This window comes from Triticum dicoccoides, chromosome 5A (genome assembly GCF_002162155.2).
Source record: "Triticum dicoccoides isolate Atlit2015 ecotype Zavitan chromosome 5A, WEW_v2.0, whole genome shotgun sequence".
NCBI lineage: Eukaryota > Viridiplantae > Streptophyta > Magnoliopsida > Poales > Poaceae > Triticum > Triticum dicoccoides.
Genome location: NC_041388.1, coordinates 97,246,507 through 97,318,595, shown reverse-complemented (window position 1 = coordinate 97,318,595; position 72,089 = coordinate 97,246,507). Strand labels below are relative to the sequence as shown.

General features: G+C 45.8%; 2 protein-coding genes and 1 long non-coding RNA gene across 3 annotated transcripts; all 3 read right to left on the bottom strand.

Annotated features, from left to right (window-relative positions):
- Positions 1 to 14,863: 14,863 nt before the first annotated feature.
- LOC119299725 (transcription initiation factor TFIID subunit 8-like) lies at positions 14,864 to 18,711 on the bottom strand. Its single transcript, XM_037576884.1, has 2 exons — positions 17,099 to 18,711; positions 14,864 to 15,385 (listed from the first exon to the last, which is right to left on the bottom strand). The coding sequence occupies exon 1, from the start codon at positions 18,302 to 18,304 to the stop codon at positions 17,222 to 17,224; it is 1,083 nt and encodes a 360-aa protein (XP_037432781.1). The 5' UTR covers positions 18,305 to 18,711; the 3' UTR covers positions 14,864 to 15,385; positions 17,099 to 17,221.
- A 244-nt stretch (positions 18,712 to 18,955) lies between these two features.
- Positions 18,956 to 25,035, bottom strand: LOC119299724 (asparagine synthetase domain-containing protein 1-like). Its single transcript, XM_037576883.1, has 15 exons — positions 24,881 to 25,035; positions 24,655 to 24,769; positions 24,419 to 24,568; positions 23,814 to 24,013; positions 23,597 to 23,732; positions 23,026 to 23,400; positions 22,861 to 22,928; positions 22,565 to 22,679; positions 22,325 to 22,430; positions 21,673 to 21,766; positions 20,184 to 20,359; positions 19,970 to 20,069; positions 19,773 to 19,889; positions 19,612 to 19,668; positions 18,956 to 19,373 (listed from the first exon to the last, which is right to left on the bottom strand). Exons 1-15 carry the CDS (start codon positions 24,983 to 24,985, stop codon positions 19,266 to 19,268), a joined length of 2,022 nt encoding a protein of 673 aa, XP_037432780.1. The 5' UTR covers positions 24,986 to 25,035; the 3' UTR covers positions 18,956 to 19,265.
- A 7,859-nt stretch (positions 25,036 to 32,894) lies between these two features.
- LOC119299723 lies at positions 32,895 to 39,165 on the bottom strand. Its single transcript, XR_005146246.1, has 5 exons — positions 38,198 to 39,165; positions 37,827 to 37,923; positions 36,388 to 37,687; positions 34,071 to 34,161; positions 32,895 to 33,405 (listed from the first exon to the last, which is right to left on the bottom strand). It is a non-coding gene; the product is annotated as an uncharacterized LOC119299723 (long non-coding RNA).
- Between the last annotated feature and the right edge of the window lie 32,924 nt (positions 39,166 to 72,089).

Sequence of the window (72,089 nt, the reverse complement as noted above, 5' to 3'; positions counted from 1 at the left end):
GAAGTCTCCAATAAGTTCTACAGCTGCAAGATGGAGGAAAATAGTTCTGTAAGTGAGCATATACTCAAAATGTCTGGGTATAACAATCACTTGATTCAACTGGGGGTTAATCTTCCTGCTGATAGTGTCATTGACAGAATTCTTCAATCACTGCCACCAAGCTACAAGAGCTTCGTGATGAACTATAATATGCAAGGGGTGGATAAGACAATTCCCGAGCTCTTCGCAATGCCAAAGGCTGCGGAGGTAGAAATCAAGAAGGAGCATCAAGTGTTGATGGTCAACAAGACCACCAGTTTCAAGAAAAAGGGTAAAGGGGAGAAGGGGAACTTCAAGAAGAACGGCAAGCAAGTTGCTGCTCAAGTGAAGAAGCCCAAGTCTGGACCTAAGCCTGAGACTAAGTGCTTCTACTACAAAGGGACTGGTCACTGGAAGCGGAACTGCCCCAAGTATTTGGTGGATAAGAAGGATGGCAAGGTGAACAAAGGTATATGTGATATACATGTTATTGATGTGTACCTTACTAATGCTCGCAGTAGCACCTGGGTATTCGATACTGGTTCTGTTGCTAATATTTGCAACTCGAAACAGGGACTACGGATTAAGCGAAGATTGGCTAAGGACGAGGTGATGATGCGCGTGGGAAATGGTTCCAAAGTCGATGTAATCGCGGTCGGCATGCTACCTCTACATCTACCTTCGGGATTAGTTTGATACCTGAATAATTGTTATTTGGTGCCAGCGTTGACCATGAACATTATATCTGGATCTTGTTTGATGCGAGACGGATATTCATTTAAATCTGAGAATAATGGTTGTTCTGTTTATATGAGTAATATCTTTTATGGACATGCACCCTTGTAGAGTGGTCTACTTTTGATGAATCTCGATAGTCGTGATACACATATTCATAATATTGAAGCTAAAATATGCAGAGTTGATAATGATAGTGCAACTTATTTGTGGCACTGCCGTTTAGGTCATATTGGTGTAAAGCGCATGAAGAAACTCCATTCTGATGGACTTTTGGAATCACTTGATTATGAATCACTTGGTACTTGCGAACCATGCCTCATGGGCAAGATGACTAAAACGCCGTTCTCCGGAACTATGGAGCAAGCAACAGATTTGTTGGAAATCATACATACTGATGTATATGGTCCGATGAATGTTGAGGCTCGCGGCGGGTATCGTAATTTTCTCACCTTCACAGATGATTTGAGAAGATATGGGTATATCTACTTGATGAAACATAAGTCTCAAACATTTGAAAAGTTCAAAGAATTTCAGAGTGAAGTGGAAAATCATCGTAACAAGAAAATAAAGTTTCTACGATCTGATCATGGAGGAGAATATTTGAGTTACGAGTTTGGTCTTCATTTGAAACAATGTGGAATAGTTTCGCAACTCATGCCACCCGGAACACCACAGCTTAATGGTGTGTCTGAACATCGTAATCGTACTTTACTAGATATGGTGCGATCTATGATGTCTCTTACTAATTTGCCGCTATCATTTTGGGGTTATGCTTTAGAGACGGCTGCATTCACGTTAAATAGGGCACCATCTAAATCTGTTGAGACGACGCCTTATGAACTGTGGTTTGGCAAGAAACCAAAGTTGTCGTTTCTTAAAGTTTGGGGCTGCGATGCTTATGTGAAAAAGCTTCAACCTGATAAGCTCGAACCCAAATCAGAGAAAAGTGTCTTCATAGGATACCCAAAGGAGACTGTTGGGTACACCTTCTATCACAGATCCGAAGGCAAGACATTCGTTGCTAAGAATGGATCCTTTCTAGAGAAGGAGTTTCTCTCGAAAGAAGTGAGTGGGAGGAAAGTAGAACTTGATGAGGTAACTGTACCTGCTCCCTTATTGGAAAGTAGTTCATCACAGAAATCTGTTCCTATGACTCCTACACCAATTAGTGAGGAAGCTAATGGTGATGATCATATGACTTCAGATCAAGCTACTACTGAACCTCGTAGGTCAACCAGAGTAAGATCTGCACCAGAGTGGTACGGTAATCATGTTCTGGAGGTCATCTTACTAGACCATGACGAACCTATGAACTATGAGGAAGCGACGATGAGCCCAGATTCCGCAAAATGGCTTGAGGCCATGAAATCTGAGATGGGATCCATGTATGAGAACAAAGTGTGGACTTTGGTTGACTTGCCCGATGATCGGCAAGCCGTCGAGAATAAATGGATCTTCAATAAGAAGACTGACGTTGATGGTAATGTTACTGTCTACAAAGCTCGACTTGTTGCGAAAGGTTTTTGACAAGTTCAAGGAGTTGACTACGATGAGACTTTCTCACCCGTAGCGATGCTTAAGTCCATCCAAATCATGTTAGCAATTGCCACATTTTATGATTATGAAATTTGGCAAATGGATGTAAAGACTGCGTTCCTGAATGGATTTATGGAAAAAGAGTTGTATATGATGCAACCTGAAGGTTTTATCGATCCAAAGGATGCTAACAAAGTGTGCAAGCTCCAGCGATCCATCTATGGACTGGTGCAAGCATCTCGGACTTGGAATAAACGTTTTGATAGTGTGATCAAAGCATATGGTTTTATACATACTTTTGGAGAAGCCTGTATTTACAAGAAAGTGAGTGGGAGCTCTGTAGCATTTCTAATATTATATGTGGATGACATATTGTTGATTGGAAATGATATAGAATTTCTGGATAGCATAAAAGGATACTTGAATAAGAGTTTTTCAATGAAAGACCTCGGTGAAGCTGCTTATATGTTGGGCATCAAGATCTATAGAGATAGATCAAGACGCCTAATTGGACTTTCACAAAGCACATACCTTGATAAAGTTTTAAAGAAGTTCAAAATGGATCAAGCAAAGAAAGGGTTCTTGCCTATGTTATAAGGTGTGAAGTTGAGTCAGACTCAATGCCCGACCACTGCAGAAGATAGAGAGAAAATGAAAAATGTTCCCTATGCTTCAGCCATAGGCTCTATCATGTATGCAATGTTGTGTACCAGACCTGATGTGTGCCTTGCTATTAGTTTAGGGGGGAGGTACCAAAATAATCCAGGAGTGGATCACTGGACAGCGGTCAAGAACATCCTGAAATACCTGAAAAGGACTAAGGATATGTTTGTAACACCCACAATGCGGCTATATCTCCCACGTGTCGGGGCATGACTTAGAGGCATAGCCGCATGGTAGGCTTGTCGCAAGAGGGGTAATCTGTAGAGAAAATTCCTTATTTGACACTATCTTAAAATCTGTTTCCTTATTTGACACTAAAAAGTTTTTCTTCCCTATTTGACACAAGTTCTAAATTTTATTCCCTATATGACATTTTCGTCCATTTTAAGCCTAAATGACACATGAAAAGATTCTTTTGCCCCTCATGTGGTATGTGTGTGAGGGGCAATAGCGCACGCACGCAGCATCAGTGCGAGGGAAAGAGAACACACGCAACAACACATACACATGTACCAACACACACGCACGCGCACACACACGCAACAACACGCACGTGCACGTGCACACACACACACACACGCAACAACATGCACGCGCACGTGCACACACACACACACGCACACACGCAGCAACACACATGCACGCGCACACACACGCAGCAACACACACGCACACAGCACACACACATACACACACACACGCAGCAGCAGCACACACACAGGCAACACATAGGCACGCAACAACACACACACACGCGCGCGCGCACATACACACGCAGTAGCAAACACACACTACTGCACACATGCACACACACACATGTGCGCGTGCACCCACACACGCAACAGCACACACGCGCGCGCACACACATACCGCATGAGGGGCAAAATCGTCTTTTCAGGTGTCATTTAGGCTCAAAATGGACAGAAGTGTCGTATAGGGAATAAAATTTAGGACTAGTGTCAAATAGGGAAGAATAACTTTTCCAGTGTCAAATAAGGAACCAGATTTTAAGACAGTGTCAAATAAGGAATTTTCTCTAATTCTGTACACATCCCATGTACTGAATAAGAAAGGGATAAAGAGTTGGTTTACAATCGCCACTTCACACAATACATAAATAATTCATACATCATCCAAAGTACAATCAAAGGTCCGACTATGGAACCAAAATAAAAGAAGACAACCCCAAATGCTAGATCCCCGATCGTCCCAACTGGGCTCCACTACTGATCATCAGGAAAAGAAACATAATAACGACCCAAGTCTTCGCCAAATTCCCACTTGAGTTCGGTAGCATCACTTGCACTGGTATCCTCGGCACCTGCAACTATTTGGAAGTATCCATGAGTTACGGTGACTCGGCAATCTCACACCCGTGAGATCAAGACTATTTAAGCTTATGGGTAGGAAAGGGTAATGAGGTGGAGCTGCAGCAAGCACTAAGCAAATATGGTGGCTAACATACGCAAATAAGAGCAAGAAGAGAAGCAACGCAACGGTCGAGAAGCTAGAAGTGATCAAGAAGTGATCCTGAAACTGCTTACGTTCAAACATAACTCCAAAACCGTGTTCACTTCCCGGACATCCGCCGAAAAGAGACCATCACGGCTACACACGCGGTTGATGTATTTTAATTAAGTTAAGTGTCAAGTTCTCTACAACCGGACATTAACAAATTCCCATCTGCCACATAATCGCGGGCACGGCTCTCGAAAGTTTATACCCTGCAGGGGTGTCCCAACTTAGCCCATCACAAGCTCTCACGGTCAATGAAGGATATTCCTTCTCCCAGGAAGACCCAATCAGTCTCGGAATCCCAGTTACAAGACATTTTGACAATGGTAAAACAAGACCAGCAAAGCCGCCCGATGTGCCAAGAATCCCGATAGGAGCTGCACATATCTCGTTCTCAGGGCAACACCGGATAAGAAATCCGTACAACTAAAACCAACCCTCAAGTTTCCCCGAGGTGGCGCTGCAAGGGGCTCTAGTTCAGACCAACACTTAGAGAAGCACTGGCCCGGGGGGGTTAAAATAAAGATGACCCTCGGGTCTGCAGAACCCAAGGGAAGGTATAGGTTGTTAGGGAAATGTAAAACCAAGGTTGGGCCTTGCTGGGGGAGTTTTATTCAAAGCGAACTGTCAAGAGGTTCCCATAACACCCAACCGCATTAGGAACGCAAAATCAAGGAACATAAAACCGGAACGACGGAAACTAGGGCGGCAAGAGTGGAACAAAACACCAGGCATAAGGTCGAGCCTTCCACCCTCTACCAAGTGTATAGATGCATTAATTAAATAAGAGATAAGTGATATCCCAACATATCCATGTACCAACATGGAACAAACTTCAACTTCACCTGCAACTAGCAACGCTAAAAGAGGGGCTGAGAAAAAGCGGTAACTTAGCCAAATAACAGTTTGCTGAGAAGGTGGGTTAGAGGATTGACATGGCAATATGGGAGGCATGATATAACAAGTGGTAGGCAGCGCAACATAACAATAGAGCGAACAACTAGCAAGCAAAGATAGAAGTGATTTCGAGGGTATGATCATCTTGCCTGAGATCCCGCAAGGGAGAAGAACGAGTCCATGAAGAAGACAAACGGATGTAGTCGAACGAATCCTCACACCTCCGAAACGAAACCGAAGCTTCGGAGCGTGCGTTTTCGAAGCGCATCGAGTTCGTCAAGGGAAGTAGTCGTTCACGGCCATCGTGAAAGTCACGGTACAAGTTCGGGAAGCGGTAGAGATACTGGTCTTCGACAACGGTCGTCGTACACGTTCCGAGGTCGTGGGTAGAGTTTCTCGCGATCTCGGCGACGGTAGTGGAAGTAGATGTTCATGGCGACGACAGTAGAAGTAGTGGTATTATCGGTCCTCGACAGTAGTGGTACACGTTTCGAAGAGGAACTTGACGAATCCGGGTAACTTGGGGGTCGATGGTAGTCGTTCACGTTCATAGTTGCACGAGTTTCTGTAGATGTTCAGAGTCATGGCAAGGAACTTGACGCATCGTTGAACTTGGCGTCCGAGGAATCCCGCGTAGTACACGAGTCGTAGTCGAACTTGATGGTTCCGTTACACGGTTCTTTGTAGAAGGTAGTCGTACACGGGTCTTCCGCCACGGTAGTTGTACACACGTTCAGAGAGAAACTCGGCGTAACCAAGTACTTGGCGTTCTGGTGTGGTAGTCGTACTTGCGGTCTTGACGGTACAACACGAAACAACACAAGGGTCAGCAGCAAGGAGGCGATGGTGGTGGTCGAACGAGGCAGGGGGCAGGGGCGGAGCCAGTATTTAGACATAGGGGGGGCAGACCGACGATAAAGCCAGTTTTTTTTTGCCTCACAAACTACCTAATAGTTTTACATCCGAGTATCATTCATCTTTCTCGGATGTCCCCGAAGGGACTAGTATCATTCATTTTAACTTTGCATAGACACACACAACCTTTTGTGGCTGAAGCAGACTAGACAAAGTTGATAATCAAACTACTCCGAAATATGGCATGAAATGCTACATGTCATATGTACAAATAAGAAAAATCACTGTATAACCGAATAATAGGTTTGAGTGGAAAATCATCACTGGTTCTATTATGTAACTTTGTTGTTGTATTGAAAAAAAGGTCAATATTACATGAATACATACATAGAGAATCAAACCCAACCTGTACTCGTCCCCTCTACTGCTAGGTCGAGGTAGACCGGCTGGTCGTGGTTGGAAGGTGCATGATTTCGAACGATTGCCTGTGCCCGAGCGAGACGCATCACAAATCACACATCTGATGTATAACAAATTAATGATACAAGATGAGAATTCAGAGAAGTAGACAGTGCTGGATTAACCTTGACTAGATCATTGGCTGCAGGACAAATAATTGACGAGTGAATTAGCTTGACTTTACGAATCAGATCATGAGAAGGGAGAGCCAAGGCGGGCCGCGGCGAGGGTGCAGGACGGCAACAGCGCTGCGCTAATCAACACACGCGCTAATCATCATCAGGAATAATGCCCAGCGTCCAGGAGACTTTTAACGAAGGCCGATCAACAAATATGGCCTTGTCATGGGCTTGTAAACGATTGCTAGTAGGCTTTTACATTGGCCCTTTTTCCTTTCTTCATAAATCACGTTGAGTCAGGAGGGCCAATTACTTCTGTACTTAAATCATATATCGCTAATTATCTACGGCCTACTCGATGTTTGCTCGATCGATAGGGGGGCCAGGCCCCTGCTCGCCCCCCTTTGTCTCCGCCACTGGCAGGGGCAGCGAAGCAACAGCAACGTGCGGGCACCGATGGGCACCATGGCCGTGAGGAGGAGGGGCTCTGCACGAGACCAGCAGCGAGGCATGCAGGCGTGCCGGTGGATGCAGAGGGTCGCCGGTCAGCGGAGGTACGATGGTGCGCCGGTAGCAGGAGGCGAAGGCGAAGTGGCTGGCGTCGGCCTTGGCGCGAAGCAAGGAGGCAGAGCTCCTGCTCGAGCAGAGGGCTCGGGCGTGGGTCTTGAGGTGCCGGAGACGGGAACGGGACCCTGCTGGCGGGATCCGGCCGGGAACGGGCGAGGACGGCGGAGGCCGGTCGGATCAGGTGGTGGAGACGAGGAACTCCGGCAGGGACGGCGGCAAGGTCACGGGGTCGGGCGCCGCGCCATGGAGAGGCGACCAAAGGGCAGGAGGCACGGACGCCAAGGCAAGGCGAGCGCAGCGCTGCGTGTGGGGCTGGGAGGCCGCGCATAGGAGGGGATGAGGGAGAGGGGCGATGGGAGATGGGGAACGAGCGCTGGGGAGCTCCTCTCCCTGGCGATGCGAGGCGGCGGCATGAGGATGGAGGGGATCGAGGGAGAGAACGAGAGGAGGAGGTCGGGGCTCGAGGCGTAGGATTAGGAAGGCAGGGGCCGGCTGGGCCTAAAGGGGCAAATGGGCCGGTGCTGGTGGTTGGGAGGTTGGGAGGCCCAGGTGGCCCGATAGGCTGGTTGGGCTCCTCTCTCTCTCTCTGTTGTTCTTCTTATCCATTTATAAGATATAAATGGAACTTGCATAAATGCACAGAGAGGTAGCAGTGGAATTAGGGAGAGACAAAAATAGTTCTGGAGTCCTTGGAATATGGCCAATTAAAGAAAAGTGGTGTGAGGATTTTACAGACTATAAATTTAAACATGTTTGAATTTAATCCAAACTTGCATGAATTTATAACTAACCAAGCCGAACCCAAATGGGCTTAATTTTTATAGGATGGCCCTACATAATAGATATGATTTATGGGCACAAGATGAACATTTATGGAGGAAGTAAGAAAACCAAACATAATGAATTGAGTTCAATATGTTGAATTCGAAAACCCTATCAATGAGTTCTGGTTGGGACAAAATTTTACAGGGTGGTTGGACATATAAAACTTGCATTAAGAAGAGGGTTTGGGTAAGAATTGGAGAAGTGGAAATGCAACTCAAATAGAGGAAGAGCAGGGAACGAAGGAAGTAGCACTTTGGGATTTGGAAACTTGGGCTAAACCAAGTTAAAGTTGAGCAATGAGTAAAATACAAAGGATCAAAGAGAAGGAGTTGCAATACACATGATGCTCATGGCAACATGAATGACCAAATGCAATATGACAAGAGATATGCATGGCAATGCAATATAACCGATGATGAACATGATGCAAGAAGCATAATATGACAATGGGACTCATCATGATTATGGCATAAACATATAGAAATGAAATATGCAAAAACATTATGATAATGCAACAAACATAGCAAACACACGACAACAACTAAGATAAAAGGAAAGCATCTAGAGCATCGGTCTTGGGGCGTCACAATGTTTCTCGTTTATGGAGGTGACAAAGAGATCGTCGTAAATGATTACGTCAATGCAAGCTTTGACACTGATCCGGATGACTCTAAGTCACAAACCGGATACGTATTTATATTGAACGGTGGAGCTGTCAGTTGGTGTAGTTCTAACCAAAGCATCATGGCGGGATATACGTGTGAAGCGGAGTACATAGCTGCTTCGGAAGCAGCAAATGAAGGAGTCTGGATGAAGGAGTTCATATCCGATTTAGGTGTCATACCTAGTGCATCGGGTCCAATGAAAATCTTTTGTGACAATACTGGTGGAATTGCTTTGGCAAAGGAATTCAGATTTCACAAAAGAACCAAGCACATCAAGAGACGCTTCAATTCCATCCGTGACCAAGTCAAGGAGGGAGACATAGAGATTTGCAAGATACATACGGATCTGAATGTTGCAGACCCATTGACTAAGCCTCTCTCACAAGCAAAACATGATCAGCACCAAGACTCCATGGGTGTTAGAATCATTACTGTCTAAACTAGATTATTGACTCTAGTGCAAGTGGGAGACTGGAGGAAATATGCCCTATAGGCAATAATAAAGTTGTTATTTATATTTCTTTATATTATGATAAATGTTTATTATTCATGCTAGAATTGTATTAACCGGAAACTTAGTACATGTGTGAATATATAGACAAACTAAGTGTCACTAGTATGCCTCTACTTGACTAGCTCGTTGAATCAAAGATGGTTAAGTTTCCTAGCCATAGACATGAGTTGTCATTTGATTAACGGGATCACATCATTAGAGAATGATGTGATTGACTTGCCCATTCCGTTAGCTTAGCACTCGATCGTTTAGTATATTGCTATTGCTTTCTACATGACTTATACATGTTCCTATGACTTTGAGATTATGCAATTCCCGAATATCGGAGGAACACCTTGTGTGCTACCAAATGTCACAACATAACTGGGTGATTATAAAGTGCTCTACAGGTGTCTTCGAAGGTACTTGTTGGGTTGGCATAGATTGAGATTAGAATTTGTCATTCCGATTGTCAAAGAGGTATCTCTAGACCCTCTCGGTAATGCACATCACTATAAGCCTTGCAAGCAATGCAACTAATGAGTTAGTTGCAGGATGATGTATTACCGAACGAGTAAAGAGACTTGCCGGTAACAAGATTGAACTAGGTATTAAGATATCGACGATCGAAACTCGGGCAAGTAACATACCGATGACAAAGGGAACAACGTATATCGTTATGTGGTTTGACCGATAAAGATCTTCGTAGAATATGTGGGAGCCAATATGAACATTCAGGTTCCGTTATTGGTTATTGACCGGAAACGTGTCTCGGTCATGCCTACATAGTTCTTGGCCCCATAGGGTCCGCACGTTTAACGTTCGGTGACGATCGGTAATATGAGTTTATGTGTTTTGATGTACCGAAGGTAGTTCGGAGTCCCGGATATGATCACGGACATGACTAGGAGTCTCAAAATGGTCAAAACATAAAGATTGATATATTGGAAGCCTATATTTGGACATCGGAATAGTTCCGGGTGAAATCGGGATTTTACCGGAGTGTCGGGGGGTTACCGAAACCCCCCGGGGGTTAATGGGCCTTGTTGGGCCCTAGTGGAGAGAGAGAGGGGCCGGCCAGGGCAGGCCGCGCGCCCCCTCCCCTTGAGTCCGAATAGGACAAGGAAAGGGGGGCGTCACCCCCCTTGCCTTTCCCCTCTCCCACTCCTTCCTTCCCCCTTCTAGTGAGACTAGGAAAGGGGAGTCCTACTCCCACTAGGAGGAGGACTCCTCCTCTTGGCGCGCCCTGCTAGGGCCGGCCGGCCTCCCCCCTTGCTCCTTTATATACGGGGGCAGGGGGCATCCCATGACACACAAGTTGATCAGTTGATCTTTTAGCCGTGTGCGGTACCCCCCTCCATCATAATCCACCTCGGTCATATCGTAGCGGTGCTTAGGCGAAGCCCTGCGTCGGCAGCATCATCATCTCCGTCATCACGCCATCGTGCTGACAGAACTCTCCTTCGAAGCTCTGCTGGATCGGAGTTCGTGAGTCGTCACCGAGCTGAACGTGTGCTCAACTCGGAGGTGTCGTGCGTTCGGTACTTGGATCGGTCAGATCGTGAGGACGTACGACTACATCAACCCCGTCTCATAACGCTTCCACTTACGGTCTACGAGAGTACATGGACGACACTCTCTCCTCTCGTTGCTATGCATCACCATGATCTTGCATGTGCGTAGGAAATTTTTTAAATTACTACGTTCTCCAACACATGCATACCAAATAGGGGGCCAAAGTCGACAACAGTAATTTGGGGCATGAAGTCCTCGTGGTTACTCCTGGCATGGGAGAACCTTTCTTGAGACGCTGGTGCCGCTTGCTTCCTAACACGTGGAAATAGCAAGCATGATAACTGCATGTTGTCAAGCTCATAGCTTCACATAAGCAAATAGGTAGCAAGTTGGAAGCATGTGTTGGAGGTGACATGGCCACAACATCAAGGTTTAGATAAGCAAAGAGGAAGCATGTTGCATAATATTTATGATTAAGGATTTTACCACATACAATTTTTATGATTACATGGAAGCAAATTATTTTCTTATAGTGGGAGCAAATGTTTTTTCTTTAGATGCATATTACCAACTGGGTTGAAGCATATGCATAATCATATGATGAAACTAATTCCCTTTTTTCACTCAAAAATGGTAATAATTATGTTTTGATGGAAATAAAGTTGTATCACGTTGGAAGCAACAGTCTCGTTGATGGAAACAATATCATGACCTGGTTTTGTAGAACTTGTTTCCCACTAAATTTGTGATAAAAATATATTAAATTTAAGCACAATTTATTAAGTGTGGAAACAAATTCTCTTATCGATGGAAACATAATGTGCTTCGTGGTTTTCTTATGCTTCACCCACGGGTTCATGTCGCTCCTGGCGACGCCTTCATGTTTTTGTTTGTGTACACTGGGCGCAAATACAATCGAACTAGATCGAAGCGATCGTCGGTTGTTGTGGAAGCAAATATTTTGGCTGGCCGAAGCAAACAAATTCTATCCAGATGGAAGAAATCTACATTGGCAAACAAATTCTAACCAGACGGAAGCAATCTCTATTTTCCATGGAAGCAAGCAATTTCCGAGGCCGGCAGAAAAAACAAGATCATGTGTACGAGACAAGTATAGAAGCAAATCACATGCATGGAAAGTTGGAAACAGATAGCAAGACGCCTAATCAATTTGATATGCCATGATTTATAGGAGTAGTTGTTAGGAAATAAACAGATCGTAATTACTTCCTCCTTTCCGGTTTATAGGGCTCAATTCAAAAATCTCACCAACCAAAGTAGATTGTGAGTGGTGGAATACTTTTTGTAATTTACAAAAGCACCCAATTAATGCTCTTGCTTTCCTAAAAATTTATGTTTACCAATGTATTGCAATGCATGCATGCATAAAGTACATGCATTGGTCGATTTTCTTTTAATACTTGCATGCAATTATTTAACGCATCTTGGAATCTGAACTTGTGATGAGGAACAATCAAATTGAGTCTTATAAAATGAAAAAACTAAGATTTTAAGATAAGCCTTATAAACCGAAAAGGAGGGAGTAGTACAAAATCATGCATGCGATATAATTAAGGGGTGCACATTTTAAGGAAGCAATAGACACACCACTGCATCACGTGAGGGGGCTCCCAGATCCGGTGGCTATCATGCATCCCATCATACGGTCTATCACTAGTCTGATAAAATGCAACGATCAGTAATCTGATACCTAGCGGCTCCCTTTAAAAATTGCACTAGCTTGTATTGGTTCTTCCATGTCTTCAAGCAATGCAAATTTTATGAATATTGTGTGTAACTTGTATATAATGAATTATATGGTTCATTTTGTTTTTACTATGACTTGTTTATTTTTATTTTTCTACAAAGGTAGGTCAAGTCCAGGAATTTTATCTATTATAGATAAAATGTATCTCTTCTAAAAGATAGATAATTTTTTTCAACTAATATATGCTCATCTTTTTTTTATTATGTAGGTTGTCTTTTTATGATTTTGGATTACCTTTGTAGGCAGGAAAATTTTTGTTTTTGCCACTCTAGATTTTGCCAATTTTCCTTATGCCACTTTAGATTTTGACATTTCACTTTTACCATTCTTAGTTTTTGACAATTATCACAATTGCCATTCCCGTGGCAAAAGCAAAATGTTGAGAGTGGCAATTGTGATAATTGTCAAAAGCTAAGAGCAGCAAAAATGAAATAAAATTATTTTGCTTTTGCCACAGAATGGCAATTGTGATAATTGTCAAAATCTAAGAGTGGCAAAAGTGAAATGTCAAAATCTAGAGTGGCATAAGAAAAATTGACAAAATCTAGAGTGGCAAAAACAAAATTTTCCCTACTTGTAGGCATGCTATGAATGAAAAAATCCATATGTTTTTGAACACGATACAATTGAAATCGCTCACATACACGAGCATACGTTCACTCATATAAAGGCACGCACGCACACCCTACCCTTATGAGCACCTCTGAGAGACTGAGATTGACAAAGTCACCAACAACACCTTCAGTGTCGACGGGAGCGTCTCCTCCCACTAAACGCACATCGCCGAAAGACCTGAAATAAATTCAGGAAAATGCGAGCACCAATATCAAGTCTAGGACTTGTGCTGGTGATATCACTGTCCTCCTAACCATCAAACCATTGGTTGATTCACAAACAACAACAAAAACATATTCAGTCAAAAACAAGGAAATTTTGATTGATAAAGTTAGAAAAGTTGCTAATTCCATTGCCCCCAATGCAATCTAGCCATGTTTAGTAAAATGTATCTTTTGTGTGTGTGCTTATTGGCGTAGTTCGTTCTTGAGTGTTGGAGCTGGTAAAAAACAATTGTAAAAGCTTGATTTACTACTAAAATGAAAAGAACAAAATAGCATTTGTCATATGCAAATCCAATAGCTAGACTAAAACTGACTAGGTTTTAAAAAGATCGGGTAACTTCTTTTGAACTTCGGCGAGTTTATCTAATTAATAATCATATGCTTTACAATAAGCGGAATAAGGAAATCAGGGAGTTTATCATGCCACACCCTTGACTCCTGACCCAAAAAACTAAAACGAGCATAGTATGAGCACACTCATTTACATCACGCACACAATGATTTATCATCGCCTTGCCGAAAGAACTCAACAACCTTTCGACATCGGGTAACTTAGTACCCCTCCTTGTCTCAAAAAAAAAAACTTGGTACCCCTCCGTTTCTGAAAAGAACGCCTATAAATATTAGCAGGTCATCCCCTGCTAAATGGACTTGTGGCCCATTGGTACGTCTGCTATGACCCACACTGCCTAAACAGATTTGCGGCCCATTGTACGTTTGCTCACTTTCAACTCAGTATGCTCGACTTTCTCACATGCACCCGAATGAACAGTAAATTAAGAAAAAATAGCAATTATTTTTTAACTTTTGTGTGATTAACATGTTTCATCTGCGTGCAAAGTTTAATCATTTATAACGCTATGTGCAACAATAACATAATGGATGCTCCAAAAAATTGTTTCTGAAAACATTTTAGTGTACCAATTTTGTTCTTTTTTGCTAGACTGCTATGAATGCCATTACATCACAAAAAATTGCAAATAGGTAGAAAGCAAAGGAATGTTTGTTACCATAAAAATAAAAATGAATTGTTTGCCATCTTTGTGGATTTTACTATTCATGGTAGGAGCATTTGAGCTTGGGAAATAGAATGACACATTAAGAGTGAAATGTTGTCACGGGATCATATCATGTGGAGAACTGAACTAAGCTCGGAGTCTTTCGACAAAATAGATTCACATACCAGCTGACAGATACTGAATGGGCAACGAGCTGCCCATACAAGCAGCAAATCCCGCGTAGATTTAATTTCCTTCGGAAGAAAACCCATAAAGAACTGCTAATCAGCAGCAAATATCACAGAAATATCAAGTCCAGATTACCAGCACATACAAACCATCCAGATTACCAGCACATACATAAACCATCTACTAAAAGAGAGCAGATAGGAGTGACAGAGATGGAATCAACATATATGAATCAAGGGGTGCCCAGCTCGGATCAGATACAGAGTTGAATGAAACAGGCCAAAAGAATGATGTATAGTACAATGCCGTCACAGCCTCAGCAGGGGAGCACTAATCAACACGCTCCAATCACAGAAAGCAATACAACGAATGGGTGATCACCATTACACGGATGCAGCTGGATAAGCCAACCAAATCAACACGTAAATCCCTTCCTCTGTGTTGAGAGGAGCGTTGGTCAGAAAAATCAAGTCAGTTTTTGTACAAACATCTCCTCTCTGTCTTCCTAGCTACAAAGGAGGAGCATCATGCCTTTGGATGGTCTCCAAAATCAGCTCCCTACGAAAAAGGCTTGCTTCATTCCAGTGATATGTCGGAACGAGCAGGAACTACAAACCTAATAATCTCTGGGGATCCCAATGCTGATGCTGACAGGAGAGACTGGGTGGAGGTTACAAAGGTTCAAGCTTGCCAGTAGGCCGAAGGTTGCATCGTAGGATACCTGGCCTGCACAAATCACCAAACAAAGATGACATCATATTTCAGAATGGTTCTCAACTATTTTGCTTGTTATTTTTCAGTCACTTGCACACACAAGTGTTAAATACTGTGCCAGCTACTATAACTGCTTACTGAATTCTGAAAAGGATGCCAAAGCCAGCTCCCAGTTAATTTCTGTCCACTCCATAATTTTCAATAGGAAGTCGTAACTTTTTCATAGAGCCAAACCAAAGCAGAAATGTATGGCAATATATGATTATATATGCAAGGACATCCCACAAATTATACTGCTGAACTAACACTCGTGGGATAAAAAGGACATGCTAGCCTGACGAGTTATTAGTAAAAGCAGCATCAACACTCGAGCACAAACAGCTTACTCTGCTACATGCAGAACGTACAAGGCCTACAGGGGTGCCTAACTACCTAAGGATAGAACTGACCTATTGGTTTCTAGCGCCACCAAATCTTCTGATGCTACCAAAAAGTTATTGAAAGTTCTATTTTATTTTAGATTGTACTCCCTCTGTAAAGAAATATAAGAGCGTTTAGATAACTAAAGTAGTGACCTAAATGTTCTTATATTTCTTTATGGAGGGAGTATTAATTTGTAACATAATCTAGCATGCTACTAAAATTAAAAATTAAAAGGGCAGCCCAGTGCACGTAGCTCCCGCTTGCGCAGGGTGCGGGGAAGGGTCCGACCACTTTTTGTCTTTTGTATGCAGCCTTTCCCTGCATTTCTGCAAGAGACTGTTTCCAGGACTCAACCTGTGACCTGATGGTAACAAGGAACAGCTTCACCGCTGCGCCAAATGCTACAAAAATCAAACTCAAACAGAACACATGTAACAAGCAACATAAAGGAGAAATTCTGCTGTCAATAGTACCTCCCTCCCTCAATCTCTCCAGGATACTGTCATTTGAGTTGCATAACCATGAGTTTGATCCTTTAGGTAAGGAATCATACAGAGATAAGAAAAGTAGGAACTTAGTCACTAATCTTCATATAGGTATAGGCCAACTCTCTTCGTGTGTTTACTGTGCCATTGATAAAAGAACAAAGCATGCCTAGACAGGCGTTTAATGTGCGCATAATTGCACTCAAGACGCATGCCTAGTGCCTTTTCCCACTTAAACTCACACAACTTTCATGCAGTGTCGCTGATGCAGCCAACATAGAATGTTCTCTCTCTTAATAATCAAGTACTAGCACATTTCTAATTTCTAAGAAGTTGGTCAAAATACTACTGTACCTGTTTTGGTCTTAACCCACAACAGAGAGTAATCAGGATTATGCTTACTGTCATCAGAAACCCAACAACAGAGAGTAATCATGACTATGCTTACTACCATCGGAAACCCCCTAAACCCTGGCTATTGCTCAAAATTTCTTCTCATCGCTGACAAACATTAGGGCACAATAATCCAGGCGCCCTTAGTTTAAAAGCAGGCTGTGACGCATATCAACACATAAAACTCCCAATCTAAAGTTTCTACCATACGACATGTAGTGCAAAGTCTACATAAGATTATTTACTACAGTTGGGTATCCTTGTCTGACTTTCAGGTAACCACAACAGACGTGCGCTGCATTGCCTAGAACAAACTGGTGTGGGCTCAATCTCATTTGATTATGTTCAGTTTAAATGAAACTCCAAAGCAAGTAAGGAACTGATAGCCAGCAGCAATTATCACAAGTGAAACATTTCAACATACCTCAAGAGTCCACAAATTGGAGATCCACCGTCAAACTGAAATGATCATAGATCCCTTCTCCCACACTCCAGCTCGCCATAATGCAACTCCATTCTGGGCACTGCACTTCTTCCACCAACCATATTAAATCTGGGGCAGTTCCTGTGGGTTATCCATTGATGCCCTCAATATCATCCCAGCCCTCCGCTTCCGGTCATCCTTTTGTTCCTCCTTCAAAAACGACGGGTCCTCCCTCAGATCCATGGAATTTGAATTGAGGGCCACTGCCAGGGGCTTCTTGTTTACTCCAATCTTCAGGTGCACTGGTGCCCTCACCTTTGGAACAATGCTCTTTTGGTTCTGATTCTGGTCCCAACCTGTCCCAGAATCAAGCTCCATAGCATTTGCACCCTGAATTGCTGGTGCAAATGCATCAAGGACAGAAAGTTTCTTCCGCTCAGAAGGGATATCAACCTCTGACACCTCCTTGTCTCCATGCGGCAAAGCAGGCTCAAGAAAAGGATTTCTCTTGCTCCCAGCCGGTTGTATCTCCTTCCCTTTGGCTGCACTATCCTCAGAAACCGCTGGCCGAAACCCATCAGCGCCCGCAAGGGCCAATCGTTGCTGCAAACTGAGCAGCGACTTCTCGGCCTTCCTCCGCTGCCGCACCTGTTCGACCATGTCCACCCTGTCCTTGGCCGCCTGCTCACTCCACACCTCTGTCCTGACGTAGGTGTGTGGGTCCGGGAAGGCCGGTAGCCACTCAGGAACATGCCTCATCCCAGTCTCCCTCTCAGCCACAGCAAAGCTGGGCGTGGGCTGCGGAGCGCGGGGTATAGGGAACTTGGGCAATGGACGCGTGAATGGCACCTCGTCCTTGGAGTCGACGAACGCCATGAGGTCCTTGACGACGCCTGAGCCAACGAGGCAGCGGCCTGAGGTGCCGGCCCCGGCGAAGCCATCAAAGTCGGTGCCGATTTCCTCGAGGGACTGGATGATGTCGTACTCGTTGGCGAGCGCGCGGCCGGCGAGGTTGGCGTGGAAGGCCGCGGCCCTCCCGAGGTGCGTGAGGTAGCGGAGGAGGACGTCGACGAGCGCGTCCACGGCCGAGCGGTGCGTGCAGTCGAAGCCCGCGGCCTCGAGCGCCTGCGCCACCGCCGCCCGCGCCACCGCCCTCCCGAACTCGTCCCCGCTGCCGCTGCCGCTGGTGCCCGCGCGGTCACTCATACTGCTCCCTCTTGTCCTCCCGCCGCTCCCGACCGGTCATACCGTCGAGCACCTGGCGGGCGTGGCGGTCCCAGATCCGGAGCTAGGGTTAGATCTCTGCTCGGGCCACGCCGTCCGCGCCACCATCCAGGGCGAGCCGGGGCGAGCTAGACGCAGCCGCGCGCCGGAATTGCGCGCCCGACCGCCCGCCTCGAGCTCGCGCCCCCGGCGGGATTCGAATTCGGTCGGCGCGAGACGACGCGGTGGCTGGGGGCGGGGATTGGGCGGGAAATCGGGAGCGGGGTGGGTTTGGAAGCAGGAGACCGTTGGGGATTTAGGGTTTGGGGAGGGGAGCACGCGCGGGGGGTTTGGGTGGGGCTCTCTCTGATCCGAGCACGCGGGCGGGGAAGCGAGGGGAGGTGGAGACGAAGGCCTTGGGGAGAAGGGAAGAACGCGTCCGCTTGACTTTATAGAGGAGGGCGTGTGGAAATCCCGTGTGCGCGAGCCGGGTGCGCGGAGCTCGGCCGGGACACGTGGCGATGGACGGTTGGTTTCGCCTCGTGGACTCTTTCCAGCGTGGACGCCGTGTTCTCCACGACGGGGTTCTGTTGCTCGGGCCTCCGCAGAGGAAGGCGGCCCAACTGGCCCAGTTACAAGTGAAATATGCCAAAGGACAACACTAAAATAGTACAGACATTTGCCTCAAAAAAATAAAAATAGTACAGACATAAACTGGAAAATAAAAACTAGATTCCTCTGTTCTGTTATCCATGGTTGCAATGAATAAGACGGTATGAGAAAGAACAAAATTTTCATGGCTGAACAGCCAGTGATAAAGCATTGGCATGCTTCATGCCAACATGACTACAACCCATAACAGGATGAACTGAACAGAAGAACCGGACCGATCACCGGCATCTGTGCCGCTGGGAACATGTGGCAATGCAGCATCTGGCATGTCGATTTAGGTCTGTTTGCCCCGTCAGTGGTTACGCTTGTGGACCTCCACGCTGCCTGCCGATGCCAGGTTCGCGGCTCGGTTGCTGCCAAAGTTCTTGCGGTTTGATTCCCTTGCTATTCTTGAACCAAACTGCACAAAGCATCAGATGGATTGTAAGTGAGGACACATATTGTTGTCTACAACTCCCTACGGTCCATATTACTTGTCGCTCATCCGGATGTATCTAGAATTGAAATACGTCTAGATACATCCGTTTGAGCGACAAGTATTATGGATCGGAGGGAGTACAATCCAAATAGTGTAACTTATCAACACACAACACTACAACTATTCTACTGAAGGAAACAAATGGTTATAAATTATGTACCTGGATTGCTCGCTTTGGCAAAAAAGCAGCTTCTTGTAGACCCAGCAGCTTTGCAACCTGCAACAGTGTCACATTATTGAATCAGCAAAAGGGGATGGAGATCAGAACATAGTCTGTAACAACTTAAATATAGGTAGAGTTAAGAAAAACGGAATGCAAACCTCTCTCAGAATCTTCTTATCACCCTTCCCCACGGGCTCATCAAGTTTAGCGATATCCCATAGTGGGATTTCCAACAATGTTCTGATCACACTCTCATCAAGAAATGGAAAACGAGCCTGTCATGGGCACATGGGTACACATCAGCCACTAAAAGCCTATAGCCAAAGCTGAACTAAAAAAGCATGACGAAGATTACCTCCTTGCCATGGTCAGAAATGCACCTATCATCTCTTCCCATGTTTCTTTTCCAAATTCTTTGCACATCTAGTCTCATTTCCTCGTCCAGTGAAACCCATCTAAATAGGGGTACAAAAAATGAATTTAATTTGTTTTTGCAATATCTGCAAAAATATCTCAAACGACAGTCACATTATTTAGCAATGCAGTGCACTAAATCAATGCATACATACCCTCCAACTCTATATTTAGTACGATGTCTACCATAACCAGCACACTGCTCATCAGCTCCAGAACCGACTAAAAGGACTCTAGATGTTGACTTGTGTTTGTAGCGATCACCATCTTGCCCATTCACCCAACCATCCCCGCTAGCAGCTAACCATAGGGCTACACCAATGTTCAAATCCTGTGCAAAAGATCCAGCATTTTAACTCAAATAAATCTAACAGGAGCAAAAGAGCATAGTAAAGATTTACCAACAGTCCATCATATTTTCAAATTAAACAGATATGTGTGAATGAATAGAGCTGCAGTGCTAAATATTATCTTCTATTGTCCAGTACGTGGTGCACACACATGAAGACGATTGTGTCATATGACGGAACTATGGTGAACTGTGGTCTCAAGGATGCCAAAGGGTGTTCAGATTTCTACTCCCATCAGTCCACCACTGATCTTACTGCAGCCTCTTACACATAATCTCCCACAGAACCACTAGGAAGACACAACCACCATAACAAACGCACATAATAACCAGGTATTTTTATAAGTAAATAAAAACTTGGTTAGAAGGGATGGGGAATTCAGGGGGTCGGGAGTTGATGGGCATGCGGATGTAAGTGAGATGAGTACTGGAAGTTTAACGGTCCAAATGTGCATCGTTGCTCAAAGAATGTTTAATAAATCTTAGTGTTTCATCATAAATTGGGATGTCTTAAAACTACAAATCAAATTCCTCAAGAGTTTCTCGTCTATTGCAAAACAGGGTACCAGGACTAAAAGCAAACACCCATTTCAAATCCTACCTTAAACTTCCTCCTCTAAACTCCATCTCCCAATTACTCCCTCCGGTCCTTTTTACCTTGCGCATAACACAAAGCCCGGATACCAAGGAGAGGCAGCCATGCAAAAAACTGGACAATTTTACCCCCACAACAGTGTGATCTGTGTATACGGATACCCTGCTGAAAAATAACTGCAGACGCTTTGATTGGCTGTCCTCCTTTGACTCCTCATAGCGCAGGCCCCTGCATGCATGCTCTGCATGCCAATTGGTTACTGACAGGTGCTAATTAAGGGATGGGATGGAAAGGGCAGTGGCATGGATGGAAAGACTAGCTGCGGTGGCTTAGTACGCAGACTATTAAGGGAAAAATTGAAAAAATTTATACGCAGACTATTGAGGACCGGAGGGAGTATTAACAAACAGGTATAGTCAATTAGACCAGACTAAACTCTTATCTTTTATTATATACCAAATGTGATCCCAAAAGAAAAGATGGTCTCGAGTCTTGACGTTTGGTATTGTCATATGCAAAGAAAAAAAAGATGCATGATTCGAAGTTTACAGCACCATTCCAAAATCCAAATCCAAGATGAATTAAATCAAGTGACACTGCATGGATGACTCGATCGTTCATATGTTTGTTTGGCCTTCAGCCTTGTAAACCAAGGAAACTAACCTAATGAAGCATTAGTAGGATATAAGAAGATACACACCATATATGTATTTGAAGGGTATATCAGTGACATCACGTGTTCACTTTCCTCTTTCAAGTTGGCCAAATTACTGTCAATCTCAACAAGACGCCATCTGCAAATAAGACAGTGAAATGAATATCATAGTGAACACTTCATTTAGTATTAGTCTGACACTCTGATACAAATTTCTTTTTACATGGCCAGACCAATGCATGAGCATAATATGCTAGCATGGTAAAATAAAAATGCAGGACAAAAAAAGTTAATCGATAAGTGAACGATGCATCACAAGGATACAGTATCAATCACTCCAATTAAAGCAACAGAACATTTACAGTGAATGATGGGCATGAACGAGGAACTAAGAAAGCACAACTGTAAAATAATGCAAGACGCAGATGACAGATTATGCACATTAGAGCATATTGATCATCTGATGGATAGAAGGCTTGCAAAGTAAACAACATAAGGTTCATCATGTATGAGGAATTCATTAGGCTATAGCACAAGTGCCAGAATTTTAGTCCAGAATTCATTTTGCACAGAAACATGATGAAAGTACTGTCTGTCTTTTGATATGTGCAAACCAGCAACAATACAAAATCATCTATGTTCAGCACCAGATACAAGCCATCAAGGCAAAGAATATGGAAAGTTCACGTCAAATCACCTCCGCAGAGGGGAGATTCTCTGAAGCTCCTTCAGTCCTGCCAGTGAAGAAACTCTATCTGGAGCTAGCTGCCCATCAAAACTGACATTCAGCAAATCAATTGTCCCTGCGCAAAATCTTAGTTAGCTTTCCTCAAAAACCAAAGTTTGTGGTGTACTATGTAGCAGCTAACTTCCATGCTATTATGTTAAAAAGAAGATAGTGATGAATAAAATGTAGTAGGAACACACTTGAACATACATTTGGAATCAAGGCACTGGTCTAATAATGCTGCAAGTATCATGGAGTCCAGGCCACCAGAGAAAAGGATTGCTATCGGGGCCAACTCCGCTTCCTCGAGTTTATTCAGATCACCCTGTCCACAACAAGGACTCTGTAAAGTTGGCCTGATAGACTAGTAACAGAAAATGCAACATGAAAAAGGTAGCAGCATTTTCCTTCCAAGAAAGAAGATAGAACCATTTCAATGAAGGTCTCAAAACACTGGTGGAGTTGTAAAAAAAGAAGGCAATATTACGAATATGTTGGTTACTCACCTGATACAGTATGTTCACATTGGTTCGCAGCATTACAGATTCACTTAGTGCAATTAATACTCTATGTGCTGAAACATGATAGAAAAGTCTCACCATTAGTAACTTCGTAAAGTTAAAATATCTCGGGTAATTTTTAGCAAACATCTGATGCACCTGACTGTATACCTGGAGATAAGCAAATATCTGATGGGAGATCTCTTTTCTCAAACCCATTACTTGTACTGTCTTCAGCTTCTCTAGAGTTTCTGAAACACGACGACAAGTGATGGTTCCCTTTGTCAACCGAACCCATAGCCGAAATCAACCCATCCACAGTAGGAACTGTCGATTTTCTCTCCCATCGTATTAAAGTATGCAACGAAGAATCCGTCCAATCATGTTTTCTAACTACACATCCTTCCTTCGTACATGCGGCATTATTATCAAGGTCTTTCAGGTGAATGCTGTATATCCCACAAGGAAGCTCTTCCCAGTAGCAAACTTTGGTGTGGTCAGAAAAATCAGGGTCTGCTCCTGCCTCCAAACCACTTACTTCTGTTGCTGCAAGAGTGAAGAAGAGTATATATGAGAATGGACATGCACAATTAGATATGAGTTACAACATTGAAAGCATGTACAAATTCAGAAACATCACAGTTTATTTTCAGTTCAGGAATGTTTTCACCTTTTGAAAAAGATGATGAACAAACCATTGATAAGATACTAAGATAGATACATCAACTCACGCTTATCTTACCAGAGTTATTCCTTGAAAACGAAGGGGGTGATACTGATGATAATATAAAGCGTGAATCATCAGGAGTGGGCCAATGTACCAACAGGCTTCTTCTCCCAAATGCATCCCGGCCAAACCACAATGTTTTTGAGTCTGTCTGGAAGTTCAATGCGACATTGATGTTAGGAAACAGAGTCTACAATGAAATGAAAACAAGCCAAACATCACAATTACCTGCCTGCCAATATATCAAAGCCCATGGCCCTTTAATAGTGGAGAGGATCCGTGGAACTGATTTCCCTACGCTCTCACGGCAAGGGTATGCTTCATCTCTATCAGCAACATGTAGGTCACAGCAACAGCAAGATTCCAGTGAAGACAAGAGCGATTGTGTATCATTCTGATCATTGGCAATGTTAATTCCTCCATATATCTCACCTTATAATGAAAATAATAAGAGCAGTGTGAATTTTCATGTAACGTAATAACTCAGGTCCTTAGATACTTGGATTAAAGGAAAGCAACAATAATATGCCATTGATACATCGATGTGTGATTTTAACTGAACCATCAGAAGCATTTCCTGTGTACTGAAGTCAGATATATGTGAATCATGCAAAAGGGATTACGGTTGCTGTTGAATGTAAATCTGATCAACAAACCATTTAAGAAACATAATCAACTAAATATGTAACTGAATATGGTGGAACTTGTTATAAGCACTACCAAAAATGTGTATGTCCCAGTATACAACAGCATATATGAAACATATCAGAAGACATCGATTTGTAAGGAAAAGAAAAAGGAAAACAATACTGTCTTTTTAGTTTATAAAAGCATTACCATTATACACTAGAACACTTCCTGATTGCGCCACCAGTGGCTGCGAAACCGGCTCAGCTCCCCTGAGCTGCAGTGTCGCGCCAATGAAGCACAACTCCGTGGCACCAACACCACCACCAACCTTATCTCCACCGTCACAATCTACGCCATCTGCAACACACAACAGTCGTCATAAGAGATGGTCAAAGCGACCAAAACTCCAAAGCATTACAAAACATCAGTGAGGGAACCACCACCTGTAGCACCTACGATGGTGCCGTCCGCGCAAAGGTGGAACCTATGGCATCCAAGGCTGTCCGGGCCTCGCCGCCGCAGGGCCTCCTTGAGCTCACCCACGGACACGCCCTTCCCCTGCACTCACATGTACAGCTTGGCTCGATTAGGGTTTAGGGTCTGGGAAACCACAACGGGGAGGGATTTAACTCTGCTTTGGTAGGTTTTAACGGATACTAGTGACAGTACCTCGTCGGAGAACGGTGTTCCGGATGCAGCGGCTTCGGCGGCGGCGGCGGTGGAGGGGGCGACGACTAGGCAGTCGCCGGATAGGACGAGGGCTATGCCGCACATCGCTGACTTCGGGACCCGCTTGCCAGTGGGGCGCAATCGCACGCTCCGGCGCCGTGCATAACCATTTTTTCTCTTTTTTTAGGGTACCTCTTTTTTTCTTTTTGATTGAGAGAAGACGGCGACGTGCATAACCGGTTTCGCAGCACGAGGCCTTGGGTTTGGTTGAGGGCTTGGGCCCAACAAAGTGTGTGTTCGGTTTCTTTTTTACTCACCAAGCATAAGGAATATTTTGGAAAGATGAAATAAAAGTTGAAGTTATCGGTTATTCGGAATATCACATTGATGTTACGATCAAAGACCTCGCCGAAACACAGTTCAGGGCCACCTTTGTCTATGGAGAGGCCTAGGTGAATGAGCGTTACAAGACTTGAAACATGCTTCGTGGCATAGTGGGGGTCAGCAACCTACCATGGGTGGCCATTGGCGACTTTAACGAAGTCCTCCACGCGCATGAGCACGATGGAGTCGGTCAGAGAAGTCAAGCTCAGATGGATGCATTCCGGGACACACTTGACACATGTGGTCTGTCAGATATTGGCTAGTCAGGCTCCAACTGGACGTTCGAAAAGAAAGTAGCCGGAGGCACATACACCAGAGTGAGACTAGATAGAGGGGTCGCTACTTCAGAATGGCTCTTGGCCTTCCCCACAGCCGAAGTAGAACACAAGCAGGCGGCTACATCAAATCACGTACCGATTTTGCTCCGGTTGCAAGACGTGCATGCATGCAGGAGGGCCCCGCGGATATTTAGATATGAGCAATGCTGGGAGCGAGACCCCACGCTCAATAATGCAGTGAGTGCTAGTTGGGCTAGAAGCCAAGGAGACACAGTGGAAGCACTGAATACAAAACTGCAGAACCTCTCTGGCGATCTGGGAGATTGGGAACGCAGCCACTTTGGGAACATCCGCCAGGAGATCAACTTTTTAAAAAAGCAGCTGCAAGTTTTGCGCGAGATCCAAGGGCGATCTGGGCCATCGCATGCAGAGGTTAAAGTGATGGATAGACTGGTAGAGTTATACCACCGCGAGGAGATATTATGGCATAAGAGAGCTAGACTGGACTGGCTAGTACACGGAGACAAGAACACTTACTTTTTTCATTTACGAGCCAGCCGGAAGAGACGTAAAAACCAGATTAAAGCTCTGTTACGCCCAGATGGAGAGATGACAGAAGATACCATCCAGATGGAAGCCCTGACAAACACTTTTTATAAAGATCTCCATACGTCTGAAGGGGTCCAAAACATGCAGCAGGTGCTCGATACAGTTCCATGCAAGGTCACTCCGGAGATGAACGACATGTTAAATGCACCATACACACAGGCAGAGGTCAAAACGGCACTGTTCCAAATGTTCCCGACAAAAGCACCTGGCCCGGATGGTTTTCCAGCGCATTTCTTCCAGCGGCACTGGGAGGTATGTGGCGATGAAGTGACACAAGTGGTCCTTAAAATAGTGGAGGGGAAGGAGTCGGCTGAATGCATCAATGAGACCATATTGGTTCTGATTCCGAAGGTAAAGAATCCAACTATGCTGACCCAATTCCGCCCTATTAGCTTATGCAATGTTTTATATAAAATTGCTTCGAAGGTAATATCTAACCGCCTGAAGGTAGTGTTACCTGATATAATATCAGAAGAGCAGTCTGCTTTTGTGCCAGGGAGATTAATAACGGATAATATCATCACGGCTTATGAGTGTTTGCATTTCATGAAGAGGAATAAGGCGAAGAAACATCAATCATGTGCTCTGAAGCTAGACATGATGAAGGCCTATGACAGGGTTGAATGGTCCTACCTGCAAGCTATAATGCTCAAGCTAGGCTTTACGGACAGATGGGTACAAATAGTCATGAGTCTTGTCTCTTCGGTGAAATTTTCAGTAATGTTCAATGGCAAGAGACTGGAGGAATTCAACCCTACCAGAGGTATAAGACAAGGGGACCCGATCTCTCCATACTTGTTTTTGTTGGCAGCAGAGGGCCTTTCATGCCTCCTAAAATCTAGAAGTGAGTCATCCAATTTGCAAGGTTTACAAGTGGCACCCTCGACGCCTTCGGTGAACCATCTTTTATTTGCTGATGACAGCCTGCTGTTTTTCAAGGCAAATGGTATGGGAGCAACCGAGGTGAACCTCGTCTTGGACATCTATTGTCAAGCTACAGGTCAGAGGATAAATTACTCCAAATCATCTATTTTTTCAGTAAGGGAGTTCCCGATGGGACAAGACAGGAGATCAAAACGTTGCTACACGTTCCAAATGAGACTCTCAATGAAAAATACTTGGGTATGCCATCTGATATTGGTTCTTCAAAGAACGGGTCGTTCAAATATTTTGAAGGATCGATTATGGAGTAAAATTCAGGGTTGGATTGAAAATACCATGTCAGCGGCCAGTAAGGAGGTGTTGGTGAAAGCGGTTGCCCAGGTTGTTCCTGTATATTCTATGTCATGCTTTAAGCTTCCGAGGGGCCTTTGTGAACACCTCAACATGCTTATCAGGAAGTTTTGGTGGGGTTCCAAACAGGGACAACGGAAACCACATTGGGTGTCTTGGAAAACAATGACGCAACCAAAGAGCATGGGGGGTCTCGGCTTTAAAGACTTTGAGCTTTTTAACATGGCTATGCTTGCTAGGCAAGCCTAGCGACTACTACAAAACCCGGAATCGCTTAGTGCCAGAATTCTAAAGTGCATCTACTACCCAGACACAACAATACTTGAAGCGGTCCTAGGAAACCACCCGAGTCAAATTTGGAGGGCAATGATAGAAGGAAGAGATACGCTCAAACTGGGTTTGATTAAGAGGATTGGCAATGGAGGTGACACGAGGATCTGGGAAGATCAATGGCTGCCACGGGGCGAGATGATGCGCCCCTATGGATGTATATCACAGAATCCGCCCACCCTTGTTTCGGAGTTGATTGACTCAACGTCAGCCAAGTGGAACACACAAAAAGTTAATGAGTTCTTCATGCCTATGGATGTGAAGATCATACTACAAATCCCCATATGCACAAGAAACATCCCCGATTTCTGGAGCTGGTTTTTCGACAAGAAAGGAAACTTTACATTCCGTTCAGCATATAACATGCGCGTGGCAATCCGGCAGAGAAGGGAAGCCTGGCTCGAGGGGTTTGCCGGCCCGTCTAACTCGGCCAAAGAGGAGAAGGAGTGGAAGTTGCTGTGGAAGACGGCGGTCCCCGGAAAAGTCAGAATGTTCCTTTGGCGTTTATCACAGCACTCAATACCCACAAATGATGTAAGAGCACACAGGTACATGTCGGACTCCAGTGCATGCGGAATATGCGGGGCGCCAGATTCATGGAAGCACTCTCTAGTCGATTGCACCATGTCAAGGTGTACGTGGGCACTAGTTGATGAAGAACTCGGACAGCAAATAGCAGCCACCTCTGAACCCAATGTGAAACAATGGTTATTCACACACATGCAGTCATTATCTCATCCGCTGTTCGTAAAACTTGCGGTCACGCTATGGGCAATCTGGGCGGCTAGGAGAAAGGCCATCCATGAGGGTATTTTCCAAAGCCCCCATGCTATACACTCTTTTTTGGTCCGATTTATTCAGGAGCTGGAGATGATTCGGGAAGAAGGAGGAAGAGAGGTTCGGGCCAACCCAGCAGCTCGCACTACTACAGCAAGAAGGCCAAAAGCTCCACCACATGGCCACTGCAAGATACACGTCGATGCCGGGGTGCGACCGGGTCAAAGAGGAGTGGCAGTAGCAGTCTGCCGGGATAGCGACGAGAACTACTTGGGGAGCTCAGCCCTGTCAATTCACGGTCTCCACGACCCTGCTACTTTGGAGGTCATCGCATGTAGAGAGGCTCTCGCTCTTGCTTCGGACCTGAACGTCCATCAATTTGCCATTTCCTCTGATTCTAAACAAGCCATCGGCGACATCAATGGGGGAGCTATGGGAGACTACGGGGCCATTATCAAGGAGATAAAGCTTCAAGCTTCAACTTTTACTTGTTCTTTCATTTACGAAAGTGGTGCTATCAATTTTGAAGCACATAGTTTAGCCAAATATGTACTTAATCTCGGTCAGGGGCGCCATGTGTGGTTTGGCCAACCCCATGATCCGAACCGTATCCCACTCCATGTGGCTTTTGATGAATAAAGTTTGGCTAAACCCTAAAAAAAAACCAAGCATAAGGACATCTCCAAGGTTGCGAAATCACTAATTAAGGAGTACTAGTAGAGTGCCCGTGCGTTGCCACGGGCTCTTGAAATAGTTTACAAGAATTACATGTTAAATTTCACACGTACAAACAAATATAACCCAAACACAATTATTGAATAATTGAAGTCCATTTTTGCAATATAAATTGATAACAAAAAGAAAGATTAACGACTTGTCCATGTAACAAACTGAGCGATGTTCGACCATAACATCTATTACAAAATTATCAATATCTAGATGATGTGCTTAAAAAATTCTTTCACAATATCAGAAAAGTTGTCTTTAGCTTCATTCGCACGATGTTTTAGTAAGTATAATAAAAATTGTTTCCTCAACTCATACCCATCCTGCACAAACAATATATGTAGTTAGTATAAAAATTTTACGCTGAAGGTCCTAAAACATGTAACGGACAATACTCACCCCGCAAACCGGCTTGACCAATTCTTTACCGTTCCACCGGAGCATAAAATGAAAAACGAAATAGCCAGACACATTCCTGCAATTTTTTAAATTAATAATATAAAGAATATAGTGATAACAAAAATAAATGTTTTTATTATGAATTCATTACCCGTCTATTCTCATTGAAATACCAAACGAAAATAAATGTTGTCATTTAGATATATCGGAATTCCAACCAGGCCGCTTTATTTCATGTGCTTCTTTGAAATCCCTTGCAAAACTTCTAAATTTCAGTGCATGCCTTCCTCTAACGATTGTGATGTTTGAATAGGCTCCATAATATATAGACGACGTGCCTCTTTGTCGATGACGTATAAGATGTATCGGCCGATAGATGCATAGGGAAGATAAATCTACAAGTGGAGCTGTTAGAAACAATAATAAACCATGATCCCCCGCAAAAAAAACAATAAACGATGATAACAATAGACAAAATACTTTACTTATTATGTTACACGATGAGATGTCGTTGTCTATCCCAGGCCAACTATCAAATAATGGTGCCAACGTCTGGATAGTTTTCTTCTCGCAAAACTTCTGACCTCGTGTTGACTGTAGCATCATGGACTAAGTAAAAAAAGAAATATTCTTTCAACATGTTGATACTAATGCTACATGGAATGAAGAGTTGCGATAACTTACACAAAATCTTAGATCCATATAGTGTATAGGAGGGTCTTTGAACAATACTCCCTCGTCATATGCCAGTATACACACGACGGTGTTGAAGCAATCATTGTCTATAGGCTGCTCCATGTTAAGTATGCACTGAAGTTTCTTAAGACTTAAGCCCATTGGATGGGGTGTCGAGCTCCGGACCCATTACTTCCTAAAAATTGGATGGTAAGAAGAATAATAATGTACATGCGCACATTAAATATTGATACATGAAACTTACTCCAAACACCCGACATCATCGATCGACATGATGTAGTTGCAGAGGCCGGCAAGTAATTCACGTTAGTCCGTGGGTATGATAGTAATTGGGGTAAGACGTTTGTCTTTGACTACATCAGATGGATTCTCGAGGATCTCGAGATCATCATTAGCTAAAGTTTCTTCATCGTCCGGTTGATGGTATATGGGACCTCCTTTTAGCTTATTCAGCTAGACAACTAATTTTCGTCGAAAGTGTTTCATATCTTCCTACAAAAAAATAATATATATATTGATATAATATTTTGAGATAAAATAATGAGATAATGTATAAAAATAAAATACCTGGATGAACTGGTCTGATAGTGCATCTGATGTCCAATATTCCATATAATTTAGCATAAACAGTCCACATGATACGCTATAATATTATAAAATAATGCTTTAGAATATCACCCAGACGAATCAAATAACCAAACCGTTGTAACAAGTGCTTACCCATCAGTTTGTATTGCCTCATAAAACTGCTCTACGACCGTCCATTTTGTAACATTGAGATCGGGCCACTTATGATCTTTGTTAAACTCCGGACTATGCTCTAGTAACTATTTTATATATGAGAAATATTAGGGATTAAGATCAAACAAAACATATGTTAAGATAAGAAAAAACAATAGATGGTTACCGTAGTAGCAAGGTCATTGTGTTTGACCCAAGAACCAAGTGAGTCAAATACTTGAATCTCACGTTTTTCGCATTGGCGACTGCTATTATCCAATGGTAGCCCAGAATGTTAATCGGAAGGAATAACTGTTGTAAATATCATACAAGTCGGAGTCACAATTAGATATAAATATTAATAAATCATTATACATATGAATTAAATAAAAACAATCCATAATTATATGCATGGATAACGAGACAAGACTAACCATAAGTTGATGTAGATAAGTATTAACATGATGTATGATGTGACGATATTTTGATGGGTCTATATTTTTTTCCGTATTCTTTTATCTGGCCAAATACGAACATGTTAATAATGTGTACCTTTTCACCTGCTACAATGCATATAAATAAATCAAACACAGATATCAAACGGGGCGCCCGGCAGGCTTCCTAAAATTCATCCATGTGGATAGTCCGAACTCCCTCGAATAGTGGCAGCGACAATACCATAGAGTAAAGAATCTCATCTCTCTCACACACACTTTTTTTTGTCAAACATCTCTCTCCCATTGGGATCTCTCTCACACACACACTCCCTTCTTTATGTATCAGTAGCAGCGGCATGAACATTAACAGTAGTGTAGCAGCAACGGCACATATATCAACAGTAGTGTAGTAGAAGTGCCGCCCCTATGCACGGGCCGTCTCCCTGCCCTTCCCCGCTTGAGCGACGCTATCCCCTACCTTTCCCGCCACATTTGCTTGGCATTGTGCTCCCTCTGCTTTCCCTTCTATCTAGCTCATAAATAATAGCAAAGGATATAGGATTTAGAATGCTTAAGGTCTAAAATACTTTAATCTCTACCAACTGGAGGCACAGATAACTACATTTAAAAGCAAGCACAGATAACTACATTTAAAAGCAGGAACATATGCTATCTTCATCAGTAAGTAAAGAGTAAAAAAGCAGAGGACCAAAACCAAATAATTAGGCATGAATGTTATAGGTCATTTAAAGGCACAATGAAAATGTTGCAAACCATTGTACTGCTACCACTTACAAAATTTTAACAACAATTCTCAACTCCGCCAGCATGCAGTATATTTATTACTATAGGAGACTGGATACAAATTTCTTTGTAAAGGGTTTCATACACTCTTGTTAATGTGTAAGTACATCAAACATGTTTGAACAAGCAGGAATGATGAGGTAAAATTAAACCATGGATATCAGACTACCAACTCCTCTTTAATAGTAGAGATAATTCTGATGCACATGAGACGGTGTCATTATTTGTTTACCCATTAAATCTCTTTTCCTGTTGTTCCTCCTCTATCCACTATCTCCCCCTCTCTTATCCAAACTTATCACCACTATCAATGGTGCAACCAGCTCTGACCACACCACATTAAACAGATTCACTTAAGCAAACAAACAAATTTGGTTTCTAAATAACACTACTTATTGGGAATGTTGTCCGTATGTTCCATTTTAACCAGGAAGAAGTGATATGTTGTTGTCTTAAATCCACATTACCCTACAAGCACTAACCACATAATTTGTGGGTTCCTTTCCCATAGGATCATTACTTTCTCAGAGGATCATTAGATATATGTAGTATCTTACAACTAAGAATGAAAAAGTTAGGGTAAGGACAACATAACAAGTTGAAACACGGACGCATCAAGAGTTTGGTAAAGCAAGACACCATTTTATTTCAGATTGAGCCTCATAATGGAATTTAAAAACTTCCATGAAACTTGAGCATTGTATGCTCTTGTCCACGAAGAGAGATATAGCCTTATAGCACCAGCATGCCTGTCTATGTTACTCCTCAAGCCAAACTATAGAACTTTTATCTGTCGACAACCTGTCCAAAGACACTGGCTAATTACCCACAAACTGTCCATTCCGCCACAAATATGCACAGGCATGCATCACCTTCCTCTTTGGTCTTCTCATTCGCGTGAACATCGTCGACATTGCCCACCATGCTTGCTCGCATCTACTTGCTCCTTGTCAAGTACATCCACGCTTCCAACTCTCACCTAATCACCATGCTCGTTGATGCATATGTCAAGTCCAGCCTCGTCACACATGTGGGTGTACAATTTTCGTCTGACACATGAATGGCCATTGCCACGCCCGCCCTTCTCGTTTGTTACGCCCCTACTAACCTCACCGCCGTGTGCGTCCTTATCCTGAGAAAAATACATTCAGAACATTATAAAAATCATAATATTTAAACGTTTTTTTGAGTCAATGGAAGATGCGGTTCTGCACCTTCACTTCATTATCAGAGGAGTCAAAAGTTAGGTTTAATATAGCTTTCAACAGGAATAATGTGTATTATAATCAAGCATGGGCTAGGTTATCAATGAGAAGCATAATACAGAAGCAAGCTAAAGCTACCCACTCTTAGGTTTATAGTGTATACTACACTACATACTACAGAAGCATAATTTTGAGATTAACGCTACAACTTTGTCATGTATCAGGGTATCTTTGTTTTGAAAAGAACACATCATGTGTGGAATGTGGCTGGTAACATGTGCTCATTGTTCAGGGTGTGTCGAGATCTGCAAGTATTAGCACAAGAAACTCTTCAGTTGTAACACAATCTACCAATGCCTGAAACAAATAGAATTATTGAAATGGCCTACCGTCAAATTATTACCCAGAGTATATAACTTATTTTTCAAGTAAATAAGATCGCGTGTGAAAAGAGATATGTCCAAGCTATGATGAGAAGTTCATACCAATCATGTACATGAAAGCATTGACTATAGCCACTCCTGAAATGTAGATTAGAAAAAAATAATGCAGACCAAAAAAACATGGTGAGCGAGTGAAAGACTGAACTTACCTTTACCAAGATTTCCGCATATGCCAAACAAATTCCAGCACTGACTTTTATCCAAGCGCTGCTCTGGCTCTTTTCCTTCATACGTATCACCCTGCAATGAAACATATCACATTAAAAATAATTAGAGGTATTCTGAAAAATAAAATGATAGCAATTAGTATTATTCAGTAAATGAACAATGAGATTTCTGGAAAATACATTGTAGTAACATATTAACATTTTTGTAGTACCATAAGAACATATTAAATTAGGCCAAGCTCTGGAAAACTCCCATTCTTTTCATGTTATTATTCATATAATGGGATTTCAAAAGAAGAGCGAGAGAGAAGGGAGCATGATGGAATTATTAGTATGCCCATGTTACAAGCACATGCTTATAGAAGAACATGTTTCTGCATCTATCATAGATTTATAGTATGTCCTAGCTCTGTCGCTACAAAATGTGGGTGCATTATAGTTAGCATGGAAGAACACCGTCCGGTAACATCACCATGCCAAAATGTGGGATAACTGTCCTCTGTAATCTTTTGGTGCTAAGATTCATTGCTCTATCTATTATATCTCGTATTCTTCATGTTCTTTGTGCCATCAGTAGAGAAGGCAAAATAATTTCAATAGTTCCAAACATAAAATCCTGATGTTGCTCTCTTATCAAGTTCATCTGGAATTTCTACCAAAAAAATGTTCCCTGTTCATAGAGATGCTTGACACAAATTGGTTTGATTTAGTATAACCATCAACGAGTGAGTGACGAAACTACATGCTCTCAGCTCTCAGGTCCATGTCAGAACTTGCATGTTCCTACACAAAGCTGGGGCAGCAACACCTTCCCAATGAGGAGTCGAGGCAAATCTGTGACTGATTGCGCCTCACAGACTCAAGGTTTCTGTAAACTGCTTAAATTATTCAGAGCATGATGACGGGGATGATATCCCATATATCTTTTGCGTACTGGTGTATCATACGGTCACTGCTGAACTTGGGGGAACCAGCTATATTGAGCATGGACGTTTTTGTCCAAAGCCGCAGGTAGAGACGGATATGATGTGATTAGGAGGATCAAACACTCTGAGTGACTATCTACCAGTCTACCTGTCTATGTGGAGATAGTAATGAAATAGCAAACTAAAAATGTTAATCACACATGAAACAGAGTGGAAATATCCACGATAGCGGAATAATGTTCAGAAATGAAAAACAGTTTTCTGAAGTTATTTTTGGATTGGAATGCATAGAACAACTTTCCTGAAGCTAGGTTCATCAAAGCTCATACGTCTGCCAGCCAACATATGAGTAATTATAGCACATCTAGCACCTGCATTCTCTGATTGGCTATGATGTTCTTCCAACATACTGATAAACACTTCAGTGTGAAATAAGAAATATTCCTAACAATCAGTGAAGTCGTTCATAGTGAAACACTGATGTACCATTGGGTAAAACTTGCATAGAGGCATAGGCATATAACTGTCATATTCAAATGCATTGAAACCTAATGAATCTAAATCTAACAATGTCATTCTTGTGAAATATCATCCAAAAATAGTTAATATAATAAAGAAGAGAAGTAGACACACTGAGCAAAACATGAGAAATATTTTGCTTTTCGTTAATACAATGATCAAGATACAAATGCAATGATTAGAGGGGACACAAAAAAGGCCTTGGCATTAACTCACATGAAGTGAAATAAATAACAGGTTTGTGGTAACACTCCAATCTGATGCACAAGAACTCTGAATAAAGCATCACCAAATCGAGAAATACTTGGTTCTATAGTCCCATGCAGTTACATTTCTATACTTTCAAGTTTTTGGATCAACGACACTAAATAAACAGAGCATCTAACAAAAAAACATTATGTTACAAAAGCATTTCCCATGTCTTCTGTTATTAGGTCTATACAGGATAGTATTAGGCCAAAAAAGTGAAAGAGTGTAATGAGAAGGTCTAGCAAGTATATTGTAATAATTTCCTTTAAACTGCAGTTTTTTAAAATGAGCTCATTTACTGTTGGTTTGTCATATTTAGGTGTAGTCGAAAGAGAATCCAACTCAAAAGCTAGCAAAGCTCCATCCTGGATACGACAGAGTACGGGCATATTTAAGCATTGACTGCTTGATCAATTGTGGCTTGTTAAATATTAATTGTACCTAGTTAAATAGTAATTGTCCCTACTTACATGGTATAAGGAACACTTTCTCAACAAATGCAATGCTTCGGTAACTACAAACCATAATGCTTCAGTAACCACACAGTTTTTCTCTGTTTAGTTGCAAGAACAGGGCGAGTAGAAACTTTTTTTTGCCTTCATTACCTCGCAGATTGAAATAGAAAGTGAGGCACCCTGACTCGATGTTCCTGAAGGCGCCCTCGCTATGGCCTAGTTCACCCTTCTCAGGGCCAGGAGTAAAACCACAGCTTGCCTCCTCAAAATACCAGCAGAACCAACTCATCAGGCATGCAATCAGGATAACAACATATCATTCAGAGTTCAAACCAAGTAAACAAACATATGCATCAGGCACTGGTGCATCCAAAGTTTAACTCTATTCTCCTCCCATATAATGGATGAGGCAAATCTTTTGCCTTCGTTTCGGAAAAAAAAGTTTAACTATATCAAGAGCTAAAAACAATTAGCATGTCATATATGGCAATCTGTAAGAGATAAAATAATAGCCATATAGATACCAGACCTTACTCCCTTACAAGACAGTGTCATAAAAAACTCTTAAAGCAACACCAGGATCAATTCACCACACCAAACCAGTCATCATGAACTGATGATACTTGGGGTAACTTGTCCAAATGAAAATAAAATTAAACCATGGTGGTTCAGTTTCAAATAAAAAGTGCATATATCAGTTCGAAGTGGACTCGCCACGCGTTGACTGAAAAATAACTCATGTGCCAAGAAACATAATCTTACATCTGACTTTTAACAGTTTAGCTGACAGCAAAATGGCTCATTCAAATCAAGCAACTATCTAAGATGCAACCTTTATTTGCCATCAAGCACTGAAGAGCTTGTTGTGCATAGATTGATGCCCAGGAGAAACAGAGGGGGCTAAAAAACACACCGCTCAGGGCTTGTAGATCTGGCCATCTATAATTGTGAGGTGTGCTATTATGACCACCACAATACCATGGGTGGAAAAGCCACTTAAACTTTCAGTTTAGAACAATACATGAACGAGGCTTCTAACTTCTAAACTATGCATGCTTACAAAACTAAAAACCATACATGACCACAAGTTTGCTGCAACAAATTCAAGAAGAATTCACCACAGCAAACTGAACCTGAAAGATAACCGATATATATATATATATATATATATATATATATATATATGATCCATGTTGTAGGACACCGTACACAACAAAAAGGAAATGAAGTACGTACTATTATGCATCTGAACCATATTGACTACTGATGTAACCTGTGTTGATGAATCTGAAAAGGCTACGACTTGCTCAGAAATTCAAAGTGCGTCATAACAAGCTTGATGGTCAGCCGCACACACTCTCGAAGGCGACCAGGGAGAGGTTGATGCAGGTGATGCCACCGCCAGAAGCTCCAGCACATGTCGCTAGTTGCCGCACCTGACCTCAAGGATCTGCAACACATCAACCCACAACATATACTCAAATCAGTAAATGACAGAGTCCCACACGAGTGACATCAAGAATCAGTGGTGGATGCAGCTTCCAGAACATGCATCAAGTGAGCGAGTTCCAAATCATCTAATCACTTACAAAGAGAACTCTGTCATGTGACTGAATACCACGTCTCAAAGATGACCATGTGGGTTGAGGCACGAGCAAGGGTGAAGGCACCATTGTTTTGACCATGCTGTGACAAAAAGAGTGATGGAAAATTAGGAGCACAAGCAAAGGTATTTGGCTAAATTCAAGAAATCAATCCAAATCACAGAGTGGGGAAATTAATCTAACCTTGTCAAGGAAGATATTTACGTAATTGAACTAATATAATCAATTTCCGAAGAGAAATAGCCAAATCCTAGACTACTTTCAACATCAAGAACTGTATGTTTGCATGAGCACACAGGAAGGGGATGTCATGCCTTGTAAGGGAAGAGCAACAAATCGACAAGTTGTCGGCTGACCTGGAGGAGAACCAGAGCACGTTGTCTTCTCCACTCCTTCACGAGGCGGTACTTGACAGCCACGGCGAGAAACCGGCATCAGGATACATGTGCAAACAATGGAACCAACATCTTTGTAGGCGGACCAGACCAAATCCATCAGGTACCCAAGCCAATGGATGCGAGGGGTGGATGCATTTATCATATCAGAGGGGCAACAGGGAACCCGACGATGGTGCATCTAGGCGTGCGAGAGCAAGCCACACAGGAGCCTGGTGACGAGCCAAGGGCCACCCCGGCGCGAGCCAGGGCCGGCAGAGCACAGTGGACGGAGGGCCAAATGCGGCTGGCAGACGCAGATCCACGGATCTCCGGGCAGAGCATCGCCACCGGCCCGTGGAGTCAAGCGGGAGTGGGGGAAGCAGGCGGTGGAGGAGGGCGCTGGGGTTGGGGTCGCTGTCGGACGAAAGGGCAGATCCAACGATGATGTAGCTGTCGCGCGCGACCCTATCTGTGCGCCGCAAGCAAGCCCAACGGTGGCCAACAAGTGCCGCGCAGAGTGCCGCGATGGGGAGGAGGTGGGCCATGTGGGTCAAGCTGGCCGCCGGCGGGAGGGCAGCTGACGGCCACCATGAGCGAAGGTGAAGATCGGATCGAGGGGAGGAGAAGCTCGCGCGAACGTATTTGGATTTCGACGGGAGACGCGTCCCCGCTCTGAGGAGCCGCCTTCGCCGCCGCCGCCGGCTGCACTCTCAAGCTATCGCGGCGGGGCAGCGAGGGTAAGAAACCCTAGCGGCAGCCGAGCGCGGGGGTGGGGGGTTGGAGTGCTGTTGCGTGAGGGAGTGGAGAGGTGGAGATGCTCCTGCAGCCGCGCCCGATGAAGAGGTCGGGCCGGCGGAGCAGCAGGGGCGGCAGCGGAGCGGGAGATGAGGGCGACGACGGCACGGGAGATGGGGAAAAGAGAGAGGTCGCATCGGGATCGAGAGGTGGGGGCGTTGTACTGGTTTTTGCCGGAGGGGTGGTGCGAAAAAAAATCTATGAAGGTTAACCTACGAAAAAAACCGGACGAAAGTGATGGGACGAAAATTGACCGGCGGAGACTATCAGCTGCTCCATTAGGAGTAGTCCTGGCCATGGGCCGCCCGGCCCGAACAGCCCGGCCCGACCCAGCTCGAAAAAGCCCGGCCCGACGCTGCTCCCGGGCCGGGCCTGGGCCTAGGTTTTGAGCCCGAAGACTAGGTCGGACCGGGCCTGGGCCCACTGTTTATGCCATTTACTGAAGAGGCCCGGCCCGAGGCCCGACGTGTTTTTTGCTGTGATGGGCCGGGCTCGGGCCGGGCTCGGGCCTGAGTTTTCTACCTCGGGCTTGGTCAGGCCCGACCCGAAGCCCGGCCCGGCCCGGAGGATGGCCAGGTCTAATTAGGAGTAGAGATACTCGTTACAAAGAACACTCCATTTTCCCAGGTCGTGACAAGTGGCGCACATGCAGCACGCTACTCGTTGCAACCTGGGAGTTTTCTCTTTTTTCGTAGATTCGTTTATTAAATGTTTTATCTTTTAAACCGTGCGTCCAAATCTTGAACTGTTTTCATCATTGAATTCCTCGCGTTGAGATCTTCAAAATTAGATCCCATGTTGATAGGTTTTGACAAACTTTTTTTTTCACGAAAAAACGGACGAAAAAACCAGGCGAAAAAACTGAACGGGGAGCACGATTTTTTCCTTTCCGAAAGAGGCACGCCCATGCCTCTCGCGAAATCACACCCGTGCCTCTCGTGGAAGCAAAATCGTGACTCTCGTGGAAGGAAAAAAAAATAAAACGCGTTTTTTCCGATTCCGAGAGGCACGGCCGTGACTTTCGCGAAAAGCACAACCGTGCCCCTCGCAGAAGCAAAACCGTGACTCTCGCGAAAGAAAAAAAAACTGAAAACGCATAATTTTTTCCCTTTCTGAGAGGCACGCCTGTGACTCTCGCGAAAGCACAACCGTGCCTCTCGTGGAAGCAAAACCGTGACTCTTGCAAAGAAAGAAAAACAGAAAACGCGTTTTGCTTTTCCCTTTCCGAGAGGCACGGCCGTGACTCTCGCGAAAGAAAAAAACAGAAAACACGTTTTTTTCGTTTCCGAAATGCACGGTCGCGACTCTCGCTAAAGCGCAACCGCGCCTCTCGCGGAAAAAACCATGACTTTCGCGAAAGAAAGAAAAAAGAAAACGCGTTTTTTTGCGCAAAAAATCGATTTTTTATCAAAAAACTAAGAAAGACTGGGGGAAAACCAAAACATCGAAAAAACCATTTAAAAGCCAAAAACGTGTGCGGAAAAATAAATAAAATAAAATTCAGAGGAGGCATCCAGAGCGCGACACGTGGAGAATGGCTGAGAGCGCGCCAAGTGGCGCTGATCATTGCGAGGCTCCTGAAAGAGTGCTTGTTTTTTTAACCTGGCGAATCCCCTTTCCATTACTTGAACATAACGGAAATACAACCAAGTTCAGAAAATAGGACGGGAAAGAGGAAAGCGGGTTCAAGCATCGTCGGGAAACCCACCATGAGCACTCGCCATCGAGATTACTCACCATGGGGCGAAAACCCGATGACACTATAAATCCAAGACCCCAACATCTAACTCGGGGTTTTCAAAAGACCACTGCTCACATCAGAGCAACATGCCCCACAACATCCTCACGCAGGAGGTATCTGACCAAAAGCAATAACGAAGGATGCAGCAGATTCTCTTTCTTCTTTCAATCTTCATAGCGCACTCCTCCATCCTGGTGAGAAGGAGCGCTTGTTAACTAGTTGCTCCTTCAAGGTTGACTCTTAAATCACACTGCATCCGTCCGTGGATGAGTAGGGACCAGTCTGTGACAATGATGCGAGAGCTGGCCATCCCGTTACATTTCGAATGATTTAAAAAAACAAATATATGCAAATTTAAACAAATTGCATGAATTTCATTCAAACTTGGATAAATTTTACATAAAACCGGATGATTTTTGACATACTTGAGTTGCCCCTATTCTAACCTAGTCTAATTGATCATTGACCGACCATGAGACCCAGAAACTGAAACTCCGCCTCCGCGAAGCGGCCAAGCGACTAATCGATCGACGATGATGACCGCGTCAAGCTTAGCTTCAACGAGGAGGGGAGGAGTGGTGGCCTTCGTGGGGCCCAAGTATCTGCGGCCTCGTATGCTCTACTCTTCCTCACTGTCGGCGACGTCCGCGGACATGCTGTGGCAACGGGACTTGGCTGATGCGGAGCTGGAGACATCGTCTGTGCCGTCGTAAAACTCCGTCGCCGCCTCATTTATCTCCGTGAAGGCGGCTTCTTTCTTCACCTGCAGGACACGGTGCCACCTTCTTGAGTGCCAGGGACAAAATTGTTTTTCTGTTTTGTGTGCATGTACAAGTGAAATTGTTTGTTGTAAGAACTCCTTCCGGTTCGATAAACCTTGATTCTTTATTGAGGAAAATACTTATTGCAAGGTTACTTCACCCTTACACTTGGAGTATACCCAAACACTCTTATGAGAGAGCAAGCAAGATTTCTGGCGCCGTTATCGGGGAGTTTCTACTCAAATAAACTAGTGTTATACACTATCGCATCACTTCCTTGTTATCTTTCTTGCCTAGTTACTTTTGATTTATTATTTTCTTACCAAAAATACCAAAAGGAATTACACCGCACTTCCTATTTACCTTGCTATCATGGCTAGTTCTCCACTTTCTGTCACCAGACCCGAGCTAGAAGTGCTAAATTTTAAACAAAAAGGTTAAGAAAGTTTAAAATATGCTTGGTATAAGATACTAGATGGTCAAAGTAGGTTTAGCGTAAGCAATCTATTACAATCCTTAGGATTTTTTATGTTGGCATTACTACTTTTTTTGAGGATCACATCACCGTTTATTGCTTAAAACAAGTTCAGAATGTCATCAGAAACACAAGAAAGAATGCAGTCTAGTGGCATATTCAGCCAAACCTTATTTAAATCTAAACACACGCCCTCCCGAGCTAGAACATGGGCAACTTTATTCCCACTTCGTCGAACCCATGTTACCTTGGAAGCTTGTTTTGATCGAAGCAACTCCTTCATCCCCTCGATGATTGATCCAGCAGCTGTAAGATTCTTCTTTTCGTCATTAAGCATGGCCACCACACTCTTGTTGTCCCCCTCCACATGCACCCTGGGAGCGTCTATTTGCATCGTCAGCTTGATAGCTTCCCTGCAATCTAGAATCTCGGCTAGCTCTGGGTTAGTTACGCCCGGAAAGGTAAAGCATGCAGTAGCTCTGAACGCCTCGTCGTGGTCTCGAGCAACTACACCGCCACCACCTCGATCGTTATGCTTGGGCATCGCTCCGTCTGCATTGACCATTATCCATCCTTGCTCCGGTGTTTTCCACCTCACAGCCAGTGCTGGGGTAGGAGTTTTTACCTTGTTTCCATGTACTAGCATCCATTCTTCAGCAAGCCTGATTATCGAGTCAGCAACATCCCGAGCATCAGCAATCCTTCGTCCATCTCGTGCCTCATTCCTCGCTAACCAAAGACCATACACCGCCTGGATCATTAACTCCTTTGAATCCTCGCTCACCTCCGCAAACCATAGTTGTAGCCATTTTGATAGTGCGACTGGGGACTCGTCCATCTCCGATGGGATCGCCGCTGGTGCCCCCTTTTCCTCACGCAAGACCTTTCAGAACAACACAGAGTGTGGACATGCCTAGTAACGGTGGTATAGTGTTTCCTCTCTGCCACACGCCACACAAAACACTCCAGGCTTAATTCTTCGCCGATGCAACTCAAAACCAACTGCCAGTCCATTTCTCATTAAGCGCCACATGTGGATTTTGGACTTCCCTGGAGCATTTGTATTCCACAACGAGAGCCAACTTCTATGTTGCTGTACTGAGGACGAGGATTCTGGCCGTCCAGAACTCGCTCGCTTTATGTTCATGCACAATTGATACGCCGACCGTACGGAAAATTGACCACTCTTTATATAGTACCATGCCAAGAAATCACTACATCCAGGGCCTCCAATTACCACCTATTTTATGTCAGTTGTGTCATCCACACAGAACATAGCGTCAACTTTGGTCTGATCCCAGGCTGTGCCATCTGTAGTCATTAAGTCGTTAACCCTAGTAACCCCATGCATATAATTCTGCCCCAGAGGTTTGAGACTACCACTCCTTGGTATCCAGTTTTCGTGATGTATGTTTATAGTTGAACCATCTCCAATGCGTCATTGTAAGTGCATCTAGTGCCCCTTGGTGTTTTTGGTGTATTAAAGACTTATAGGTTAAGGGACTAATGTGTTTGAAAATGTACTGTCGGAGTAAATAGCCATGGGTTGCCTAGCCGGCTTCCCCTGGCCCTTCTGAAGAAAATTGCGAGCCCGTCCGGCTCTCAAGAGTCCAAGACATGGGGCCGCCTTCCCCTTGCTGGTTGTCACCCAGGCCGGCTTCGAGAAGGCGGCCCGACTTTAGCCATCATAAAGAAAGCCATGGGAGGGCCGACTCCGAGAAGCCGGCCGCGAGAAGGCCGACTCCAAGAAGCCGGCTCCCACAAAGCGGTCGAGACCGTACGCTCAAAGTTTGCATCCACCTAGCGGCGATGTGACAGGGCGTGGCTACAGTGAAGCCTGCCACCCCCGAATACCGGAGCACGCCTGGCACAGTGCGCCGTACGGAGTGGACATGACCCGTTCGGCGCGGCACTGTTGCCATGTTGACCCTGATGTCATCCACGACGGGATACCAGTACAGCCCATGGGCGGTGGGCCCCTTCGGGCAGAGAGACGCCCGAAGGCGGCCAGGCCTCCCCCAGTCAGCCCGAGGCAGGGCCGGCTCCCCACAGCCGGCTCGCTTCCCCCCTCAAAGGGGACGCCCCATTAAGGAGACAAGACGCGGTAAGGCTACAGTAATCGCCCGCCGGACGGCGGCACTATAGCCACGCTTACCTCGACGAAGCCCTCGTCATCAGGTTGAGGCAACAGTAACCAGACATCGACAAGACCCTTGGCAGTGGGGCCTGCCTGTTGCCAAGGAGTTGGTAGCTGGCGGGACCCACCAGCCAGCGGGCCCCAGCAGTCGGCGCAGAAGCCGGCGAGCGCAGTCACAGACGGCTGGGCCCCGCGCCTAGTCGGATTACCATTGTACCCCCGGGGGGTAGGCCTATATAAACCCCCCGGGGCACCCATGTAAAGGGTTGGACCCCCTGCTGGTTCTAGACACCACACAAGGAGAAGAAGCAAGCTAGCCGTGCCCTTCTTCCTCCTTCCACCGAACAGCTCAAGGAGCATTGTGTAGCTACTTGTCCATCTAGTGATCATGCGGAGACCCTGTAGAGCAGCAGTAGTGGTGTTATCTCCACGGAGAGCCCCGAAGCTGGGTAAGATTCGCCGGCGTGCATGTCTTCGCCTCATCCCGTTTCCAGGCACCGGCGATGTCTTACTAGCTCCCACAATGATAAGCCACCCGTTGGCATATGTCACACCTACCACCCGACATTTGGCGCCCACCGTGGGGCCAGGTGCACCATCGTCCGGAGACCTGTTCTGGACGGGAACCTTCTTCCTCCCCCGCGAGCGTAGCCAGCCCGGCACGCCCGATGGCGCTTGCCACGACGCGCTGCAAGGCGTCACCAGCGTCTGCGCGGCGAGCAGCCTCGCCGATCTCCTCGATGAAACCCTCATCTCCGACGAGCTCGCCTCCGATGCGGGCACCGACCACCTCGCCAACCTTCTCGGCCAGCTCCATGTCTCCAGCGAGCCCGCTGTGGACCTGGAGTCGGTTGGCTCCACCGACCCGATGCCTGTCGACTCCGACACGGCCTCGTTCGACACCTTCCCCACCAACGTCACGATCTACAACGACCCGCTTCCCCGAGCCGGTGGCTGCGACGCTGTCACCACCGAAGTGATGGTTGTCGGCCACGGCGGCCCGGCCGACGAGAGCGCCCACGACGCCCCGCACGCGGCGGCCCACGACTTGTCCACCCCCCTCCCGGCTGATGCCGACGACGAAGCACTGGAGGCACGCCGCCTCGCCCTCCTCGCAGAGGGCCGGAGGCTGGCTTCCGTAAGACGCCTCACTGAGACCTACCAGCGCGAAGCTGACCACGCCGCCTTCGGCACGCCGGCCCCGGGCGGGCCAAGCCGGGCCGGCCTTGTCAAGCAACGCGGCGCCATCATCGCCGACAGGCTGGGAGTCGACCGCCCGGTCTATGCCACTCCGCTCGAGAACTTGCGTGCCGCCCAGGTGGCCGTAGACGAGTTGGACGGCTTGGAGGCCGAAGACCTCCCCCACATGACCGGCACATCCAGCAACTGATTGACGCAGCCGCGCAGCAACATGAAGCCGACGCCCGCGCGGAAAGCCCTCCCCCGCGCCGAGATCACGGCGCGACGTCCCGGACACCGACTACGAGCAACACCCGCGCGCGGCGTGAGAAAGAGCCAGCTGCCAGCCGCAGCCGGACCCGAATCTCCATCGAGCGAGACGCGGACGGCCATCCCCAAGCCATGAAATGGCGGGGCAACCCGCCTCCGCCTCCACCCCGTGGAGAGAGATATCCCGCCCCGCCGCCAATGGCGCACCCGACTCTCAGCGGCCGGCTAGGCCGCCGCGAAGGAGTCGGCGAGAACGACGCCCGCCATCGGATCGACCGCCTGGCGCGATCCCTGGCGTTGGAAGAAGAAGACGCTGTCGGCCCGCCTTGTTTCGGCCCCCGCATCCGCGACGAGCCCTTCCCCAAAGGGTTCTCGCTCCCAAGAGACACGCCCAAGTACAACGGCTCCGTGAAGCCGGAAGATTGGTTGATCGACTACTCCACGGCGGTTAGCATAGCCAACGGCAACCGGCGCGTTGCCATGAAGTACGTGCCCCTCATGCTGCAAGGCACGGCGCGGACCTGGCTCAACAGCCTCAAGCCGTGCAGCATCAACAGTTGGCTGGACTTCACAGAAGCCTTCATCCGCAACTTCACCAGCACCTACAAGCGGGCTCCCAAGCCCCGACAGCTCTCCTTGTGCGTACAAGGCCCCGCCGAGTCTACTCGCGACTACCTCACGCGTTGGGCCGAGCTCCGCAACTCTTGCGAAGGGGTGCACGAGGTGCAAGCCATAGAATACTTCACAGCCGGATGCCGAGAAGGCACCCTCCTCAAGCACAAGCTCCTCTGCGATGAGCCGACTACCCTCGACGAGCTTCTGGACATAGCGGACAAGTACGCCACTGCCGACTCCTCGATGAAGACCGAGCTTCGGGTAGACGCATCCGGGAAAGTACTTAATCCGGCGCCCAAGACGCCCAAGACGCCGAAGAGGAAATTGTGGATCGCTGAGTGACCGAGTATGTGAAGGTTTGGAAGTCACCTGAAGACTTACCACGAGTGATTGAGCGAGGTCTGTGTGACCTTAGCTCAAGGAGAATATGGTGAGGACTGTGTGTCCTCAGTTTAAATACCTAGCCGCTCCAACTAGACGTACGACTGTGACAACAGTTGCAACTGGTCTACCAAATCATTGTCTTCACCGAGCTAACTGGTTCTATTTCCTCAACCCTTTCATTTCCTCTTACTGTGTTGTTGTACCGGATCGTTACTGTTTGAAGACTTTGACTAAAGACTTTCTCAATTTCCTCAGTTCAATTTCTTCAGCCAGTTTGTCTTCAGCCTGCTTATCCTGTGTTTACGCTTCTTGTACTCTGTGCTTGTTTTCATTTCTTCATGATGGCTGTGCTACTACTCTGTTATGGTTTCATCTAAGTACTTATTCCGCTGCTAAGTAGTTCGTTGCTTAGGAATTTCCTCACCCTGAAATTCCTCAGCGACGAATTTGTAAAAATCGCCTATTCGCCCCCCCTTAGTCGATATAACGCACTTTCAGTCACATTACTCCTTCTTTGAGTAAATCCCTTCCAAACAGAATACTTCATAACGTATATGATGCGGCACTAGGACATGTGGCATTTGTTGGGGAACGTAGTATTTTCAAAAAAATTCCTACGCACACGCAAGATCATGGTGATGCATAGCAACGAGAGAGGAGAGTGTTGTCCACGTATGAAAGGATCGATATGGCTGACTAGAGGGGGGGGGGGTGAATAGGCAACTAACAAAGTTTAGCTTTTCTTTAACAATTTAAACTTTGCATCAAAGTAGGTTGTCTAGATATGCAACTAGGTGAGCAACCTATATGATGCAACGAGGATAGGTACACAAGCAAGCAAGAGATATGAAACAAGTAAGCTTGCTCAAATAAAGGCACAAGATAACCAAGAGTGGCGACGGTGGAGACGAGGATGTGTTGCCGAAGTTCCTTCCCTTTGAGAGGAAGTACGTCTCTGTTGGAGCGGTGTGGAGGCACAATGCTCCCCAAGAAGCCACTAGGGCCACCGTATTCTCCTCACGCCCTCACACAATGCGAGATGCCGTGATTCCACTATTGGTGCCCTTGAAGGCGGCGACCGAACCTTTACAAACAAGGTTGGGGATCTCTCCACAACTTAATTGGAGGCTCCCAACAAAACCACGAAGCTTCACCACAATGGAATGTGGCTCCGAGGTGACCTCAACCGTCTAGGGTGCTCAAACACCCAAGAGTAACAAAATCCACACAAGAAAGTATGGGGGAAGCAAATATCCTTTGGTGGAAGTGTAGATCTAGGTCTCCTCCTTCAATCCCTAGCAAATCAACAAGTTTGAGTGGCTAGAGAGAGAGATCGGGCAAGAGAGCTTGAAGGGCATTAATGGTGGAGTGAGAGAGGTCAAAGGTAGGAGTGGTAGGTGGGAGAAGCCCCCTTAAATAGTCACCCCTCATTTCCAACCGTTACTGCGTTTTTTGCACTACAGCGGTACAACCGGTCCTCGTCCCGGTACAACCGGGACTCACGGTGTAACTGCAGAACCCTACCAAGCGGTACAACTGGACAGGCAGGCGGTAGTACCGGCTAAGAAAAATAACCGGACTAACCGCCTGGCTACCGCACAACCACCGCATCAAAACAGGAGCTAGACCGGTACTTGGGCGATGCCTGGCCGGAACAACCGCATGGCCTTGAGCTCTTGGGCGGCTAAGTACTGAGCGGAAGAACCGCTCGGACCACCGGTGGTACCGGTCATCGTGGAACGACCGAACCAACCGGGCCACTACCGCCCAAGAACCGCATCACGCCAGAAGCGAGGGTGGTACTTGAGCGGTGCATGGACGGAACCACCGCCCCAGCTGTTGCAGAGCATGGTGGCGGTACCACCGCCCGGAGGCAGCGGTACAACCGCTCGAGCAAAGCTGGTGAGCGACAAGACCCAGCGGTACAACCGCTCCAGAGAGCGGTACAACCGCTGGGCAGACACAGTGAGCAGAAAAGAGGGGAAGAGGCAAGGAAAACTCTCTCTCTCACACACACCTGAGGAAGGCAAGGAGAGGGTGAGAAAAGTGTACATGAACTGATTCCCCCAGAGCTTCCTAATGAGGATTCCCTCTTAATAGTACGGGTACTCTACGACCAAAGAAAATAAAAGCGTAGAGGACATGTCTTCGATCTTTTCCTTCGAGAGGCAACAGTAATCCGATGTAAACCTGAGCATCGAGAACCTGAAACATATAGCACACGATTAGACCACAAAGGGTTGTCATCATCATCCAAAACATAAGGTAGGGAAATGCCCTTTCAATCTCCCCCTTTTTGGTGGATGATGACAACAACACGATTTGCAAGAGATAAGTCAATGAAATCTAGACGGAACTCCCCCTGGATGTGTGCCCAACAAGTACTAGCTGTTAGAAAGCATGGGCACACCTTCAGGACTAGACTCCCCCTAGATTTTATAGACTCATCACTCTAAGCTCAAAAGGATAGACAATATAATACTTAGAGGCAATAAAAACGATAATGACCTACGAACGGAAACAGGTCCACAAACAAACAAGTCTCACACACAGCACGGAACGAAACAGGTCCACAACCAAACACAAACATGAGAAAAACTCAAGCAAAACCCCGAGACCTATAGAACCCTCTCCCCCTTTGGCATCAAGACACCAAAAAGGAAAAGAGCGAAGCTAGCGACCCAAAGCTCAGGCGTCCTCCTCTGACTCCTCGGTTGCATCTGGATCTTCATCATCAAAGTCGTCATCATCGTCGTGATCAGATTCTTCCATGGCATTGTCAGCTGCTGCAAACGAGGATGATGGCTGGGGAGGAGCTTCATCATCAGTCCAGGTGCTATGGGTAGAGATCCAACGCTCCTCTAGGGTGATGCTCTTCTCAGAGCCACTCTGAACCTGCATGTTGAGGTGCTTCATCATTGCAATTTGGCGACGCCGTGCAAGCTTCTCATTGACATGTGCCTCATACATCTTCTTCTGGATGTCAGCCTGGAGACAAAAGGTCTTCTTCACCTTGGCAGTAAGTTTGGCCACCCATGAAGGCTGGGCCCCTGGCTCCAGCTCAAAGTCCTCATCGTCAGAAGTAGCATAGACATCCTCAGGAGCATGTTCAGGGAAGCGAGGCTCGGCATGCTTCTTCTTCTTAAGGAGCTTGACCTCATGAACTGTGAGGTTGTCTGGAGAAGTGAGGAGCTCTCCAGGATGACGAACAGCCCACACAGAGTTCAGAAAGCACATGACAAGCGGAGCGTAGATTGGGACTTTACGGTAGATGACCATGTTGTACATCTCATGCCACAGCCAATTTGACACATCAAACGTTGCCCCTGTCCCCACCATGGTCTTCATAGCAACCATCAAATCAACCAGATAGCCATGAATCTCATCTTGATTGCCCACCTTGGGCAAGAGCACATTTCGGAACACTCAGTGCATGATGTCATAGACCTTCTCCAAATCCTTGGATTCTCCAATAATCCCACGACCCCGAATGTACAGAGGGGCAAGCTTCTCCTTAGGCATGGACTCAGGAAGATCATGAGGGCGAATGCCACCCCTTCCTTCTAGACCGGTATCCTCGTACCCAATAGCATTGCAGAAAGCCCTCCAGGGAACGTGAAACAATTCATCGCGACACATGAAGGTGAGAGTGCGTGCATCATCTTCCCCAAAATGAACCGTGGCATAGAACTAATGGATGAGTTGAACATCAAAGTCATAGTTGACTGACATGATCTTGACAAGATCAAACTCCTTGCAGAGAGCTAGCGCCTCACCAAAATACTCCATATTGTTTCTCCAATGATCAAAATCAATTGTCCACTGCTTGGCATATCTATTCTTGTTGTGCTCAAAGAGTTCATGAACAATCCGCACTTGCATCTCATTCCGGAACTGAACAGTGGTCCAACGGGGAGCAATGGGAACCTCATACGGATTCTTTGAGCGGAAGGCTTCCCAATCCTTGGCTTTCCAACGATGCAACGGCATAACCACACGTTGCTTAGCAGCTGCAGACTTTTCACGACGAGTGGGCTTGGTGGGAATCACAACTTCTTCTTCATCATCAGACACAACCGGGCGCAAGGTCCTTTGTGCCCTCTTCTTGGTCTTGCGAGGAGCAGAGCGAGAACTAGAGCCACCTGAACACACACACACACGAAAAGAACACACAAAAACCCAACAAGGATGAGAGGATTGCACCCACTAGCAGAAAAGGAACAAGTTGCAACAACAGAGAAGATAGAACAGTGCTTAGTGGTTGATATACTACGGTTGTACCGGATCTTCCGCCGGTAGTACCGCTCCAGCGGTTGTACCACCCGTAGGGGCGGTAGAACCGCTGACAGTGGCACTACCAGGGAAGATAGATCTAACCGAGGCATACGAATCACACAAGTAATATTCCGAGTTCTAAGTGCTGCAAACAAGACAGGAGGCTAACAAAGAACTCTTCTAAGCCATAGAACGAACACTAAACGCGGAAAGATAAGTAAAGCCCTAGACAAGGAAGAACCCCCAAAAAAATCTAGAGGCAAAGAACACGAGGCATTACCACCATCCATGGGAAGAGATCGGGAGGCCTCCACGGAGAGCCAAGGATCCGAAGCGCGAGACGCACTCCGGGGCAGGGGTACAGATGGCCGTCGGCTAGGGCAAGAAAAAGAGGAACGAGGACGAAGGGAAAAAGACAACCCTTCAGCCCCGTCGAGTATATATAGGCCCGTACACACGCCCCGGTAGAACCGCTTAGGGGAGCGGTTGTACCGCTCGTCTAGTACAGACTGGTGGATGGAGGCGGTACTTCCGGTGCCTGGGAGGCACCGGTAGTATCGCACGGCATCAACCGGTAGTACCGGACGTGGGTTACCATGGGTTTGTGCGGTGGAACCGCCCAAGCACCGAACGGAGACCCTTGGGACGGCACAACCCGGTACCAGCGGTAGAACCGCTCGTGGTACCGGTTGTACCGCCCGACCACCTAAGCCCAAGCCAAGATCAAATGAGTGCAATCCGAAGGGAGGAAGAAGGGGCACAAAACAGGAGAGAAACAACACCCTAGGAGAACCTAACACAAAGAGCAAAGAGAGAAAGAGAGAAAACAACACGAGAACAACAAGGCTAACTCCAACCTCCCGAAGAGAGGATGGTGGCCGAGGCCACCTATGTTTGAGTCAATTGGTATGGCACCGCGAAGAATTATCCTTGGGTCCATGACCAAAACTCGCCTTTGAAGCACAAGTACCATCAAATATGCCTAATGTGAAAGACACAATCAATTTATGCATAATGGGGGGAGGGAGAGTTCATTGAGAGAACAACACTCCCCCTATGTCCATGCCTACACCTAAACTAGACAACAAGTTGAGCGTGGTAGGGTGTGCAAGGGTTCAAGCCACATTGCTCGAATCAATGATATTTAGCTCATGCCTTAACTCGCGAAATCTTGCTTCATCCAAGGGCTTCGTGAAAATATCTGCAAGGTTGTCATGAGTGTTGACATAGTTGAGCTCGATCTCTCCTCGTCTAATGTGATCCCGGATGAAGTGATACCGGATCTCAATATGCTTCGTCTTGAAATGTTGCACCAGATTGAGAGAGATCTTGATGGCACTTTCATTGTCACACCAAAGAGGCACTTTGTCACAAGTGACATCGTAATCCTTTAAAGTTTGCCTCATCCATAGGAGTTGAGCACAACAACTACCGGCGGCAACATACTCCGCCTCAGTGGACGAGAGAGACACACAACTTTGCTTTTTGGAAGACCAACCAAGGAATTGGCACCCTCCGGAAGTGGACTTCCTATCCACTTTGTCTCCCGCCCAATCGGAATCCGAGTACCCTACAAGCTTGAAGTTTGATCCTCTAGGGTACCATAGGCCAAAGTTTGGGGTATGAGCCAAATATCGAAAGATTCGTTTGACTGCCACAAAGTGACTTTCCTTAGGTGAGGCTTGAAACCGTGCACAAATTCCCACACTCAACATGATGTCCGGTCTAGATGCACAAAGGTAAAGCAAGGATCCAATCATGGAACGATATACCTTTTGATCCACCACTTTACCATTGGGATCTAAGTCAAGTTGGCACTTGGTGGGCATTGGAGTGGAAGCCGGCTTGACGTCACTTAGCTTGAATCTCTTGAGCATGTCTTGAGTGTATTTGGATTGATTGATGAAGGTTCCTTCTCTTCTTTGCTTCACTTCGAACCCTAGAAAGAACTTCAACTCTCCCATGGAGGACATCTCGAACTTTGAGGTCATGAGAGTGGCAAATTCCACATTGAAAGCTTTGTTAGGAGAACCAAAGATAATATCATCAACATATAATTGGCACACAAACAACTCCCCTTTGACCTTCTTAGTAAAAAGAGTGGGGTCGATTAGCCCAACTTCAAAACCACGGTCTTGTAACAACTCGGTAAGGTGGTCATACCACGCACGTGGGGCTTGTTTAAGGCCATAGAGCGCCTTATCGAGTTGATACACATGATCGGGAAAGTAGGGATCCTCGAACCCGGGGGGTTGCTTGATGTAAATCAATTAATTAATGGGACCATTAAGAAAAGCACTCTTCACATCCATTTGTTGTAACTTAAAATTATGATGAGAAGCATATTCAATTAACATGCGAATGGATTCAAGATGAGCAACGGGAGCAAAGGTTTCACCGTAGTCGATACCCTCGACTTGGGAGTAGCCTCGTGTTACCAAATGAGCCTTGTTGCGAATGATAATCCCATGGGAATCTTGCTTGTTCTTGAATATCCACTTGGTTCCAATGACATTGTGGTTCCCCGTTGGCCTTGGCACCAATCTCCACACTTTGTTGCGCTCGAAGTTGTTGAGTTCTTCGTGCATGGCATTGAGCCAATCCGGATCTTCTAGCACCTCATAGACCTTGTGGGGTTCCACACAAGAGACAAACGCGTGATGCTCACAATAATTTGCTAATTGTCTATGAGTGCTTACCCCCTTTCTTAAGCTTCCAAGCACATTCGTCATGAGATGATCCTTGGTGGAGAGCTTGGATGCAATCTTGGCGGCACGACGCTCTAATTCCTCCTCGGTGGTGAGTTGAGGAGCGGTTACTTGATCATCTTGAGCGCCGTCATGAACTTGTTCTTGATCTTGAACTTGCTGGGGGAGAGAACTTGACCTTGGGCATCACTTGGTGTGTCAACACCGTCTTGAGTATGATCTTGCCCTTGGTCTTGTTCATGAGGTTGAGGGCCTTCACTTTGTTCTTCGGAAGCGTGTGGGCCTTGGGTTGGTGATGGCTCCACTTGAGTGGAGCATTGTCCTTCTCCTTCGGCCACAAGGGGTTCCTCAATGGGTAGGATAAAACCAACACCCATTCTTCTTATGGCTTGAGGAGGAATTTCATCACCTACATCGCAAGTGCCACTTTGCTCCACTTGGGAGCCGTTATTCTCATCAAACTCCACGTTACATGTCTCCTCAATAAGTCCCGTGGATTTATTGAGGACACGGTAAGCATGAGAGTTTGTAGCATAACCAACAATATGCCCTCATGAGCTCTAGCCTCAAATTTAGACAACCGAACACCTTTCTTGAGAATGAAACACTTACACCCGAATACCCGGGAGTACTTGAGGTTGGGCTTGTTACCGGTGAGTATCTCATATGGAGTCTTGTTCAAGCCCTTGCGGAGGTAGAGCCGATTGGATGCATGACACGCGGTGTTGATGGCTTCGGCCCAAAAGTTGTACGGAGACTTGAACTCCGCCATCATGGTCCTTGCCGCATCCATCAACGTCCGGTTCTTCCTTTCCGCAACACCATTTTGTTGAGGGGTGTATGGTGCGGAAAATTGATGCTTGATTCCCTCATCACTAAGAAATTCATCCAAGGTGTAGTTCTTGAACTCGGTGCCATTGTCACTTCTTATTGTCAAGATCTTTGCATTGTGTTGACGTTGTGCTTCATTTGCAAAGTCAATGACGGTTTGTTGGGTCTCGCTCTTCCTCTTGAAGAAATACACCCACGTGTACCTTGAGTAGTCATCCACAATCACTAAGCAATACTTCCTACCTCCAAGACTATCGAAGGATGGAGGCCCAAAGAGATCCATGTGAAGGAGCTCCAAAGGCCTCTTTGAATAAATGATAGTCGTGGGAGGGTGAGCCTTCTCATGTAGCTTTCCTTCGATACAGGCACTGCAAGCACGATCTTTAGCAAAACTAACATTCGTTAGTCCACGGACATGGTCCCCCTTGAGGAGACTTTGCAAAGATCTCATATTGACATGGGCTAAACGGCAATGCCAAAGCCATCCCACATCAACTTTAGCCATTAGGCATGTCGCGGTCTTAGTGGGTCGCTCCGAAAAGTTAATCACATATAGACCGTTCTCGACATGCCCAACAAAGGCTACTTTAAGAGTCTTGCTCCACAAGAGGGCCACAGTATCGATATCAAAGAAAGTGGCAAAGCTCATGATTGCAAGTTGACGAATGGAAAGTAAATTGTATGCAAGGGACTCAACAAGCATGACCTTCTCGATCGTGAGATCATGAGAGATGACCACCTTGCCAAGTCCCAATACCTTAGAAGATGAGGCGTCACCCCACTCGACATTGGTGGGCATAGATGGAACCTTGTGCACGTCCACCATCAAGTCCTTGCTTCCGGTCATATGATTTGTAGCTCCGCTATCAAGCAACCATGATCCACCACCGGAAGCAAACACCTACAAGAGATCAATGCTTGGTTTTAGGTACCCATTTTGTAATGGGTCCTTTGATGTTAGTAACAAGGGCCTTAGGAACCCCAATAGACCATTCAATGTATTCATGAAGAGAACCAACAAATTTGGCATAAACATCCATCACTAGCACGGCATAACACATAAGAAGGATTAAAATCGCCGGCTTTGTTGGGAGGGGTGACATTGCCCTTCTTGACATTGTTCTTCTTCTTCTCCTCGGGGGCACTCTCTCCCTCCCTCACAAAGGTTTGCATGAGAGGAGGAGGTCGTTTGGTCTTGTCATTCTTCTTCTTGTTCTTGGAGTCGGGCACGTACCCAACCCCTTCCTTGGCCACAACTCCCTTTTGGTTGATCAAGAGATCGTTGAGGTTCTTCTTGCCTTGTATGCAAGCCGCAAGACCTCTCTCAAGTTGCTCCTTCAACTTAGCATTTTCCTCAACAAGATGTATATGCTCACAACATGGGTTAGTAGCATTTGCACTATCAATTAAAACCATATGAGGAAAAGTTGCTTTCTCCTTAGTTAGCTTCACTTGGAGTTGATCATGAGACTCCTTGAGACTAGCGTGAATACCCTTCAAGGCCTTGTGGGCCTTGTCAAGTATATCAAACTCCTCTTTGAGTCTAGCAAGATCAACCCCGAGTTTGGCCTTCTCGGAATTTAGCACATGAGAAACAATGAGGTCATGATCATAATCTTTCTTTAACTTAGCATGATCAACGTTGTGTGACTCCTCAAGAGCCAAACGAAGACCACGCTCTTCCTCAAGAGCATTGGAAAGATCTGAGATCTCATCGGCATAGTCACGACTATGCCCTTCCATCTTAGAGATGGTGTCCTCGTGAGCCTCAATCATGTCATTGGCTTCACCAAGTTGTTCCAAGAGAGCAACAAAGTGCTTCTTGGATTTTCCCTTGAGTTTGCCCATAAAGGCCTCAAACTCGTTAGCCTCCACATTAGCTCCCTCAAGTTCATTAATGCAATCCATCGGGGAAGGATGATTAATGATGGTAGTTTTGATGTTGGAGGTTACCTTGTTGGTGGATTTAGCCATGAGGCACTTGGCGGTGATGCTCTCGTTGGGTGAGTCGAAGAGAGACACCCGTGACGTTGTTGCAATGGCAACGGAGGCCATGGCAACTGACTCATCATCTTCATCATCGTCATCATCCTCATTGTACTCTTCTTGCACAACCAAATCCTTGGGAGGAGTCTTCTTGGAGAAGTTGTTCTTGTTGGGGAACGACTTGGCCTTGTCCTTTCGGATGAGCTTGCCACCATTGTCTTCCCTCTTCTCATACGGGCATTCCGCAACAAAATGACTCATGTTGCCGCAATTGTAGCAAGTCCTTACACGTTGCTTGCCCCTTGTACCACTCGAGTTGTTTTTGCTAAAGTTTGGCCTCGAGTTTTTCTTGCTCCAAAAGATTGCCTTGAAGCAAGTGCCATGTGTTCATGATATGCATACTTCGTATCTTCGGGGTTGCTCTCCTCTTCTTCCTCTTCTTCCTCTTCTTCGTCTTCCACGATGAGCTTGGCCTTCAATGCAAGGTTAGGCTTCTTTGCCCGTTGAGAACGGAGCACCGCATTGTCGGCGGTCTTGTCCAAAATGTTCATGGCCACAAACTCATCCAACACTTCGCTTGAGGTCAAAGTGTGGAGGTCCGGTCTTTGACGAATGATGGAGGACATGGCCTTGTGATAGGGCATCATTGCCTTGAGGAATTTGCGCTTGATCCAATTGTCATCCGTGTCCTTGCTCCCGTGATCTCGTAGTGAGACCGCAAGTTTGGTTACTCTCCGATAGAGCTCACGAGGTTCTTCATCTTCCTTCATTGCAAACTCATCGGCCTCATCTTGTACCACTTCATAGTTGGAGCGTTGAATGCTTGCGCTTCCCCGGTAGAGAGACACGACACAATGCCATGCATCTTTGGCCAAGGCGAAAGGACGAAGATGAGGTAGGTCTTCGGGTGGAATTGCATCTTGAATGAAGAGAGCATTCTCATTGAATTGATTGTCCGCGGCTTCTCGAGGAGTGAAGTTGCTTGGATCATGTGGATAGAAACCTTCTTCAATGATTCTCCAAAGGTTAGTGTTCACATGATTTAAATGACGTTTAAAGCGGTAAACCCAAGAATCAAAATCCTCATTTTTCACAATCTTAGGGGGAGGACCGGCATGATTCAAATGAATGGAAGGAACCGGTCCACCATAAACAAGTGGTGGTTCCACATGGGCAAAGATGCCGGTGCCATTCTTGCCACTAGAAGAAGGAGCCTTTTCACTACTAGCTCCCCCCTTGTCGGGGATAGCATCCATCACCTTGTTGGCGGGATCACCCACTTTCAACGGTGCGGTGGATAGTTTAAGCCCCTCAACAAATTTAGTAAACATGCTTTCGACTTCGGTCGTCATGGAGGTTTTCAATGTCTCCAAGGCCACATTGAACTCCTCATGAGAGACCGAAGTTCCCCCATCTCCCGTAGACGAGATCGGATTCACACCGGAGTGTTCCTCCACACCGTCTACGGTATCAACCATACTCTTTGGACGGTAAAGTCCTTAATAAAGAGACGAGGCTCTGATACCAATTGAAAGGATCGATATGGTTGACTAGAGGGGGGGGGGGTGAATAGGCAACTAACAACTTTTAGCGTTTCTTTAACAATTTAAACTTTGCATCAAAGTAGGTTGTCTAGATATGCAACTAGGTGATCAACCTATATGATGCAACGAGGATAGGTACACAAGCAAGCAAGAGATATGAAACAAGTAAGCTTGCTCAAATAAAGGCACGAGATAACCAAGAGTGGAGACGGTGGAGACGAGGATGTGTTGCCGAAGTTCCTTCCCTTTGAGAGGAAGTACGTCTCCGTTGGAGCGGTGTGGAGGCACAATGCTCCCCAAGAAGCCACTAGGGCCACCGTATTCTCCTCACGCCCCCACACAATGTGAGATGCCGTGATTCCACTATTGGTGCCCTTGAAGGCGGCGACCGAACCTTTACAAACAAGGTTGGGGCTCTCTCCACAACTTAATTGGAGGCTCCCAACAAAACCACGAAGCTTCACCACAATGGAATGTGGCTCCGAGGTGACCTCAACCGTCTAGGGTGCTCAAACACCCAAGAGTAACAAAATCCACACAAGAAAGTATGGGGGAAGCAAATATCCTTTGGTGGAAGTGTAGATCTAGGTCTCCTCCTTCAATCCCTAGCAAATCAACAAGTTTGAGTGGCTAGAGAGAGAGATCGGGCAAGAGAGCTTGAAGGGCATTAATGGTGGAGTGAGAGAGGTCAAAGGTAGGAGTGGTAGGTCGGAGAAGCCCCCTTAAATAGTCACCCCTCATTTCCAACCGTTACTGCGTTTTTTGCACTGCAGCGGTACAACCGGTCCTCGTCCAGGTACAACCGGGACTCACGGTGTAACTGCAGAACCCTACCAAGCGGTACAACCGGACAGGCGGGCGGTAGTACCGGCTAAGAAAAATAACCGGACTAACTGCCTGGCTACCGCACAACCACCACATCAAAACAGGAGCTTGACCGGTACTTGGGCGGTGCCTGGCCGGAACAACCGCATGGCCTTGAGCTCTTGGGCGGCTAAGTACTAAGCGGAAGAACCGCTCGGACCACCGATGGTACCGGTCATCGTGGAACGACCGGACCAACCGGACCACTACCGCCCAAGAACCGCATCACACCAGAAGCGAGGGCGGTACTTGAGCGGTGCATGGACGGAACCACCGCCCCAGCTGTTGCAGAGCATGGTGGCGGTACCACCGCCCGGAGGCAGCGATACAACCGCTCAAGCAAAGCTGGTGAGCGACAAGACCCAGCGGTACTGGAGCGGTACAACCGCTGGGCAGACATAGTGAGCAGAAAAAAGGGGAAGAGGCAAGAAAAACTCTCTCTCACACACACACCTGAGGAAGGCAAGGAGAGGGTGAGAAAAGTGTACGTGAACTGATTCCCCCAGAGCTTCCTAATGAGGATTCCCTCTTAATAGTACGGGTACTCTACGACCAAAGAAAACAAAAGCGTAGAGGACACGTCTTCGATCTTTTCCTTCGAGAGGCAATAGCAATCCGGTGTAAACCTAAGCATCGAGAACCTGAAACATATAGCACACGATTAGACCACAAAGGGTTTTCATCATCATCCAAAACATAAGGTAGGGAAATGCCCTTTCAACGTACCTTCGTAGACCGAAAGCGGAAGCGTTAGCACAACGCGGTTGATGTAGTCGTACGTCTTCACGGCCCGACCGATCAAGCACCGAAACTACGGCACCTGCGAGTTCTAGCACATGTTCAGCTCAATGACGATCCCCGAACTCCGATCCAGCAGAATGTCGGGGAAGAGTTTCGTCAGCACGATGGCGTGGTGACGATCTTGATGTTCTACCGTCGCAGGGCTTCGCCTAAGCACCGCTACAATATTATCGAGGATTATGGTGGAGGGGGGCACCGCACACGGCTAAGAGATCAATGATCAATTGTTGTGTCTATGGGGTGCCCCCTGCCCCCGTATATAAAGGAGCAAGGAGGGAGGCGGCCGGCCTAGGAGGAGGGCGCGCCAAGGGGGGAGTCCTACTCCCACCGGGAGTAGGACTCCTCCTTCCCTTGTTGGAGTAGGAGAGAAGGAAAGAGGGGGAGAGGAACAAGGAAAAGGGGGCTGCACCCCTTGTCCAATTCGGACCAGAGGGGGGCGCGCGCCTCCTTCCTTTTGGACTCTCTCCTCTATTCCCGTATGGCCCAATAAGGCCCATATACTCCCCGGTGAATTCTCGTAACTCTCCGGTACTCCGAAAAATACCCGAATCACTCGGAACCTTTCCGATGTCTGAATATAGTCGTCCAATATATCGATCTTTACATCTTGACCATTTCGAGACTCCTCTTCATGTCCCCGATCTCATCCAGGACTCCGAACTCCTTCGGTATATCAAAACTCATAAACTCATAATATAACTGTCATCGAAACCTTAAGCGTGCGGACCCTACGGGTTCAAGAACAATGTAGACATGACCGAGACACGTCTCCGGTCAATAACCAATAGCGGAACCTGGATGCTCATATTGGCTCCCACATATTCTACGAAGATCTTTATCGGTCAAACCGCATAACAACATACGTTGTTCCCTTTGTCATCGGTATGTTACTTGCCCGAGATTTGATCGTCGGTATCTCAATACCTAGTTCAATCTCGTTACCGGCAAGTCTCTTTACTCGTTCCGTAATACATCATCTCGCAACTAACTCATTAGTTGGAATGCTTGCAAGGCTTTAGGTGATGTGCATTACCGAGAGGGCCCAGAGATACCTCTCCGACAATCGGAGTGACAAATCCTAATCTCGAAATACGCCAACCCAACAAGTACCTTCGGAGACACCTGTAGATCACCTTTATAATCACCCAGTTACGTTGTGACGTTTGGTAGCACACAAGGTGTTCCTCTGGTAAACGGGAGTTGCATAATCTCATAGTCATAGGAACATGTATAAGTCATGAAGAAAGCAATAGCAACAAACTAAACGATCAAGTGCTATGCTAACGGAATGGGTCAAGTCAATCACATCATTCTCCTAATGATGTGATCCCGTTAATCAAATGACAACTCATGTCTATGGCTAGGAAACTTAACCATCTTCGATTCAACGAGCTAGTCAAGTAGAGGCATACTAGTGACATACTGTTTGTCTATGTATTCACACATGTATTATGTTTCCAGTTAATACAATTCTAGCATGAATAATAAACATTTATCATGATATAAGGAAATAAACAATAACTTTATTATTGCCTCTAGGGCATATTTCCTTCAGTCTCCCACTTGCACTAGAATCAATAATCTAGTTCACATCGCCATGTGATTTAACATCAATATTTCACATCACCATGTGATTAACACCCATAGTTCACATCGACATGTGACCAACACCCAAAGGGTTTACTAGAGTCAATAATCTAGTTCATATCTCTATGTGATTAACACCCAAAGAGTATTGAGGTGTGATCATGTTTTGCTTGTGAGAGAATTTTAGTCAATGGGTCTGCCACATTCAGATCCGTAAGTATTTTGCAAATTTCTATGTCAACAATGCTCTGCACAGAGCTACTCTAGCTAATTGCTCCCACTTTCAATATGTATCCATATTGAGATTTAGAGTCATCTGGATCAGTGTGAAAATTTGCATCGACGTAACCCTTTACGACGAACCTTTTGTCACTTCCATAATCGAGAAACATATCCTTATTCCACTAAGGATAATTTTCACCAATGTCCAGTGATCTACTCCTAGATAACTATTGTACTCCTTTGCCAAACTCAGGGCAGGGTATACAATAGGTCTGGTACACAACATGGCATACTTTATAGAACCTATGGCTGAGGCATAGGGAATGACTTTCATTCTCTCTCTATCTTCTGCCGTGGTTGAGTTTTGAGTCTTACTCAACTTCACACCTTGTAACACAGGCAAGAACTCCTTTGACTGTTCCATTTTGAACTACTTCAAAATCTTGTCAAGGTATGTACTCATTGAAAAACTTATCAAGCGTCTTGATCTATCTCTATAGATCTTGATGCTCAATATGTAAGCAGCTTCACCGAGGTCTTTCTTTGAAAAAACTCCTTTCAAACATTCCTTTATGCTTTGCAGAATAATTCTACATCATCTCCGATCAACAATACGTCATACATATACTTATCAGAAATGTTGTAGTGCTCCCACTCACTTTGTTGTAAATACAGGCTTCACCACAAGTCTGTATAAAACTATATGCTTTGATCAACTTATCAAAGCGTATATTCCAACTCCGAGATGCTTGCACCAGTCCATAGATGGATCGCTGGAGCTTGCACATTTTGTTAGCACCTTTAGGATTGACAAAACTTTCTTGTTGCATCATATACAACTCTTCTTTAATAAATCCATTAAGGAATGTAGTTTTGTTTATCCATTTGCCAGATTTCATAAAATGTGGCAATTGCTAACATGATTCGGATAGACTTGAGCATAGATATGAGTGAGAAACTCTCATCGTAGTCAACACCTTGAACTCGTCGAAAACCTTTTGCGACAATTCTAGCTTTATAGATAGTAACACTACTATCAGCGTCCGTCTTCCTCTTGAAGATCCATTTAATCTCAATTGCTTGCCGATCAACGGGCAAGTCAACCAAAGTCCACACTTTGTTCTCATACATGGATCCCATCTCAGATTTCATGGCCTCAAGCCATCTCGTGGAATCTGGGCTCATCATCGCTTCCTCATAGTTCGTAGGTTCGTCATGGTCAAGTAACATGAACTCCAGAGTAGGATTACCATACCACTCTGGTGCGGATCTCACTCTGGTTTACCTACGAGGTTCGGTAGTAACTTGATCTGAAGTTACATGATCATCATCATTAGCTTCCTCACTAATTGGTGTAGTAGTCACAGGAACAGATTTCTGTGATGAACTACTTTCCAATAAGGAGCAGGTACAGTTACCTCATCAAGTTCTACTTTCCTCCCCCTCACTTCTTTCGAGAGAAACTCCTTCTCTAGAAAGGATCCATTCTCAGCAACGAATATCTTGCCTTCGGATCTGTGATAGAAGGTGTACCCAACATTTTCTTTTGGGTATCCTATGAAGACGCACTTCTCCGATTTGGGTTTGAGCTTATCAGGTTGAAACTTTTTCACATAAGCATTGCAACCTCAAACTTTAAGAAATGACAACTTAGGTTTCTTGCCAAACCATAGTTCATACGGTGTCGTCTCAACGGATTTAGATGGTGCCCTATTTAACGTGAATGTAGCTGTCTCTAATGCATAACCCCAAAACGATAGTGGTAAATTGTTAAGAGACATCATAGATCGCACCATATCTAATAAAGTACGGTTACGATGTTCGGACACACCATTACACTGTGGTGTTCCAGGTGGCGTGAGTAGTGAAACTATTTCACATTGTTTTAACTGAAGGCCAAACTCATAACTCAAATATTTTACTCCTGCGGTCATATCGTAGAAACTTTTATTTTTGTTACGATGATTCTCCACTTCACTCTGAAATTCTTTGAACTTTTCAACTGTTTCAGACTTGTGTTTCATTAAGTAGATATACCCATATCTGCTCAAATCATCTGTGAAGGTCAGAAAATAATGATACTTGCCGTGAGCCTTAACACTCATCGGACCGCATACATCGGTATGTATTATTTCCAATAAGTTAGTTGCTCGCTCCATTGTTTCGGAGAACGGAGTCTTAGTCATCTTGCCCATGAGGCATGGTTCGCAAGCATCAAGTGATTCATAATCAAGTGATTCCAATAGTCCATTAGCATGGAGTTTCTTCATGCGCTTTACAACAATATGACCTAAACGGCAGTGCCACAAATAAGTTGCACTATCATTATTAATTTTGCATCTTTTGGTTTCAATATTATGAATATGTGTATCACTACGATTGAGATCCAACGAACCATTTTCATTGGGTGTGTAACCATATAAGGTTTTATTCATGTAAACAGAACAACAATTTATTCTCTTACTTAAATGAATAACCGTATTGCAATAAACATGATCAAATCATATTCATGCTCAACGCAAACACCAAATAACACTTATTTAGGTTCAACACTAATCCCGAAAGTATAGGGACTGTGCGATGATGATCATATCAATCTTGGAACCATTTCCAACACACATCGTCACTTCACCCTTAACTAGTCTATGTTCATTCTGCAACTCCCGTTTCGAGTTACTACTCTTAGCAACTGAACCAGTATCAAATACCGAGGGGTTGCTATGAACACTAGTAAATACACATCAATAATCTATATATCAAATATACCTTTGTTCACTTTGCCATCCTTCTTATCCGCCAAATACTTGGGGCAGTTCCGCTTCCATTGACCATTCCCTTTGCAGTAGAAGTACTTAGTCTCAGGATTAGGACCAGACTTGGGCTTCTTCACTTGAGCAGCAACTTGCTTGCCGTTCTTCTTGAAGTTCCCCTTCTTCCCTTTGCCCTTTTCTTGAAACTAGTGGTCTTGTCTACCATCAACACTTGATATTTTTCTTGATTTCTACCTTCGTTGATTTCAGCATTACGAAGAGCTTGGAATCGTTTCCGTTATCCCTTGCATATCATAGTTCATCACGAAGTTCTACTAACTTGGTGATGGTCACTAGAGAATTCTGTCAATCACTATCTTATCTAGAAGATTAATTCCCACTTGATTCAAGCGATTGTAGTACCCAGACAATCTGAGCACATGCTCACTGCTTGAGCTATTCTCCTCCATCTTTTAGCTATAGAACTTGTTGGAGACTTCATATCTCTCAACTCGGGTATTTGCTTGAAATATTAACTTCAACTCCTGGAACATATCATATGGTCCATGACGTTCAAAACGTCTTTGAAATCCCGATTCTAAGCTGTTAAGCATGGTGCACTAAACTATCAAGTAGTCATCATATTGAGCTAGCCAAACGTTCATAACGTCTGCATTTGCTCCTGCAATAGGTCTGTCACCTAGCGGTGCATCAAAGACATAATTCTTCTGTGCAGCAATGAGGATGATCCTCATATCACGGATCCAATCTGCATCATTGCTACTAACATTTTTCAACATAATTTTTCTCTAGGAACACAATAAACTAGGAACATTATCGCGAGCTATTGATCTACAACATAGATATGCTAATACTACCAGGACTAAGTTCATGATAAATTAAAGTTCAATTAATCATATTACTTAAGAACTCCCACTTAGAAAGACATCCCTCTAATCTTCTAAGTGATCACGTGATCCATATCAACTAAACCATGTCCGATCATCACATGAGACGGAGTAGTTTCAATGGTGAACATCAGTATGTTGATCATATCTACTATATGATTCACGCTCGACCTTTCGGTCTCTGTTTTTCGAGGCCATATCTGTTATATGCTAGGCTCGTCAAATTTAACCCGAGTATTCCGCATGTGCAACTGTTTTGGCACCCGTTGTATTTGAACGTAGAGCCTATTACACCCGATCATCACATGGTGTCTCAGCACGAAGAACTTTCGCAACGGTGCATACTTAGGGAGAACACTTGTACCTTGATAATTAGTGAGAGATCATCTTAGAAAGCTACCGTCGAACTAAGCAAAATAAGATGTATAAAAGATAAACATCACATGCAATCAAAATATGTGACATGATATGGCCATCATCATCTTGTGCTTTTGATCTCCATCTCCAAAGCATCGCCATGATCTCCATCATCATCGGCATGACACCATGATCTCCATCATCTTGATCTATATCAATGTGTCGTCACATGGTTGTCTCGCCAACAATTGCTCTTGCAACTATTGCTATCGCATAGCGATAAAGTAAAGCAATTATTTGGCGCTTGCATCTTATGCAATAAAGAGATAACCATAAGGCTTTTGCCTGTTGCCGATAACTTCAACAAAACATGATCATCTCATACAACAACTTATATCTCATCACGTCTTGACCATATCACATCACAACATGCCCTGCAAAAACAAGTTAGACGTCCTCTACTTTGTTGTTGCAAGTTTTACGTGGCTGCTACGGGCTGAGCAAGAACCGTTCTTACCTACGCATCAAAACCACAACGATAGTTTGTCAAGTTGGTGCTGTTTTAACCTTCGCAAGGACCGGGCGTAGCCACACTCGGTTCAACTAAAGTTGGAGAAACTGACACCCGCTAGTCGCCTGTGTGCATAGCACGGCGGTAAAACCAGTCTCGCGTAAGCGTACGCGTAATGTCGGTCCGGGCCGCTTCATCCAACAATACCGCCGAACCAAAGTATGACATGCTGGTAAGCAGTATGACTTATATCGCCCACAACTCACTTGTGTTCTACCCGTGCATATTACATCAACGCATAAAACCTAGGCTCGGATGCCACTGTTGGGGAACGTAGTAATTTCAAAAAAATTCCTACGCACATGCAAGATCATGGTGATGCATAGCAACGAGAGAGGAGAGTGTTGTCCACGTACCCTCATAGACCGAAAGCGGAAGCGTTAGCACAACGCAGTTGATGTAGTTGTACGTCTTCACGGCCCGACCAATCAAGCACCAAAACTACGACACCTCCGAGTTCTAGCACACGTTCAGCTCGATGACGATCCCCGGACTCCGATCCAGCAGAATGTCGGGGAAGAGTTCCGTCAGCACAATGGTGTGGTGACGATCTTGATGTTCTACCGCCGCAGGGCTTCGCCTAAGCACCGCTACAATATTATTGAGGATTATGGTCGAGGGGGGCACCGCACACGGCTAAGAGATCAATGATCAATTGTTGTGTCTATGGGGTGCCCCTGCCCCCGTATATAAAGGAGCAAGGGGGGAGGCGGCCGACCTAGGAGGAGGGCGCGCCAAGGGGGGAGTGTCGTGGATCTAAGACTGACAGTAGAATGCGGGTAGGTATGAGGAGGCAAGATCCTAGCTATGGAGTAGTTGTACACACGAGTTTACGAGTTCAGGCCCTTCTCGGAGGAAGTAACAGCCCTACGTCTCGGTGCCCTGAGGCGGTTGACTGGATTATATGTGTGTGTGAGTTTACAAAAGTGCGAACCCTTGTCCCAGAGGAGGGGGGTGGCTTATATAGAGTGTGCCAAGACCCCAGCTCCCCTCCGTTACACAGGGTTCAATGCTCATAAAGGAAAGGCGTTACTGGTAACGTCTATAGTAAAGTGTCATAAATGCTCATAATGCTATGGTTTAAGTCCTGACTGTTGCAGAGTGGAGGGTTCCTCATCTTCTGGTGGTCGAGTGTCTTCAAGGTGGTCGAGTGAGCGCATCTCCACAGTTGAGTGGATGGTGGTTTCTCTTTGACTGCTTCTGATTCTTTGTAAAGATGTCCTTGGGGAGGGTATGCTGGACAGGTCCATGACCCTACCCTAGGTACATAGCTTCATCATTAGCCCCCGAATGGATCAGGGTTTGAGTGAGGAAGGGGTTGAGAACACTTCCGACCCACTCTTTGTGCTATGAATATGCCTTGTCCTGAAACAATGAGTTGAGGTGACGACGTCGACTCCTTTCTCAATCGCCTTGGTCCATTCTTGGTTGTTGTCGAGTGAACTTTCATGGTAGAATTCCGAATGATGATGTAGAGGGTGTTTGTCTTCAGTCTGACAGGTTGTTCTGCTCTCCGCGGATCTCGCGGGATTGAATTTTGGGAAGTGCGCCAGACGGGAGGAATCGAGGTTATCGGGATAGATTAGGCAAGTCTCCTCGATCCCCGCGCCACCTTTTTTGCCACGTACTGCGCGCGCGACTGTTGCGTGATTTGTTTAGATCGCTTGGGTCCACCAGTCAGCCACTCGGTGGAAGGCCTTATAAAAGGTCTCGGGCCAGGCCTCTGCTCCGCACGCTCCCATTCTCTCTTCTCTTTCTCGCGATCCCTTCGCCACTCTCGCTTCCGCCTCGTCGCTGGACCTCCGCTTGAGCTCCATCCGCCACCATGGGGAGTGAGGGAGTCCTGGATTAGGGGGTGTTCGGATAGCCGGACTATACCTTCGGCCGAACTCCTGGACTATGAAGATACAAGATTGAAGACTCCGTCCCATGTCCGGAAGGGACTTTCCTTGGCGTGGGAGGAAAGCTTGGCGATACGGATGTTGAGATCTCCTACCATTGTAACCGACTCTATGTAACCCTAACCCTATCCGGTGTCTATATAAACCGGAGGGTTTTAGTCCGTAGGACAACATACACATCAACAATCATACCATAGGCTAGCTTCTAGGGTTTAGCCTCTCTGATCTCGTGGTAGATCAACTCTTGTACTACCCATATCATCAATATTAATCAAGCAGGACATAGGGTTTTACCTCCATCGAGAGGGCCCGAACCTGGGTAAAACTTCGTGTCCCCTGCCTCCTGTTACCATCCGGCCTAGACGCACAGTTCGGGACCCCCTAGCCGAGATCCGCCGGTTTTGACACCGACATTGGTGCTTTCATTGAGAGTTCCTCTGTGTCGTCGCCATCAGGAAGGATGCCTCGCCCCGGCTTTAAAGATGGCACCGTTGCTAAGGGAGCTTTGGCCGTCGGCCAAACCCTCTAGCTAGGTGGTTTTCTTATGACCACCTGTTCGGCTTCTGCGCCGACGATGACCTCTCGAGCCATCGAAAACAATCTTCATGTCAACTCGGAACTTGCCGAGCAGTTAGATCCAATAGAGCTTTCCTCCATAAACGAGCTCTTGGATCGCTTCGCCGCCCTGGCAGTCGCTACGGATTACGACCAGATTGGGCCTAAAAACGATCTGAGAGAGATTAACTCTCCCCAAGCCACCCATCACGTTGCCATGGTAGAAGGACAGTGCGGCGACCCTTCATCTATCTTAAGGACTCGCTACGTACGGATTCCCGATCCCTCCAAGACGTATGTCCGCGGAGGGGAGGATATCACTCAAGACCTGAACCTAGAATCAGGCGACGGACTGGATTCATTGGACGACATCCAGGAATCCAAATTCTCGAGTTCGGAAATTCCTTGGCTTCTGAGCCTCAGAAGGGGTAAGGCTTCGGATTTAATTCCACCCACCCACCCGAACATTAGCGATCTATCCCAAATCAGGCAAGAGCCCAAAGAAACAGTACATCATTACTGGGCCAGATTCCTCCTGGTTATGAACAGGATAAAGGGCTGCCGTGAGGAAGACGCAATTTCATTCTTCTGCGATAATTGCACGGACAAGGGAATACTCAACGCCATAAGTCGCCATGATATTACACGCTTCGCCGACTTAGCGTCCATAGTACGAAAGTACTGTGCGATGGAAAGCGCCCGGGAAACTGAAACAAAATTTTGGGACAATCCGGCCCTTAAGGCAAGCCTAGTCCGAAATAAAAGGGTGCATCATCGCCAGACACCCGGGTCAAACACCAAAAGGCAAAAACCCTCTACAGGGCATGGAACCGTACTGGAAGGATGGCTTAATGGACCCTGTAAAATTCATAGTACAGAGGACGCCACACCAACTCACAGCCTTAGAGCATGTTGGATACTCCGGCAGGTGGCCAAAATTGGCGAAAACCTCCTAATTCCGGAGGCCACAGAAAGCCACCCCAGAGACACCAATACGGTATTAACAGTCTTCGAGACCTTTGCATCAAATAATATGCGAAAAAGGACACTCCGCAGCCTTGCCGAAGTCTACCAAGTAGCAACAATAAACCCATGGAGTGACACGACCATTACCTTTAACACCAGTGATGAACCTAAATTCCGAACAGCCTGAGCACCAACGGCATTGGTCCTCAGTCCAATAGTGGACGACTTTCGTCTTATCAAGGTACTCATGGACGGCGGCAGCGGATTGAACCTCATCTATGAGGAAACTCTTCAAAAAATGGATATAGACTGGAACCACATCATGCGAAGCAGCACAACCTTTAAAGGAATAATCCCCAGTCAGGAAGCGCGCTGTACAGGAAAAATCACACTAGATGTGGTGTTCGGCACGCCGGACAATTACAGGTCCGAAGAGGTCACGTTCCATGTGGCCCCGTCCAGCAGCGGTTATCATGCTTTGCTAGGGCGGGAAGCATTCACAATCTTTCAAGCAATACCCCATTACGGGTACATGAAGCTCAAGATGCCCGGGCCTAACGGGATCATCACTCTCGCTAGTGATCTGGACATAGCACTCCGCGCTGAAAACAAGACAGCTGCACTGGCCCTCGAGGCACTATCCGAAGCCCTAGCGGCTGAGGAGCTGACTGCGCTGCGCTCTATGGTGAATAGGGACGATGTGGTACTCGACAAAAGATCCAAATCCACCTCCTTTAAACCAGCGGACGAAATAGTCAAATTCCAAGTCCATCCAACGGACCCCAATAAAACAGCTTCCATTGGGGCACAGTTAAACCCTGATGTCGACGCCGCATTGCGAGAGTTCCTACGAGAGAACTGGGACATTTTCGCCTGGCACCCTTCAGACATGCCAGGAATCCCACGCAGGCTGGCCGAGCACAGCTTAAATATCCAAACAGGATTCAAACCCGTCAAACAGGCTCTCGGCGTTTTTCCAAACCTAAGAGATAGGCTATGGGAGAGGAGCTAGCAAAGCTATTAGAGGCCGGATTCATCAGAGATATAAAACATCTGGACTGGCTAGCAAACCTGGTGATGGTACCAAAGAAGGACAAATCCTAGCGCCCGTGTGTTGATTTTAAAGACCTTAACAAGGCTTGCCCAAAGGATCCCTTCCCCCTCCCCCGCATCGATCAAATTATCGATGCTACCGCAGGACACGATTCGTTGTGTTTCCTCGACGCATATTCTGGCTACCATCAAATCAAGATGGCAGAACCAGACCAAGCCGCAACGGCATTTATCACACCATACGGGCCATTCTGCTTCAACACGATGCCCTTCGGGCTCAAAAACGCCGGCGCAACATATCAGCGCATGATTTAGACATGTTTGGCAAGCCAGATCGGTAAAACAGTGGAGGCATACGTAGATGATGTGGTCGTCAAAACAAGACATGTTGAATCTCTAGTAGACGACTTGAGGCTCACATTTGATAATCTCCGAACATACGACATCAAGCTCAACCCGGAAAAATGCGTTTTCGGTGTTCCAGCCGGAAAGCTCTTGGGCTTTATTGTATCCAGTAGAGGAATTGAAGCAAATCCAGCCAAGATCCGAGCTCTGTCGCAACTGGATATCCCAAAGGACCTCAAACAAATACAAAAGTTAACTGGATGTGTGGCGGCTCTAAGCCGCTTTATCTCCCGCTTGGAAGAAAAGGCCCTTCCCCTTTACCGCCTCCTTCGGTGCACCGAACACTTCAAATGGACGGACGCAGCCACGACCGGACTCAACGAAATAAAAGCCATACTGGCAACAAACCCAGTCCTGGCCGCGCCAAACACCGGCGAAGCAATGCTATTGTACATCGCAGCAACACATCAGGTTGTAAGCGCAGTGCTCGTCATTGAACGAGAAGCGGACGGACACAAATTCCCCCTTTAAAGGCCGGTTTATTATGTATCCACTGTCCTCACTCCCTGCAAATCACGGTACCCGCATTATCAAAAGATTGCGTACGCAGTATTCATGGCATCCCGGAAGCTACGACACTACTTTCAAGAGTGTTCAATAACAGTAGCCTCAGAACTACCACTTAACGACATTATAAACAACCATGAAGCAACGGGCCGGATTGCGAAATGGGCCATCGAGCTCCTCCCATTCGACATAACTTATAAGCCATGACGAGCCATCAAGTCACAAGTTTTGGCCGACTTCGTCGTAGAACGGACGGAGGCCGAACTCCCTAGAGAGTACGACACATATTCAAATTGGATCATGCATTTCGACGGCTCCAAAATGTTGGCTGGACTGGGGGCTGGCGTCGTTTTGACGTCCCCCACAGGAGACACAGTTCAATACGTACTACAGATTCTGTACACGGACTCCAACAATGCAGCCGAATATGAGGCCCTTCTACATGGTCTCCGGATGGCAGTATGCATGGGCATCCAACGCCTAGAGGTGCGCGGGGACTCGAACCTCGCAATCTCCCAAATAAATGGAGACTTCGATGCCAAGGATCCGAAAATGGCAGCTTACCGCAACGCCGTCCTAAAAATGTCAGCTCGGTTTGAGGGACTTGAATTTCACCATATAGCCCGGGAAAATAATCAGGCGGCAGATGTCCTGGCACGCATCGGCGCAAAACGCGATGTAGTCCCCCCAACATCTTTCTGGAAAGGCTTTTCAATCCATCTG

Bases quoted from the DNA above. Each gene is read 5' to 3' on its own strand.
- LOC119299725 (XM_037576884.1), bottom strand. From the start codon at position 18,304: ATGAGTGACCGCGCGGGCACCAGCGGCAGCGGCAGCGGGGACGAGTTC.
- LOC119299724 (XM_037576883.1), bottom strand. From the start codon at position 24,985: ATGTGCGGCATAGCCCTCGTCCTATCCGGCGACTGCCTAGTCGTCGCC. The intron at 23,733-23,813 runs GCAGGTAATTGT...TTGAACTTCCAG, and splicing joins GGGCTTTGATATATTGGCAG to ACAGACTCAAAAACATTGTG. The intron at 21,767-22,324 runs GTGATTTGACGT...TCTTATTTGCAG, and splicing joins AGAATCTCCCCTCTGCGGAG to ATGGCGTCTTGTTGAGATTG.